A 72,089-nucleotide genomic window follows, 5' to 3' on the forward strand; every position below is an offset into this window, starting at 1 on the left:
AAAAGATCAAAAAGTTCTAATGTTTTTTTACTTAAGCTTAAACTTATATCACATATGGAATTAGTTGTAGAAATGGGAATAAATTATTAAATACATACTTTTATTGCTAGTAAATTAATAGATTAAAGTGAACCTTCACAGACTCAGATTCTCCCAAACTGACCTCAAAAACATGAATTTCATTGATACATGGTCTGAAATAATTTTATAGAGGGAAAGATACTAACTCAACCCCAGGGATAGACATAACTGAATGAATGGATTCTTTTTTTTTCTTTTTTAAATGTATTTTTAAAAATTTTTCCATTCAAAATTTCCACTTCCTACCCTCCTCCCATTCCCCTCCTGCTCCCTCACTCCCCCTCCTCTCACTGCCTCCAGTCCTATGCCCTTTCTTAGGACTGAATGGATTCTTATAGTTGACATTATATTCAGTGACTCTTTTTCACACCACAGTAAATGTGGCCACCACTGGGTAAAATACTCCTCCGCTAGACAATATAATGGCCCTGTCTTCAGGCGACTACAATATATTCACAGTGATAATGTGCATCCTGAGCTAGAAACAGATTTTGTACAACAGGTTTTGAAAAATTAAAATTGTGTGAAGTATTTTCTCTGACCATAATGAAAACAAATTTGTAGCCAATAAGACAATTGTGCTTATGTATTCAACTACACAATTCTGCATACACCATGGATCAAAACTTGTGTACTAAAGGAATGTTTAAAAATGACAAATAATGCATAAAATAATAAAAGATAAAAATACCTAAGACCAAATGAAAATAACAATATATCAAAGTTTTCAGACTTCGTAAACGTGAGGAAAACAAAATTTATACCTATGAATATTTATATTATAAATGGGGAATTATTTCAGGTAAAAAGCAAGATTTTAACTCAAAAAGTTAAAATAATTAATCAAAATGTAAGCACTGAAAAGCAAATAATATAGAGCAAAGCATAAATTAGTTCAATTAATGAATCTGATATAAGAAAAATTTTATAAAACCAATTAGATAATGTAGTTTCTTTAAAAATAAATGATAAATCTCTTAGATCTCTTGCAAGATTGACAAAAATGGGGGAAAATACCGAAACCACAGATCACCAAACATAATTGAAATAGGGGCCATCATCAACACTGGAGAAAGCACAAGGGTCTTTCTTTTTTGTGGTGCCTCCTATGTAATTAGTTGTCTCAAGATGAAGCTGAATATCTCAGTCCCTCTAATGGCTGTCAGAAAATCATTGAAGTGGATGATGATGCAATCATTGTATGTTTTATGAGAACTGCATCACCACAAAAGGAGCTGCTGATTATGTGGGTGAAGATTAGGAGGGTTATGTGGTCTGAAACAGTGGTGAGAATGAAAAAAAAAAAAAGGTTTTCCCATGAAGCATGGTGTTTTGACCCATGGCAGAGTGTACCCACCATTGAGTAAGAGGCATTATTGTTACAGACTAAGGAAAACTAGAAAGAGGAAGGGTAAGTCTTTTCATGGATGCAGTGTGGACACCCATCTGAGTGCTCTCAATTTGGATAATGTATAAAAACAAAACAAATCAAAAAACAGAGAGAAGTATATTCCACGATTGACAGAAATTATTGTACTTTGTCAGTTGGGACATAAAAGAGGCAACAGAATACGAAAGTTTTTTACCTATCTATAGAAGATGATGTCAGCTAACACACTGTCAGAAAGTCCTTAAACAAAGAAGGTAATAAACCCAGAACCAAAGGACCCAAGATCCACCATCTTGTTATTCCACATGTCAACATAAACACTGACTTATTGCTCTGAAAAAAAACAACAACAACAACAACAACTAGGAAATACTAAAAAAAACAAGGAGGCAGCTGAAGAATATGCTAAACTTTGGACCAAGAGAATGAAGGAAGCCAAAGAAAAGCACCAGGAACAGATTGCCAGGAGATATAGGCTGTCCTTGCTCAGAGCTGCTTTTTCTGAGTCCAGTAAAAAAATAAGTCTTTAAGGGTAACAAACAATCATACCTTGAAAAAAAAAAAAATAACTAGGGTACCAACTGTGCTTATACACAGCTGTAATCTTGGTCCTCAGGAGGCTGAGTAAAGAGGATCATGAGCTCCAGGAGAGCCTGGGATGCCTAAGAAAATCCCTCTATCAAAATTGAAAATCGTAAAGAAACACTATACTTGGGTATTAGCTATCTGTCTTCAGTTATATTGGGTAAGGATTTGTCTATCTTGTTGATTTTCTCAAAGAACCAACTTGGTTTCATTGATTTTTTGTATTGTTTTCTTTGTTTCTATTTTATTAATTTCAGCCCTGAGTTTGGTTATTTTCTGCCATTTAATCCCCTTGGGTGCGTTGTTTGATTGTTTTTGTTTCAGAGCTTTCAGGTGTGCTAGTATGAGACCTCTGAAATTTCTTTATGAAGCACTTAGTGCTATAAACTTTTCTCTTAGTGCAGCTTTCATTGTGTTCCATAAGTTTGAATATGTTGTATATTCAGTTGAACTGAATTATAGGAAGTATTTAATTTCTTTCTGTACTTTTTTCTTGACCCAGTAGTCTTTCAGTAAGGAGTTGTTCAGTTTCCATGAGTTTGTAGGTTTTCTGTTATCGCTGTTGCTGTTGGTATCCAGCTTTAATAAGTGGTGGTCTGACAGGACACAGGGGCTTACTTTGATTTTTTTTGTATCTGTTGAAACTGGTTTTGTGATAAAGTATATGGTCAGTTTTAGAGAATGTTTCTTGAAGCACTGAGAAAAAGGTACATTCTTTTGTGTTTGGGTGAAACATTCTGTAGAAATCGCTAGGTCCATTTGATTCATAACATCTCTTTTTTATTTTTTATTGAAAATTTCCACCTCCTCCCCTCCTCCCACTTTCCTCCCCTCCCTCCAAACCCCTCCCCCTCCCTCTCCAGTCCAAGGAGCTGTCAGGGTTCCCTACCCTATGGGAAGTCCAAGGTCCTCCCTGCTCTCCCCAGGTCCAGGAAGGTGAACATCCAAACAGACTAGGCTCCCAAAAAGTCCATCCATGCAGTAGAATCAAAACCCAGGGCGATTGTCCTTGGCTTCTCAGTCAGCCTCCATCGTCAGCCACATTCAGAGAGTTCGCTTTGATCACACCACATGCTCCATCAGTTCCAGTCCAACTGGCCTTGGCGATCTCCCATTAGATCAATCCCACAGTCTCAGTGGGTGGATAAACCCCTTGCGGTCCTGACTTCCTTGCTCATGTTCTCCCTCCTTCTGCTCATCATATGGACCTTGGGAGCTCAGTCCAGTGCTCCAATGTGGGTCTCTGTCTCTATCTCCATCCATTGCCAGATGAAAGTTCTATGGTGATATGCAAGATATTCATTAGTGTGGCTATAGGATAAGGCCAGTTCAGGCACCCTCTGCTCTGCTACCCAAGGAACAAACTTGGGACATCTCCTTGGACACCTGGGAAGCCCTCTATAGTCAAGTCTCTTGCCAACTCTAAAATGGCTCCCTTAATTAATATATCTACTTCTCTGTTCCCTCATCCACCTCTCCTCCATCCCAACCATATCATTCCCTCAAGCTCTCCCAATCCTCCCTTTCTCCCTTCTCTCTCCCTATCTCCCCTTATCTGCACCCCACCCCCACCCCTGTGCTCCCAACCCCTGTCCAGCAATCTTGTCCACTTCCAATATCCAGGAGGATAACTATATGTTATTCTTTGGGTTCACCTTCTTATTTAGCTTCTCTAAGATCACGAATTATAGGCTCAATGTCCTTTATTTATAGCTAGAATCCACTTATGAGGATAGCCAAAACAATCCTATACAATAAAAGTACCTCCGGAGGCATTACCATCCCTGATTTCAAACTCTATTACAGAGCTACAATAATGAAAACAGCTTGGTATTGGCACAAAACCAGAGATGTTGACCAATGGAATCAAATCGAAGACCCAAGTATTAATCCACAAACCTATGAACACCTGACTTTCGACAAATGAGCTAAAAGTATGCAATGGAAGAAAGAAGGTATCTTTAACAAATGGTGCTGGCATAACTGGATGTCATCCTGTAGAAGAATGAAAATAGATCCACATCTATCACCATGCACAAAGCTCAAGTCCAAATGGATTAAAGACCTCAATATTAATCTGACCACAGTGAATCAGATAGAAGAGAAAGTTGGAAGTAAACACATGGGCACAGGAGATCACTTTCTACACATAATCCCAGTAGCACAGACAATAAGAGCAACAATGAATAAATGGGACCTCCTGAAACCGAGAAGCTTCTGTAGGGCAAAGAACACTGTCATTAAGACAAAAAGGCATTCTACTGATTGGGAAAAGATCTTCACCAACCCCGCAACAGACAAAGGTCTGATCTCCAAAATATTTAAAGAACTCAAGAAACTAGATATTAAAACTTTAATTAACCCAAGTAAAAAATGGGGTACTGAACTGAACAGAGAATTCTCAACAGAAGAAGTTCAAATGGCCAAAAGACACTTAAGGTCATGTTCAACCTCCTTAGCAATCAGAGAAATGCAAATCAAAACAACCCTGAGATATCATCTTACACCTGTCAGAATAGCTAAAATCAAAAACACCAATGATAGCCTATGCTGGAGAAGATGTGGAGTAAGGGGAACACTCATTCATTGTTAATGGGAATGCAAACTTGTGCAACCACTTTGGAAATCAGTGTGGCGGTTTTTCAGGAAACTGGGAGTCAACCTACCTCAGGACCCAGCAATTCCACTCTTGGGAATATACCCAAGAGATGACCAATCATACTACAAAAGGATTTGTTCAACTATGTTCATAGCAGTACTATTTGTAATAGCCAGAACCTGGAAACATCTTAGGTGCCCTCAATAGAAGAATGAAATAAAGAAGGTGTGGCAATATATACACTTTAGAGTTCTACTCAGCAGTAAAAAACAATGACATCTTGAATTTTGCATGCAAATGGATGGAAATAGAAAACACTATCCTGAGTGAGGTAACCCAGACCCAAAAAGATGAATATGGTATGTACTCATAACATCTCTTAACTCCATTATTTCTCTGTTTAGTTTTTGTCTGTATGACCAATTCATTGGTATGAATGAAGTATTGAAGACTCCTACTGGTAATATGTGAGATTCAATGTGTGTTTTAAGTTTTGTTAGAGAAAGTGGGGAATAGCCTTGAAAGCATTGTCACAGGAGACAGCTTCCTGAACAGAAAGAATATCAATAGCACAGGCATCAAGATCAACAATTAATAAATTGGACTGAATGAGATTTAGAAGCTTCTTTAAGGCAAAGGGCAAGGTCAATAGAAGAAAAAGACAGCCACAGAATGGGAAAAGATTTTTACCAACTCCACATCTGACAGAGAGGTAATATCAAAAATATGCAAAAACTCAAAAATTAAATAAATCAATTTAAAAATTGAATAGATATCTAAATAGAATTCTCAACAGAGGAAAACTCAAATGAACAAGAAACACTTAAAGAAATCTTCAACATCCTAAGCCATCAGGGAAATGCCAACCAAAATAATTTTAACATTCTTTCTTACACCTGTCAGAATGGCTAAGATCAAAAACACAAGTGACCATCCATGCTATTGAGGTTGTGGATTAAGGGAATCACTTTTCCACTGATGGCGGGAGTTCAAACATGTACAGACACTTTGGAAATCAATATGTTGGTATGTTAGAAAATTGGGAATGAACTTACCTCAAGACCCAGGTATACCACTCTTGGGTATATACCCAAAGGATGAACCACAAAGACACTTGTTCAACTATATTCATGGCAGCTTCATTTATAATAGCCAGAACCTAGAAGCAACCTAGATGAACTTCAAATGCAAAATAGATTAAAAATTGTTACATTTATACAACAGAGTACTACTCAGCTATTAAAAATAAGGACACCAGGAAATTTGAAGGAAAATGGATGGAAAAATTATAGAATTGAGAACTGGAAGGCTCATGTTGGGGGAAGGGAGAAAATACTGGGTAAAACTACTCAAATTGGTGGGGCATTTCAGGGGTGGAAACCTGGTGCAATGGAAACTTCATGGAATTTATGAGAATCAAAGAATCCTAGCAAAGACTCCTAGTAATGGAGTACATGAAGCCTGAATCAGCCATCTTTTTTTAAAAAATTAACAATTTATTTTTTAATTTCATTTTGCGTTCTATCCACAGTTCTCTCCCAGCCCTCCTCCTGCCTCTCCACAATGCATCCTCTCCAGGCCATCCCCATCCAGTCCATCCAACGGGTAAGGGCTCCCATGGACGTTAACAAAGTCTGGAATTGGTCATCTATTAACCAGGCAAGGATACAACTGGAGGGGTTGGGAAAACAAGCCAGCTTTAAAATATTTGAACTACAGTTTGTTCTGCCTGCAGAGTGTTCTGGCAACAGATGCCAGCTATATCCTCATCTAATAGGCCAGATTGATTTCATTCAGCCACTGATAGGAGCAGATGCAGAGTCCCACAGTCAAACATTAGGTAGAGCTAGGGGAATCCTGTGTATTAGGGGAGGAAGGATCAGAGTAATCAGAGGGATCAGGACACCACAAGAACATAACCCATAGAATCAACTGATTGGCTATTTCTCCTTTCCAGATGGATCTATGTATGTTTTTCTTAGGGTTTACCCTGTTATGTAGCTTCTTTAGGATCATAAACTATAGGCTCAATATCCATTGCTTTACATCTAGTATCCACTTATGAGTGAGTACATACCATGCTCATCTTTCTGTGTCTGGGTTTGCCTCACTCAGGATGATTTTTTTTTCTAGCTCCATACACTTACATGCAAATTTCAAGATGTCATTGTTTTGTACTGCTGAGTAGTACTCCAATGTGTAAATGTGCCACATTTTGTTTATCCATTCTTTGGTTGAGGGGCATCTAGGCTGTTTCCAGGTTCTGGCTATTGCAAATAATGCTGCTATGAACATATAGTTGAGCACATGTCCTTGTAGTATGATTGAACATTATTTGGGTATACACCTCAGAGTGGTTATTGCTGGGTCCTGAGGTAGGTTGCTTCCCAATTTTCAGAGAAACTGCCATACTGATTTCCAAAGTGGTTGTACAAGTTTGCATTCCCACCAGCAATGGAGGATTGTTCCCCTTACTCCACTTCCTCTCCAGCATAAGTTATCATTGGTGTTTTTGATCTTAGATAGTCTGACAGGTATAAGATGGTATCACAGATTTGTTTTAATTTGCATTTCCCTGATGTATAAGGATGTTGAACATTTCCTTAAGTGTCTTTTTGCCATTTGAGATTCTTCCATTGAGAATTCTCTGTTTAGTTCTGTACCCCATTTTTAAAATTGGGTTATCTGGAATTTTGATATATATTTTTTTGAGTTCTTTATATATTTTAGAGATCAGTCCTCTGCCTGATGTGGGGTTGGTGAAGATCTTTTCTCTTGACAAAATTGAGAGCATGGGGGTCAGGGGAGAAGGGAGAGTAGAAGGGGAAGAAGGTGGATAAGGGGAAGAGTGAAGAGAACTTGAGGGAGCAGGATATGAGATGGAGGAAGGACAGAGATGAGAACAAGGAAAAAGATATTTTGATTGAGGGAGCCGTTATGGGGCTAGTAAGAAACCTGGCACTAGGGAAATTCTCAGGAATCCACAAGGATGATCCCAGCTAAGACCTTAAGCAATAGATGAGAGGATGCCCCAACTGGCTTTGCCCTGGAGTCAGACTGATGAATATATTAAATATCACCATAGAACCTTCATCCAGCAACTGATGGAAACAGAGGTAGAGACCCATAGCAGAGTTTTGGACTGAGCTCCCAAAGTCTAGTTGAAGAGTGGGAGGAATGAGAATATGAACAAAAAGGTCAAGACCATGACAGGGACACCCACTGAAAGAGTTTACCTGAACTAATGAGAGCTCGCCAACTCCAGACAGACAGGGAACGAACCAGCATAGGTCCAAACTAGTCTCTCTGAATGTGAGTGACAGTTGCATGGCTGGGGCAGAATGCAGGGCCACTGGCAGTGGCAACAGGATTTATCCCTACTGCTTGTTCTGGCTTTTTTGGAACCTGTTCTCTTTGGATGGATACCTTGCTCAGCTTAGATATGGTAGGGAGGGCCTTGGACCTTCCCCAAAGCAATGTGCCTTACCCTCTCTGAGGAGTGTATGGGAGGTGGGGGTGGGGATAAGAGGAGGGAATGGGAGGATGGGAGGGAATTGGAGCTTGGATTCCTATGTAAAACGAAAAAAGATAAGTTGATTTCTTTTTTAAAGAAAATAAAAGAAAAATTAAAAAAAAATCAACTGACAGGGACTCATGGGGACTTGCAGAGATCAGGGAACTTCTAGGGGTCTGACTTAGGTTCTCTACATATATGTTATGACTAGTAGCTTGCTGTTATTGTGGGATTCCTAAAAGCGAGTGTGGGGGGCTGTCTCTGACTTTGTCACCTACAGTGGGACACTTTTACTTCTACTGGGTTGCCTCATCCAGCATTGGTGTAATGGTATGTCCCTTTGTCTTGTTGAAGCATGTTGTTCTGTGGCATGCTTTGTTTGTTTGTTGTTCCTGGGAGGTGTGCTCTTTTCTGAGGTGAGGGTAGGGAGACTGTATCGGGGATAGTGGAGGTGCCAGAAAACTGGGGATAGTGGAGGGAGAGGAAATATTCAGACCAATATTATTTAATATAAAATACAACAAACAATTAAATATACATTATAATATCAACTTACATTTATAACACCAACAATGAGACGTTTACTTGCAAATTAATTTTATAGGATGTCCATTATCCAAATGCCCAAAGTATAAAAGTACAAAAAAAACAACTCATTTTATCACATTTAAAAGTATTAGTAAACAAATCTATCAATACATAAAAAATAATTCTATAAAAATAAACTGAATTTTATTTGTAATATTTTCAAATATTTCATAATCTATCTCATCAAAACAAACATATTAGCTAGATTAATTTCCACATAAAACATATTTAAGATAACCTTCTAGCTATTCATATTGTTTAAGCCGTCTCAGAAAAGTTTAAAGAGAAACATCTGTAATTTATTAAGTACCAATAAGTATAGCTTTTATTCTAATGTTAAAAGTGCATAGCCACGTGGGATTGGTACATATATTAAATCTCAGTACTCATAAGGCAGAGGCAGACAGATCTCTTTGAGGCCAGTTTAGGCTATAATGAGAGTTCCAGGAGACCCAGAGCTATTTATTATACAGAGAAAACATGTCTCAAAAAAAGCGAACTATACACACACACACACACAGACACACACACACACACACACACCAATCCCTACATCTTTGTCTGAGGGAATGTTGCAGACGAGGGTATAAAGACTGTAAGAGCCAGAAGATCAGGAAGTTTACTGTGCAATTGTGTCTCCTACTAATGTCAGAAGCTACAGCCAAAGTCTCACCACGGTTTCCCAAACATAAACTGAATATGGACAACACCAAGAGAGATGTCAAAATGTTCTGGTGAAGGCCCAAGAGGCCTCAAATCTGTACAAAGAACTACAAGAAGCTAATGAATGCTCAGAATAGGAGTAATAATTTTCATCAAGAAAGAACTTATTAGTCGGTTTTCCAATACCAAATAGTAATTCCCTAAAAAATGCACGTAAGAATATTGTACAGACTGAGCAGGTTATATTTGGGAATATCTATATATCTACATCTATACATGTGTGTATGTATATGTGTATATACAAGAATTTGCATATAATGGTTAATGAAAATAAAGGTCATTTGAAAGAGATCAAGGTGAAATATATGGGAGGTTTGGAATGAAGAAAGGAAAGAGGGAAGTTATATAATTCTATCATAATCCCAAAAATAAAAGAGAAAAAAAGCTTAAAGTTACTCCTTCCCCAAAGTTATGAATAAAGTAAACATTTCAACTTTTACAATTTTTTCTAATATATCATCAGATATTCTAGGCACTGCAATGGGTAATAAGAAATAAACTAAAGAATATAAACATTGGAAAACAAGAAATATATCATCTCTTGTTTGCAGATAAAATGATTGGCTATAGAGAAAATTTCAACAATTAAAAATTCTTTATAAATTTAATAAACAACTCTTAGAACAAAAGATTAACTTAAATAAGTAAATTACATTCTTATCTACTAACAAAAATCATTTGAAGCTAAATGGACATTAAGGGCATTTTTTAATCATTCTAAATTCATACTTATATATAAAACAAACAAATAATGTAGAGGATTTATATTCTGAAAATTACAAATAATGCATACAAATATGATACATAAAAACATACATGTAAACTTATTTTTATGATAAAGAACTTTGTAATATAAGTTAGGCAATCAATTTTTAAAGTTAATACTAAAAGACTGATCCATAAAATATAGTATAATTATAATGGAATTTGGTAAAGAGATAGAAGTACTAAAGGAACACCACACTAAAATGAGGATGGAAATGAAAAATTTAAAAAGTCAAATAAAAAATTATGTGTAATAATAATGAATCATGTGGAAGACAAAATGTCAAGGTTGAAGACAAGGTACAGAAACTGAATTATTTAATCAAGTTCTGGTATAATTTTAGAATATGATTGAAACATGGTAGATCTTTGAGACACCATGAAAACACAAAGTTAATGAATTATGAGACTAGAAGAATCATAAAGCTTAGAAAATATTTTCAGCGGGGTCATGTAGGAAAACTCAAATTTAGGGAAGATTTACTCATATCAATAAAAAAGACATACAGAACAACCAATAATGGTGGAAAAGAAACTGTACATGCCATATCAAATTTTAAACTCTTAACATACAGAAAAAAGAAAGAATATTGAAAACTGCACAAGAGAAATACCAAATTGCATGCATTTGTTTGTTGATTGGTCTTGTTCCTATGCAGATTTTAGTCTATGCGGCAGTATTTTGGAAAATTCATTGGTGCAGCATTTCTATCATGTCTAGAAGACTCTGCCAGCCACTGTTGTCATCCTCTAGCTCTTATAATATATCTACCTCTCTGTATGTAATAATGCCTGAGCCTTAGGTATAGTGCACTGTCCTCTTTTCCCTTGCAGCACATTTGCCACCAGTTCATGAGAACAAAGGGGCAGAAACAGGAACAGAGAGCTTTGTACCACCTGCAAACATGGTAGAAATACCCTTCTCCGACACAACTTTAGTGAGACAGTTCAACTTTATTACAGAATGAAGGGAGATATAAAGGATGGGGACAGAGGCTGAAGAATCACCTAATTTTCATCAAACAGTGCATTCCTATCATGGGGCTCCTAGTTACCATATGGGAAGCAGAAAGGAAGTTCTTACCAGAAGAATGTGTCAAGAGTCACACCAGCCTTCATTGTCTGCCATGTTCAGAGAGTCCAGTTTCAACCCATGCTTATTCAGTCCCAGTCCAGCTGGCCTTGGTGGGCTCCCAATAAATCAGTTCCACTGTCACAGTGGGTGGGTGCACCCCTCGTGGTCCTGACTTCCTTGTTCATGTTCTCCCTCCTTCTGCTCCTCATTTGGACCTTAAAAGCTCAGACCGTTGCTCAGGTTTCGATCCTAATACATGAACTGGCTTTGTGGGAGCTTAGCCTGTTTGGATGATCACCTTCCTGGACCTAGATAGAAGTGGGAGGACCTTGGTCTTCCCGCAGGGCAGGGAATTTGTACTGCTCTTCAGTATCGAGAGGGAGGGGGAATGGAGTGGGGGGAGGAGAAGAGGAGTGGGGATAGGGAAAGGGGAGTCGGGGAGGGGCAATATTTGGGAGGAGGGGGAGGGAAATGGGAACGGGGACAGGTGGAAATTTTAATTAAAAAAGAATAAAAATAATTAAAAAAAAAGAGTCACACCAGAGATAAGCCTGGAATCTGGGCTCAGAGACATTTTCTGGATAAGGTCAGACTGAGAGCAAGAAGCCCCCTGCCAGGGGAGGGAGTCCTCCAGGTTGCTGAACTTGGAGAGATCTGCCACACCATGGTAGACTGTAACCTATGACTAATAGGGCCTCACAAGGATATGAGTTGTGTTGTAGATGTATGAATTGTGGTTGGTCACCCTGTTGTCACATACTCTCTGCATTCTGACCAGTTGTAGATCTCTGAAGTACTATGTATCTCCTGCAAAACTAATTTTTAAAATGGAGGTTGAAAGTTATAGTTATTTTTAGGTATAAGAATAAATATATAGAAAATAGAAATTACGTGGTTTTAAGGAAACAACACTGGCAGGTTTTCCTCCAGTATTATGACTTTTCCATTCATGAAGAGTTGAGTAAGTGTAAAGTGCAAGGCATGCGTTTCCTATTGAGTGGGACTTAAGTCCAGCTGAACAAGTGTTGACAAAGTCCAAGATAACAATAACACTTTGCATGATTGCAGATATTTGGCCAGACTGATCATTCTACAGAATTCTTATGTACTGCCCCTCCAATTCTGGGAAGGAGTCACATCTATCAGAACTCTTGACTTAGGTCCAACTAGGAGCTTTATGTATGAATTGTTTTGCTGAAACTGATCCAGGACTTTCATCTTATACCTCCACCACCCCTCCACCCTGACCCTCCAAGACAAGACCCCTCAAAAAAGTCTCATCCACAGTGTGTCTTGTCTAGTCTGAATCAAGATCCTTGCCCTAACCATGTGGCAGCTTAAACTTTGAGCTCTCTTGTGTAACTGTTTATTTATTTTATTTTATTATTTTTACTTGTGTGTGTGTATGTCTGCATGCATTCACGTATATGTACACAAGAGTAAAGATGCTGCAGAAGTCAAAGGTGTCCTCCAGTAGCTGTAATTCAAATAATTCTGAGGTGCTTAAAATGGGTGCTTGGAATTAAACTTTGATCCTTTGGAAAGCAGCATGTGATTTTAACCAGTGAGTCATCTCTCCTGTCCCTAGAGTTTAGCAGAAATGTCAAACTCAATAGGGTTTGGGAAGATGTATTTCAAGTTCTGAAAAAACACAATTGCTGACCCCAGTTAGTAAATATGACAAAACTCAGGCATAAATTTGGAGAAATTAAGACTTTCCATGACAGAAACATGATAAAGAATTTGCTATCTCCAAAACAACCATGTAAACATACTTTAAGGAATACTGTGACCTAAAGAGAAAGATAAACACATAGAAGAAGCTACAGGTTAGAAACAGGACAATAACTCAATTAGAAAAAAGGACTACTTAGAAGGGGACATGGACACAAAGTCTCACTCTTAACCAAGAAGTTATTTGCAATTGATGACTTCCTGGAAAGGGAAAGTAAATTTTCTTCAGTGGAGCATTTTTGAGTATATAAAACACATTCCAGAAGAAAGTATGGAATATATACATATTAGAGTATTATTCAGCAGTAAAAAACAATGACTTCTTGAATTTTGCATACAAATGGATGGAAATAGAAAACACTATCCTGAGTAAGGTAAGCCAGATCCAAAAAGAGGAACATGGGATGTACTCACTCATATTTGGTTTCTAGCCATAAATAAAGGACATTGAGACTATAATTCGTAATCCTAGAGATGTTAAATAAGAAGGGGAACCCAAAGAAAAGCATATAAGCATCCTCCTGAATATTAACCTTCATCAGGCGATGAAAGGAGACAGAGACAGAGACCCACATTGGAGCACTGGACTGAAATCTCAAGGTCCAAATCAGGAGCAGAAGGAGAGAGAGCACGAGCAAGGAACTCAGGACCACGAGGGGTGCACCCACACACTGAGACAATGGGGATGTTCTATCTGGAACTCACCAAGGCCAGCTGGCCCGGGGTCCAAAAAAGCATGGGATAAAACCGGACTCGCTGAACATAGCGGACAATGAGGACTACTGAGAACTCAAGAACAATGGCAATGGGTTTTTGATCCTACTGCACGTACTGGCTTTGTGGAAGCCTAGGCAGTTTGGATGCTCACCTTTCTAGAACTGGATGGAGGTGGGTGGTCCTTGTACTTCCCACAGGGCAGGGAACCTTGATTGCTCTTTGGGCTGACGAGGGAGGGGGACTTGATAGGGTGAGGTGGAGGGAAATGGGAGGCGGTGGCAGGGAGGAGGCAGAAATCTTTAATTAATAATAATAATAATAATAATAATAATAATAATAATAATAATAAACCCTGCCTTATAATGCTGTTAATGATGGGCCAGAAAAAAAAAACACATTCCAGGGCAGTTCCCATGCCCAGGAGTATTTAGCTAGAGAAAATGGGCAGCATGATATTTTGTACACTTTTGTTTTGGTCTTTTTTGTCCTATTGATTTTCTTTCTTTTTTTAGTCTGTTTGCTTTGATTTTTGTTTTCTTGTTTTTCTTCATTTTTTGAGAAATAAGAAGACCACAAAGTTAGATGGGTAGGATCTGGGAGGAATTGGAGGTTAGAAAATAGAATCAGAATATATTGTGTTGAAAATAATTTTTAAAAACTAAAACAAGGAATAGAGAACTAATAGACATGAAGCATCAAAGAATAACAAAATGATATGCATCAGGACATATCTTGTAATAGAAACATTGAATATTAATGGCCTCAATTTCTCTGTCTGAATACATGAACTGGGAAATTGGATTAGAAAATAGGATCCTTGGTATTACAACTGAGCAGGATAAGGAGTCCCAAGATCCTTTCCAGGTTGGTCTGCCCTAAGTAACATGGAGAAAACACAGGCTTCCCAGTGCCATGTGACACTATTATGGGGAGCAGATATATGGTGGGGTAAGGGAGAAAGACAGAGACAGAATGGTTCATGTCCTATGGAAAGAGGCAGATATTAAGAGTTTAAAGTGGTGAAGAGCAGTCTGAGGTGAGTGGCTTGCTTGCCACTTGGGGTTCTGGTGATATCTGGGTCTGGGTTCCTGCCAAGGCCCATGTTTGTGTCTATGGCATGGATCTATGCTGATTTGTGGCTCTTGTTAACATCAAAGTCAAGATGATAGGGCTGCAAAGAGATGACCCCCCCACACTGGCTGCAACACTAAGGAGAACTTGTCAGAGAACAGGTCTTGCACCTCCTCTGCACAGCACAATAGAGTTTACCCTGTTCACGGAAACATGGGGATGATAGGGAGCCAGCCTTGAGGGTGTGAGAGTGGGATAACTGGCCCCACTCCTCCTGTCTGCCACGTGGTGGCATGGGAGAGGAAAAGATACCCTCCCCCTCAACCCTTGCCACCTATGGCAAGTGGGGGAGCTGACCCAGCCCCGTACTAGCTGCAGCACCTGAGAAAATGGGCCCACCTCTCTCCTGGGCACCAAAGTGGAGCTGACTAGGTTGACAAGGGCACAGGTGAAACTGCTCTGAGAACATGACATGGAAGAACTAGTCATGTCCCTCATCTGCCATATAGTGGTATGGGCAAGTGATAGAAGCCCTCACCCATGACCCCTTGCCACCTGAGGCAGGTGGAGAGGCCATGAGAGTGGGAGAGCTGTTCTCACTCCACACCAGCTATTGCACTGAGGAGAACAGGCATTGTACCTTGCCTGGCCAATAACAGAAAGGGCAACATGGCATCATCAGAGTCTGGCTATCCTAGGTCACCATGAAAATCCAAAACAGATGAAGCACAAGAAAAAGACCTTAAAATAACTTTATGGAGATGATAAATTTCAGCACAATTAATAAAAACCCAGAGACAGATATTGGGGTTCAATCTAAAGACCAGAAAAGCAAAGCAGCTAGCCATTGTCTCTTACCTCTACCTCAGTCTAAAAATAGTGATCCTGCCTGCAGGAATTCTCATAATGAGACTGAGTCTGCAATCTGTCTCCTCCTGTCTTATTTTCTTCCGTAATACTGGGATTAATGGCATGCACTACTACCACCCAGTTTCTTTGGCAAACTAGTGTGACTACTGAGATTAAAGGTGTATGTCACCACTGCCTTGTCTGTAAGGATGATCAGTGGTGCTGTTTTACTCTTTGATCTTGAGGAAAGCTTTATTTATTAAAATACAAATGAAATATCTCTATATTTCCCATTTTGTCTAAAATAAATAAGACTATAACTAATCTAAGAAAAACCATATACAACAAATACAATCACTGTATATAATATATACAGGCAATACATACATCAACAATGTCTATTCCATTTGCCTTTCACAAATTCAGAGAAAATGCTCCATATGTACACTATCTTGGTGAGTCTAAAGACTTGTACCTAATTTATTTTTTATAATAACTTGTTTTCTGCATCAGGTAAACAAGAAAAAGTATAACTATCTAGTCTGCCACTCCCTCAGAGACCCAAAAAATGAGATATAAATTGAAGCAGATATCAGAAGATGGAAAGATGCCCATGCTCATAGATATAGTAGAATTAACATAATAAAAATAATCATCCTACCAAAGGCAATCTACAGATTCAATGCAATGCCCATCAAAATCCCAACACAATTATTTATAGACCTTGAAAACTCAATACTCAATTTCATATGGAAAAAGAAAAAACTCAGGATAGCTATTCAAAAAATATTCAATCTTGTTTAATAAACTTCTGCAGTTATCACCATTCCTGACTTTAAGCTTTACTACAGAGCTATAGTAGTAAAACCAACATGAAATTGGCATAAAACCACACAGGTGGATCACTGAAATTGAATTGAAGACACAGCCATAAATTCACACACCTGTGGACACCAGATTTTCAAAGCCAAAATTATACAATGGAAAAAGAAAGTATCTTCAACAAATAGTGCTGATATAGCTGGATAATGGCATGTAGAAGAATGCAGATAGATCCATATCTGTCTATCACCCGTCACAAATCTCAAGTCCAAATGGATCATAGACCACATCATAAATCCAAATACATTGAATCTGATAGAAGAAAAGTTGGAAATAATCTCATATGCATTGACACAGTAGGCAACTTCCTGAGAACATCAACAGAACAGGCACTAAGAACAACAATTAATAAATGGGACCCTATGAAATTGAAACGTTTTTGTAAGGCAAAGGACACCATCAAAAAGACAAAGCAGCAGCCTACAGAATGGGAAACAATCTTCACTAACCTCACTTCTGATAGAGGGCTGATTCCCAAAATATATAAAGAACTCAAGAAAGTAGATATCAATAAATCGAATATTCCACTTCAAAGGGGACATGTATTTAAACAGAAAATTCTCAGCAGAAGAATCTCAAGTGACTGAGAAACACTTATGAAGATGTTCAGTATCCTTAACCATTAGAGAAATGCAAATCAAAATGACTCTGAGATTCCATCTTACACCTGCCAGAATAGCTAAGACCAAAAACACAAGTGACAGCTCATACTGGAGGCAATTTGGAGCAAGAGGAACACTGCTCCACTGCTGGTGGATGTGCAAAGTTGTACAGTCACTTACAAGTCACTGTGGTGGTTTCTCAAAATACTGGGAATCAATCTAGCACAAGACCAAGCTTTACCCATCTTGGACATGTATCCAAAGGATGCTCAATCATACCACACAGACACTTGCTCAGCTATGTTTATGACTGTCTTATTTTTATTTTATTTTTTAAAATTAGTATTACACACCACAACAGTTTCTCCTTCATCCCTCTCCCCCACATCTGCCACTAACTTCACCGCCATTCACTCCTCAGAAAGGGTAAGACCTCCCATGGGGAGTCAACAAAGCCTGGCAGATTCAGTTGGGGCAGGACCAAGCCCCTCTCCCCTGCATTAAGTCTGAGCAAGTCATCTCACCATATGGAATAGACCCCAAAAGCCAACTCAAGCATCAGGGATAGATCCTGGTCCCACTTCCATAAGCCCCACAAACAATCCAGGCTGTGCAACTGTTGCTGGCACACAGAGGTCCTAGTTCGATCCTATGCAAGCTCCCCAGCTTCAGTTACAACCTGGAAACAACCTAGGTGTCCATCAAGTGAGGAAGGAATGGCTAAAGAAAATGTGGTACATTTACACAATGGAGTTATACTCAGCTGTTAAAAACAAGGACATCAGGAAATTTGAAGACAAATAGATGGAACTAGAAAAAAATCATTTTGAATGAGGTAACCCAGATCAAGGAAGACAAGCAAACAAACATGGTACAAACTCACTCATAAGTGGCTATTAGAATATATATATATATATTCTATATAGCTATAATATATGCTATAATAGAGAGACCCAGAGAGACTAGGTAACAAGCAGAAACTATGAAGGGATGCCCAAATTTTCCTCAGAAGGGGAATAGAAGAGACTTCATGAATAGACTGACCTGATGATGGGTGAAGATGGAAACATGAGCAATAAAGCTGGGGGTGTGTGTGGAAGAGAGGGAGAGTAGTGAAAGTTACTACTGGAATGAAGGTTCATTCCAGGGTCAGGTACAAACCTGAAGCAAAGGAAATTCCCAGGAATCCACAAGGATGATCCCAGCTAAAACTCTTAGCAATAGTGGATACATGGCCTGAATCGGCCATCTCCTATGACCATATTGGTGACTAGCCCAGTTCTCATGAGATGCATGTTACTGCCCTGTGCAGGGATGTGCAACTAATGGAAAGAGATGCAGACCCGTAGTCAAACACTAGATAGGTCTTAGAGAATCTTCCAGAAGAGGAGGAAAAATATTGTAGGAGCCAGAGGGTTCAAAGATACCACAAGAAAACTCAGAGAATGACTAACCTGGGCTCATAGGGTTTCACAGAGACTGAACTGGCAACTGGGGAGCCTGCATGGGACTGATCTAGAGACTCTGTATATATGTTACAACTGTGTCATTTGGTCTTCTTGTGGGATTCATAAGAGTGGGAATAGGCAATGTCTATGACTTTTTTAGTGGTTTTTGGGACCCAATTCCTCATACCGGCTATCCTTGCCTAACACTTACTGCAACTTGGTATGCCATATTTATACTCATGAGAGACCTACCCTATTCTAAACAAAAACAGGAGAGTTGATGAGAACAAAAGTGGGTGGAGGTTAGGGTTGGGCGGAGAGGAAGAACTGGAAACTGGGGTCCTGGATTAAAGTAAATAAATAAGTAAAGTTATTTAAAATAATAAACATAATGCATAAAATTATATTAGAGTAAATCCACTTAGCTGTTAAGAACGACATCCTGAATTTTGCAGGCAGATTGATGGAAATAGAAAAAAATCATTTTGAGTGATGTAATCCAAACCCGTAATGATAAATATGGTGTGTCTTCCCTTATAGGGGGCTATTAGCCAATAAGTAAATGATAACCAAGCTACAATTTATACATCCGGATAGGTTAGATAAAGAGGAGTGGTCTAGGGAGTATGCATTATCTCCCCAGGAGGGGAAAATAGAATAGATTTCACGCCTTACTGGGATGGATGGGGATGGGAGTGGGGGGATCAAGCATGATCATAGGGTGCAAGGATAGAGTACAGGGAGAGACAGCTGGAAATGGGAATCTTTTGGAGTGAGGTGTGGAAACCTAGTGCAGTGGACCTTCCTGGACTGTATGAAGGTGACCCTAATGAGGACTCCTAGTAATGCGGAATATAGAATCTCCATAGGTCATCTCTTGTCATCATGTGAGGATTCCAGTGGTGGAACTGGGTTTCATTCAATTGTATTGTTGGCCAAAGAAGTTCCATATTAATCCATAAACCACCTAGGGTCTTGCTAAGACAAAGGTTTGCTAAACTGATAGCAGGGTCCCATTGTCAAGGATAACACCCACACAACTCAACAAACATGGGGAAATTGAGTTAATGCCTATACGGAGCCCCTATGTTGTAGTTTCTTTGGTGAGGAAAAGAACTCTGTACTGAAAGAGAAATGTGGAAAGCAACCCAGCCACAAAGCCTTTGACCCACAATCTGCCCTGCCTGGATGATATGCTAGGGCTATGGCGGCACCGAACATGTGCGAGAAGTCAACCAGTGTCTGATTTGATTTAAGGCCTACTCCACAAGAAAGAACCTATATCCAATACTACTTACATAATCAAGAACAAGAGACTAGAGAGCCCTGAGACCTAGGGTAAAACCAAACACCCCTGCTTTATAAAAAGGATTAATAAAATTTCTCCTAATGATATTCAATTATACCCATAGATGAGTGTCTTATTTATCCATCAACAGAAAAGCTTCCTCCTGCAGCAGATGGGAATATAGAGACTCACAGTCAGACATTATCCATAGAGAGGGACTCTAAGAGAAATTTCTTCATCCAACACCTACCATCAGGGTTCTGGAGGAAATAAGACAGAAAGAGTGTAAGACCCAGAGGGGTTGGAGGATAGCAGGAAAACAAGGCTCTCTGAATCAACTAAGCAAGTCTCATATGAGTTCACAGAGACAGAAGCAGAAAGCACAGGACCTGCTGGGGTCTGTATTAGGTCTTCTGTGTATTTATTATACCTCTCAGTTTAGTATTTTTATGGGAAAATTGACTGTGAGAACAAGTGAGTCTCTGATTTGTAACTATTTTGGGGTCTCCTTTCCTTCTGTTGTTCTGCCATGTCCAGCTTTAATATGGTAGTTTCTCCTTTATCTTATTATATTTTATTTTGTCATGCTTGGATATTGCCATTTCCATTGTTACAGAAATATTCTCATTGAAGAAAATAAAACATCTTCAAAGATGAAGTTGGGAAATTGGATTGCTACATGTAAAATAATGAAGTAAGATCTTTACCTCTCACCAGAAAAATCAATACCAAAAGTATCAAAGATGTAATACGTGAAATGTTAAAACTGTTTGAGAAAAAAGTAGAGAGCATGCTTTTAAGATATAAGGATAAATTTGGTCCTTCTAAGCATCCTCCTCCTCCTCCCCTTTTTCTTTTACTTCTTCCTTTTCTTCTTTCTATATGCACAGTATTCTTCTATTTTCTATCTTTCTGGTTTGGTTTCATGAATTGCCTTGATTCTCTTGTTTTGAAGTATTTCCTTATAAATTTTAAGGATTGGTTTGGCATACAGCAATATCTCAGTTCACAGTCATTTTCTTTCTGGGACTGAAACATATCATTCCATGTATTCCTAACTTTAGAGGTGGCTGGTAAGATTTACAACTGTTATCATAATTTTATTCTTATGAGTTAGCATTTTCTCTTACAACTTTTATTAATAATATTGTCTTTCTCACATTTTTGTTCATTGGTTTAATTTCAGAATTTCATACTTGAGTATAAGATATTTCATTGTGTACACCCTTTTTATTCCTCTTAACTTCGACCATGTCCCAATTCCCCTATTAAATTTATATCATTCCTGTGATTTTTGTATGTATATGTGTATGTGTGTCTGTAGACTATTGAATCAAATTAGCAATATCCATATAGGCGTGGATGTTGGACTGACCACTTGGTCATCGACAACCTATCGAAGGATTACCTCTAAACAAAATAGACTCTTTTTCATTTCCAACAACTAGGTACTGCTTATATCTTTTCAACTAGAAGTGGGGCTTGCTAGCTATTTTCCTTTAAATAGCTGGTGTGGTTTTGTGAAAGTTATTTGCAGGTAGCCATTTTCTAAGAGGTCATAGGTGCCACCTTTTGTCATGATCAAAAGGCATTAGTTTGCAAGAATCCTTATGGCCCTCTAGCTCTTACAATCATTCCTCTCCCTTGTCTACAATGTTCCCTGAACCCTGGATGTAGGGTTTGAGCTATAGATGTCTCATTTAGAGATGGGGTAGTACACCGTCAACTGTGTACTTTGAAGATGTGAATGAAGTAATACGTATAATTATTTAACATCATTCTCACTGCTAACTTTTAGTAGAAAACATTTGCGAACTTTGCATCTGCAATAAATTTCAGAGCAAATGGTAACAGGGAACTGATTGGAGATAATAGTGCTTATACATTTTTATTGATTGGGAAAGCTACATTTGCATATAATATTTTTGTAATCAAGTTCATCCCCATTTTCATTGACTAAAATTCCTGCTGTATCTCTATCAACACAAAACTATTCCCTTTTGCTTCATGTTTTCTTTTCTTTACTTTTTTAAACAATGTAATCCACTTTTGTCCTGTCAAAATGTACATGAGTATAAGGCCATTTATTAGAGCATGGGTAGTTTCTTAGGGGCCTCATTACAGAAGGAAAGTGATCCCCTTTCAAAGTACCCCTCAACTGCTAAAGTATCTTCAGCTAGGGTGGGACTGCCTGAACACCACCCCATTACAGTTTGAAATTTTTTTCTGGCTTGATCTTGTGCATGTCTTGTGTAACTGCCCTATTTTGTTCAGCAAACATCGTTTTGCTGTAGTGAATTACTGCCTTTGCCTGATACAATCTTTCTGGACCTGTTTTCATAGTGATCCCTGAATTTTTGGAGGAGGGATGCAATATAGATACCTTCGGGCTGTGTACTTCACAATCTAATCTTATCCTCCGCATGTTGACAAGTGGTGAGTTTCTGTTAGCCACCATCCACGGTAAAGTAGTAGCTCTTCTGATAAGGACTGAAAGATGCAGTTATCTGGCCTCGCGTTCTTGACCTTGTTAATGGTTTCAGGAAGCAGTGTCATATGTCATATGTGGAACATGCCTTAAATTAAATTGAAAAGTAGTTTAGTTCATTACCCCCATAACAGTGTACTTGTGGGTGGGCATACCTTTCCTGGCAACTTGTTGCTGTAATTCACAGGGTTCACAGTTGGGTAACCCTGTTGATTACTTTTCTCATCCAGTAGTGTGCATTGCTACATTCCAGAACTGTGAAAACTAGCTAGTAGAGATAAAGGTTTCATGTCAGTGCCAACTAGATTTGTCTTATTCAATGAATTAAGTATGGGGTACTTTCAATAATAGGCACTTACTGTCAAGTTCTTGAAGGGAACCAAAAACAATGGTAATAGCCTACAAATTGTAGAGATTTGTGGGACCCCACTGAGCCACAACTTAGTTTTTATCTTTTAAACCTAAGGATATAAATGTTTAAGTAAAGAATTGAAGAGTTAATGGTAAAAAGAAAGAGACAGGACAAAGTAACAATACAAAGGTAAAATGAATGTTCAGTTTCAGAAGTTAATAGAAAGACACTTATAGGTATATAGAAAGATAGGACAGTACTAAGAACTGTTTATAATAAGACAATAGTTTAAACAGGTATACAAAGTAAAACTGTAAATAATAAAACATATACAAATAAACAATACCTCTGTCAGTTTTTGTATGATATGGTTTTCCTCTAATCTTAGATTAGCTTTTTGTCAGTCTCTACAAATTCTGAGGAGAACGTCCAGTACAGATATTTGAAGACTTAAATTCAGGGTGTCCTAGTTATAAAGATTTCTGTGACTGAGATCTAATTTCTGCCAGATTTCCCTAGTTTGAGTCCATGCCCATGTGCATGTGTTCTGGCATAGGTATTTCCATTCATAGAATTTTTGGTGGCAAAGGTACTAAGCTCACACAGAACGCATAGCTGTTTGAGTTTACATTTCCCATGTCTTCCTGGCTCCAATTTCTGGTCTATGGAATACTTCTAGTAATGCCTTGTTTCACCCAGGCAGTGGTGAGGTAAGCTTTGCCCTCTCTGCTGAATATTTCTTGGTTTCACCTTCATGCCACATTACTGTCTCTCTCCAATGCTAACTTCTTCACCTTACTCTCTGTGCATGCTTTATGCATTTTCTGATTACTTCCCTACATCTGGAACCTTTTCTCTCCAGCTGTTATTGATCATGTACATGAGACACTTCACTAGTGGCTAAAGGTGACTTCAGACAGTGTAAGCAGTGCGGTGCAGTTGGGCACTGATATTTTGGCTGGTTATTCTTTTTTTTTTTTTTTTTTGGTTTTTCGAGACAGGGTTTCTCTGTGGTTTTGGAGCCTGTCCTGGAACTAGCTCTGTAGACTAGGCTGGTCTCGAACTCACAGAGATCCGCCTGCCTCTGCCTCCCGAGTGCTGGGATTAAAGGCGTGCGCCACCATCGCCCGGCCTGGCTGGTTATTCTTGAAGGGATTACCTCCAAGTTTTATCTCTGTTTTCCTTAGCTATTTCTCTTATATTAATATTCATCACTTTTTAAATCTAAACTTTCTTTTTATATCTTGTTGCATAGATATAGTTTGTATTTTGTCAACTTAAATAAAAATCACATTAATCAATTTTAAAAGGGAGTTTTGCTGGAACAATTTGTTTATTTTCATGCTTTGAAATAGTTCATGAATTTCTAGATGCTGTGTTTTTATTTTTCTTGTTTTAGTATATTTTAAATAATTTTTAAATTTAAATATATTTTCAGCATATTCTTCCCCTCACCATGTCTTTCCAAGTCCTTCATTTTTCCTTCCCCGTCCAGCCAACTTTAAGTTATTTCTCATGAAACAAATCCAAAGCCCAATATAACCACAACCCATCCTCCCTCAAAAAAAAAAAACAAGAAAACATAACAAAAAAACCCACTACTCCAGAAAAAAAATCATAACACCAAACTGTAACCAAAGAAAAACACAAAACTAACTGAGGAGTCCATTATATGCTGGCCAAATCCTCCTAAACAAGAGGCCTGCCCAGTGTCATCCTATTAAAGAAAACTGATTTTCCCTCTCTCAGCAGATCTAAGTGACAACCGGACAGTTCAATTATTAGTATCTTAGTGGCTAGGCATTAGTTCATTCATTTCCACTATGTATTCAAAGATGACTTGACCTTGAACTTTTGACACACCCGATTTCACATTGCACGTGCCATGATTACAAACATGTAGTACTAAACTTAGTTTATGTGGTATTCTGGACCAAGCTTAGGGTTTTCGGCTTGCTAGGCAAGCATTTTCTCAAATGCTCTATAGTGCCAGCCTTCTGCCAGGATTTTAAGATGAAAGATCTTATGTTATTGTGATATTTTATCTTACAATGGCATTTTTCTTGCAGATTTAAGAAATGTTTGCAGTATATTTTTGACTACTTGAATATACTATGTTATGGATAATTTCTTATTTGTTCATATCTGCTTGGCATTCTACCAGCATCTCGCATTTGGATGTACATTTCTTTTTATAAATTTGGGAACATTTTCTGCTGCAGTTTAATTAATACAATTGTATATAGTCTCTAGATATTTAGATTTTTTTTTCAGCTTCTTCTTATATATTGTGGAATTTTAGGTTTGAAAATATACTAGAGTTCTTGTGCTTGTAGCTGCTTATATTTTTTACTTGGTGTTTAACCGTAGAGCTTTCTTTCTACCCATGATACGCTTTCTTCTGCTTAGAGTGCTGTTTTACACTGATTGCAATCTTGACAGGATCTAGAATCAGACTGAGGACAAGCCTCTCTGCATATCTGTGAGGAATGATCTACCCTGAGTATAGGCTGAATGTCAGCAGCACCGTTCCATGGGATGGCGTTGCAGACTGAAGAAGGTGAGCTGAGCATCAGCCCAGCTAATAATTCACCATTCTGTTTTCTGATTGTGTAGAATGTCACCAGTTAACCTCTTGCTCCCACTGCTGGAGTTATGCTCTGTGTTTGCCTGTACCATTCAATAGGGAGACAAATAAGTCCTTTATCCTTTAAGTTGTTTTTCTCAGTGGATTATTTTTAGCACAGAATTAGGAAACAAGTACTTTATTTGAGTTTACTAGTGATGCCTTCCACTGTGTTTTTTATTTAGTTAGCTGAGTTTTTCGTTTTCAATGTTTTCAGTCCTTACTTCTCCAAATGTTGATTTCTTTATTCTTTCCTTCTTTCTTGTTGGTGACTTTTTTCACCCACTTTACTGAATTTCTCTTTTATATTGCTAATTTTCCTGTTTAGATCCCAAATTGAATTCAGTTACTTACTTGGATTTTCTTTGAATTCATTGATTTTTTTAACTAGTAAACTTTTGAAATTTTCATCTAATATTTTATACATTTAAATATATTTGAATTTATCTATTAAAGGGTTGTGATATTTTGCATGAGTCATGTTGCCTCACATTTTCTATTTTTGTCTATATATGATTCAGTTTGCTCATCTGTTGGATTGGAGATCTTTTCCAATTTTACTTCTTGGTCTTTTCTATTGTGGAGTCTACTACTCTTTTGTAAAAAATCATTTAATTTTCTTCTTTACTCTTGAGAAAATTATACATATATACAATGAAATGTGATCATATCTACCAATATTTTAACCCTCTGACTCCTCCATATCTTCCCAAAAAACATACTTCTCTCAAGTTCATGTCTTTTATTTTTTTCATAACTTACTGATTCCAATTAGTGCTGCTCACGTAGGCATGATTTTGGAGCCATCCACTGAAGCATGGAAATCCTAACAACAGTCACATCCATTAAAAATTAATGATTTTTTTCTTCTTCAGAAATTATCATCTTCCAACAAACCCTCACTTATGGATGATCTTAGAGAGCATCTATTTCATCTGTGATAGAACTGTAATGGCTTGATCTAGTGTAGGTGTTTTTCAGGTAACCACAGCTTGCATGAGTTTATGACTATAATAGATACATCATACCCAGAAGACAGCGTTTCACAGGATTCCTCCACTTCCTCTGCCTCTTATACTCTTTTTATCTCCTCTTCTACAATGTGTCTCGACTGGGGGGGGGGGGGTTGAGGTTGATACAGATATCCCATTTAGGGCTGAGCACTCAGTATCTTATTCTCAGCTTGTCAATGTTATGCTTCTTTCTATTGACTACAGTCCACTACAAAAAGAAGCTTCTCTGATCAAGGTTGACAGCCTCACAGGCCTATGGATATCAACAAAAATATTTAGGCAGGATTTCTGCAGCATGACCATTTAGTAAACTGAAAATTGTAGATTCTGTCTTAGGGTCTCTGCCATTTTCAGCCATGGACCTTGGACCAGGATTACAATACAGGACATGAAATATCCTTCTCTGGAATATGCCTTAAATCCAATCAAATAGAAAGTTAGTTACCCCCATAAACAGGCGCCATTGTTGTACCAACTAACACTTCTTGTCTAGCTGGTCACTATTGCAGCACATAGGTCCTAGAGCTAGGTAAGTTCACTCTTGATTTTCTTTCCCAGCAGTGTGCATACTGCCTTCTGGCACTTTTAAAGTTAGCCAGTGCGAGGGGTGTCCTGATCAGTTTGCAACCTATTCTATCTTTATGTCCTGCAACCAAAATCTGTGATGACTTCAGCAATAGGGCTTTATCACGTTGTCATGGTTGGCAACCAAGGGAAAGCAATATCCTTTGTTGTTTTGGAGCCTCCTGATCCTATAAATCATAGGGAGTTATCTCATGCAATGCACTGTGATTTTATTTAGCAATCAATTCTGGTAGAAAATTTTCTCAGTCACACAGGATAATTATGTTTTAATTCATTTCAAATGTTATATGTTTTCAAATTAATTTTGATAAATAGAGAATTTTCATACAGCTTTTTAATACATTAGTTTCCTACCTACTATTCATTTCTCTTCCAATTTTGCACACATGCAGTCATCCCTGCTTAATCCTTTAACTCCTAGTATTCCTCTCTCTTCTTTCATTTCACGTTTGTTCTACTGGCTATCCAAATATTTTTGAAATTGGGCAATGGAATAGCAGACTTTGACATAGATTTCCATACCTCTCTGTGTTTGGATTAACTATTCTCCCTCCCTTATCTTCCCATGTTCTTGCTTATGTCTTTCTGCTCCCAGTATTCCATGTCTCTGATCTTGTGTTTCCTTTAATATGCTATAATTCCTCCCTTAACACGTTACTCTCCAAAGTTCCTTTGTAATTTCCTGATTCCCAATTATCCTCCAAGTTAAATAAAAGGAATGAAAGATTGGAAACAAGGATACACATATCAGAATGCACATAGGAATTTTGTCTTTCTGGCCCTGAGTTCCTTTCCTCAGTATAAAATTTTCAAATATCCTCCTTTTACCTGCAAAGTTTATGTCAATTTTCATTACAGCTTAGCTATATAATATTTTATTATGTATATGTACCACATTTTAATCTATTCATCTGTTGATGGACATCTAGATGAATTAATTTTTTGTTATTGTGAATATAGGAGTCATGAAAATGAATGCACAAATATCTCTGTAGTAGGTCCTTTGGGTATATGTCCGGTAGTGTTATAGCTGGGACATGTGCTGGTTTTATATCTAGTATTTTTGAGATGCCCCTGAAAGATTTCCAAAGAAGCTGAACTGATTTATACCCCCATCAATATGTCACTCATATGTCATTTTATTCCTAATGATGAAAGATAAATAAATCCCTCTAACTGGGATGAGATGGAATCTTAAAGTATGTTAATTTTCATTCATTTCCCTGGTTGTTAAGGAAGTTGTACATTTTGACATGTATTTCCTAGCTATTTACGTTTCTTCATTTGAGAATTCTCTGTTTAGTTCTAAGATCATTTTTTAAAAATTGTGCTGTTTGATTTCTTTTTAAAAATTGATTGAGAATTTTATAATGCATAAAATGTGCTTTGATCATGTCCTCTCCATATTCGTTCCCTGTTCCCAGTACCACCATTCCCTTTGCTTTTTTAAAAAAATTTAACCCATGGATTCCACTTGATGCTGCTAGTATGTTCAAGTGTATAGGGCCACCTACTGGAACAGGAATAGTCTTGCAGGCACTGCATCCCTGAAAAAAAAATTAACCCCCTTTCTCCAGTACGTATTGTCAATAGTTCCTCAGCTAGGGATGGACCATCCTGACAGTCTTATCCTGGAATCTGAGATTTTGTCTGACCTGATATGTGCAGGTTGCACTCCAACTGGCTCATTTGTGCAACTGCCTTGCATATATAAAGCACCGTTTCAATGAATCATATTCCACAACTGGCTCCTTCTAGCTTTCTGCTTACTCTTCTTTAATGATCCCTGAGATTTGGGTGGCAAAGGCATGATATATATGTCCCACTTGGGACTGAAAACTCTGTAAGCTCTTATTCTTTGCAGACTGACCAGTTTGTGAGCTGTTAATTGCTAACTATAGAAAAGTTTTGCAGGGCGATGGTGGCGCACACCTTTAATCCCAGCACTTGGGAGGCAGAGGCAGGCGGATCTCTGTGAGTTTGAGACCAGCCTGGTCTACAGAGCTAGTTCCAGAACAGGCTCCAAAACCACAGAGAAACCCTGTCTCGAAAAAGAAAAAAAAAAAAGAAGTTTTGTTTTCTTTTTTATAGTTTTGAGAATTCCATACCTGTATCTACATCAATTTTACCTCATACATTTCACCCCCAATTCCTCCTACCACTCCTCATTCCCTTTCATCCCTTTCAGCCTCACACTCTCATTTTTAATTGCACACACACACACACACACACAACACTTCCTATGCACAACCTATAGCAGCGAATGGAGATCATTTCAGAAATCAATGATGAGTTTAATTTTATGGTTTCTTTATTTATTTTAGACCCACAAAAACAGTCTGTAGCACACAGAGACCATTTCCGAAGTCAAGGATGGGTAAAACATTTAATTTTGTGAGTCCTTTATATATTCTAGACATTAATCATTTCTTTTTTGGATGAAAACCTGGCCAGGTGTTCTGTTCTCTGGGCTGCCAATTCACTCAGAAAAAGAAGTGTCCTTGGCTGTATAGAAGTCTTTTAATTTCAAATCCTTACCATGCCTGCACATCGAAACATATGCTCTCCTTTTCCTTTTTTTTTTTTTTTTTTTTTTTTTTTTTGGTTTTTCGAGACAGGGTTTCTCTGTGGTTTTGGAGCCTGTCCTGGACCTAGCTCTTGTAGACCAGGCTGGTCTCAAACTCACAGAGATCCGCCTGCCTCTGCCTCCCAAGTGCTGGGATTAAAGGCGTGAGCCACCACCGCCCGGCTCTCCTTTTTCATAACAGTTTCAGTGTATCAGATTGTATGTAGAGGTCTTGAATGCATTTTGAGTCGAATCTTTGAAAAAAAATGAGAAATTAGATGTTCATAGGTGTGTGGATTAATTTCTGGGTCTTCAATTCAGTTCCATTGGTCCTCCTTCTCTGTTTTAATGCCAATACCAGGCTGTTTTCAGTACTGCAATTCTGCAGTAGAGTTTGAAGTCAGGGAATGTGATGCCTCCAGAAGTTCCTTTATTGTACAGGATTGTTCTGGCTATTCTGGGTTTTTTGCTTTTCCATACGAAGTTGACTATTGTTCTCTCAAGGTCTGTGAAGAATTTTGTTGGGATTTTGATGGGCATTGTACATTGCTTTTGGTAAGATGGCCATTTTCACTATGTCCCAAGAGCATGGGACATCTTTCCATTTTCTGACGTCTTCTTCATTTGGGACTGAGATCTTGGGACTGGATTTCTCAAGTACTTCATACCTTTAGCAATTAAGGTTAAAAATTGATAAATGGGATCTCATAAAACTAATAAAAAGCCATATACATGGATAAGGAAACAACTGAATGAACAGAAACCTCACAGAGAGGGAGAGAATCTTTGCAAACTACACATTTGACAGAGGATTAATATCCAGAATATATAAAAATTCTAAAATACAAAGAGTTAACCAAACAGCACAATTACAAAATGGGCAATGGATATGAAGAACGCGTTTTCAAAACAAGAAATACAAATGAATAAGGAACATCTAAAATTGTTCAACATCCAAATAAATTAGGAAAATTCAAAATTCACACTGCGTAGAGATTATATTTTACCCAGTCAAAATGATTAGAATCAAGAAAACAATGAAAAACAAATGCTGACAAGAATGTGAGGAAAGGGGAAATCTAATTTACTGTTGGTGAGACTGAAAATTGTTGCAGACACTTGGGAAGCCAATGTGGACAATTCAAAAATCTAAACTCCCAATGAGGAGTCAGACATAACAGTAAGAACAATAAACATTCAGGATAGGGAAATATGCTGAAAATAATTAGAGTCCACTAGTGAATCACAAACAATCATAATTCAGAAAATGCAAAATCAAATGTAGAAGATGCTATGTTGTTAAATGTTATTTAAGATAAATATGAACATAATAAAGTAGTAAAATAAATCAGAGGACTAGGTAGAGGCCAAAAATACATGAAAATCAAGATTAAGTAAATGGAAAAAATGAATGAGGTGGAAGGGAAAACAAAAGACAAATTAGCTGTACAGAATTTTCTTTCATTTCATGAGTTATCATAATGTCTGTGTTGTTGCATAACAGGGAAATAAAATATGTAATTTGCAGGCAAATGGATGGAACTTGAGACAATCTCTCTAGGTGGTGTATCTTAGGCTTAGAAAGAAAGATTGATGTAAAGGTAGAATGCAATGATATAAAAACTAAAGTAGCCCAGGCTGGCCTCAAAATCGTGATTCTCCTGTCTCTGCCTCCTTTAGCAAATCCTACCAGTGTGTGCCACCAAAAACTAAAGTAGAAGGGGGGTTAAATTGGGGCTGAGGATGAAAGGTCCTGGTTGAGGAAGAACTATAGGAAGGGATTAGTAACAGGAAACATCTTTCAAAAAGTCACATGGAAGTCTGCCTATTATATACGTATATACTACACACATGAGAAAGAGAGAGAGAGAGCATGAGAGATATCAAATGGAGTTAACCTATTATAGCATGATGAATCGCGATGTTCCTACTAGACACTGTAGGCTAATAAGTAAAACAAAAAAAAGTTGATAAACAGGTTATTTCTTTTGGAATTTTTGTACAATGAAGTTTCCTAAGTTCCCAAGTAGTACAGGCTATTGCTAATGCTATTAGTAACCTTCCAGAACTTGATGGTACAACCCTATTGTGTAAAACACCTCATACTTGAGTCACAAAACCATGAAAATATCAAGTTGGCACTATTGTGGAAGATTCATTCCTATTGGCTAACTTTCATAATGTTGGAGGGTTCTATACATGCTACTGGAGGTGAAAAGAATTCACTATCTGAACCATGCCATGAACGCTGAGTTAAATAATAGCCAGCCTGAAAAGACATTCTGATTTGTGCAATAGTACCAAGAGTGTTATGGAAGTAACCAAGTCCCACTTAGCAAGATAAAACCCATACTTGTTACCATTATTGAGCCATGAACCTTTATTTAGATAGGTTATCATAAGTAAGAACCAACTATTATCATTCTTTTAAGTGGATATAGTATTAAACCTACTCCTAATGATTTATTATAGGCATATGTTAACTTTCATCTAAGAAGCTTCTTCTACAACAGATGGTAATGAAAACATAAACCCATGGTGTGGGAAGTCCTTCTGTGTATGTGTTGCTTTTATTGGTTAATGAATAAAGATGCTATCAGTCAATGGCTTAACAGAGTAAAGCCAGGCAGGAAATCCAAATAGAGATGTAGAGAGAGAGTAAGTGGAGTCAGGGAGAGGCCATGTAGCTGCCGTCAGAGGAGACAGACACTGGAAACTTGCCGCTAGGTCATGACCTCATGGTGACGCAAATATTAATAGAAATGGGTTAATTTAAGATGTAAGAGTTATCTAAAAATATATAAGCAAATAGGCCAAGCATTAATGTAATTAATACAGTTTCTGCGTGAATATTTCAGGTCAGGGCAGTCGGGAACAAATGAACATCCTCTACCAACAGACCCACAGGATATAGAGACCAGGAGGCTGCTGAACACTAAGCCCTAAATGAGACATATACTTCATAAACTCTCCTCTCAAGGCTTAATAGAAACAATTAATAAATTAAAAAGCTATAAACATTAAAAGTGAGAAATAAAATTCATTTATTTATTTTTTTTTTTTAAAAAAAAGAGTCTGAAATGGTAGAAAACTAATAGGAAAGCCTGTCTTTTGGATACAGCGGGACAGCTGCAGACATAAACTCACAGTTAGTTCATGACAATATGCACTAGAATCTTGCATGCTCAAGCAAACAAGAGTCACAATGTGGAGAAGGGTCATGGGTACAAAGTTCCATTCCTAAGAGTTGACACCATTCCTCACCTGAGCAGCATGGGAGAGTTAGCCCTGAGAACATGAAAATGGAATTGCTGGCCTCCCCCCTTGAAGCTGCATCATCTATGAGAGCTGGCCTGCTGGCCCCTTACTCTGTCTGGGAAGTACAGTAGCGCTAGCTCTGGTGATGGTGGTAAGGGTGAACCAGCCCTGAAGGTGTGAGCTCAGGAGAATTGGCCTTACCCCTTGTTGACCCTGTGGTGGTGTGGGAGCAGGAGGGAGGAAGGATGCCGCCCTGGTCAACTAAGGCAGGCTAGAGAGCTGATACCACTCCTCACCAGTTATAGCACTTAGGAGAGCAGGCCCTGCAGTGTAGTAGGAGCTGTGGGCTGTGTTCCTGCCGCCCCAGCTCCTGGTCGCCTGGCTAGCTTTATGCCCCGAAATAACAACACACAAACTGTATTCTTTTAAACACTGCTTGGCCCATTATATCTAGCCTCTTCTTGGCTAATTCTCACGTAATAATTTAGCCCATTTCTAATAATCTGTGTAGCACCCCAAGGTGCACTTACCGGGAAGATTCTAGCCTGCATCCATCCTGGGTTGGAGCTTCATCGCATCTGCCCTGGAGAGCAGAGGCATGGAGTTTAAGCTAACTTCCTCTTCCTCCCAGCATTCTGTTCTGTTTACTCCACCCACCTATGTTCTAACCTATGAGGGCCAAGCAGTTTCTTTATTATTTAACCAATGACCTTCCTCCATCACTTCAGCTTACCTGGGCAGCATAGTAGGGCTGGCCCTGATGTAGTGGGCCAGCCCTAAGGGGTTGAGTACAGGAGAGATCACCCTACCCATCACTGTCTGTGGTAGAAGGAAGAGCTGGCCCTGCTCCCTGACAGAGCAGCATGGGACAGCTCTCCCTGGAGGAGTGGATACCAGAGAGCTGGCCCTATGCCTTTCTTGATTGGTACAGGAGAGCAGTCCCCTTCCTAAGCCTCCTGCAGTACTCAGGAGAGTGGGCCCTGCATCTCCTCTGGGTAATGTGAGAGTTGGCCCTGGTGGTGTGGGTATAGGAGAGAAGGCAGGCTGAATAACTCAGATACCACCCTGGCCCAGATCCAGGACTTTGAGTTGCCCCACCACAACATGACCTCATCTAAGCAGTGCTAGAGCATGTGAAGGGGCTGGTCCTGCAGAAGTAAAGCTGCAGGACCTCCGTGACACATGGTAACAACTGTATATCTAAGAGCAGTCCTAGTGAGGATTCAGTACTGATAGTATAACAGAAGCCAGAGACCTTGAATCAGACCACTGACTCATTACAATGAACATATGCAAGTAAAGCTGTTTGGGCAAAAGGTGGATTGGGTGATGCACCATGACACACCACAGCTTCCATGGCAAGATTTTTGTTTCTTGTTTTTATTTTTATCTCTTATCACTTTAATTTGGGGGGGGTGGAGGTTACAAGTGCCGATGGTGGGAATGCAGGGATGGGGAGACAAGCTCAGCTAAAATTGTTCTCAATAAGATGTAGTTAAAATGGTACTAAAATACTAGGGGAAAAATGAATAAATACATTGGACAAAAGATAAATAAGGAAAAATAAGAAAGATTAAGAAAAGGCTTGTTTAGTAATGAAAAATTAATTTGAAAAGTTACCTGAATGTAACCACAGAGAATAAAAAAGTGAAATGTGTTCTTAAGTACAGTAGAGTGAAGCTACTGCTAAACGCATACAAAATTGCAGAAAAGGAAAGCAAGGTGAAAGCAAACAAGTGGTGGAGTAGCTTGCTTCTGAGTCCTTTAAAACTGGAGAGCTCTTGTTACATGCACGCAGGAGGAGAGTTCATTTGAGCTTACATAGTACTGACTTCCAAGTCACACAGTGGCAAAATAAGATTCTTCTTCACTAGTGACAGGAATAATCACTGTCTCTCTCTCTCTCTCTCTCTCTCTCTCTCACACACACACACACACACACACACAAACGTACACACACACACCGACAGTTGACTTAGAGTTTTGTAAGCTTTTGGTGGCATTTGAACAGTCAGTCTGCTGCCACCATTGGCTGGATAACCTTTTACAAGAAGCCGTGTAGCTGGAACTGTGTTCAACTTTATTTTTATTCCCACCCATTATTCCACAATCTTTAAATGTTTTATCTTTATCTTTGTTGATTATTGAAGTTCTTTTCTCTCTAGAATAGAGTTCATCTTCTTGTATTCTGGATCTATTCGTCTTCACTAGGTCATATGTTTGTGGGGCCCAGTCTATTTTCTTACCTAGAAGTCCAAATCCAACTATTTTAAAATAGTTATTTTTAAAAAGACTTCATAAATATCCACTGTGGTGATTTAATGAAACATTATATATAATCCTTGATATGGCACATATCCTAAAATGTTTTGATTGCCTACTAATTTTATCCTTATCAAGGTGTTTAATGCATATAAAGTAAACAACAGATAAATCGCATATGAATTAGAAATGCAGTTCTGAAGAAGAGTAGTACCATGTCCTTCCTCTAGCAATGGAAGAGAGGTTGGAATGCCAGGCAGATCTAAGAAGAGCCTGGAACAGGAACGGGGAGATCCATGATGAAGGAAAGAAACAGTAAATTAAAGTTCTGAGATGAGAGAGCAAGAAGAATATAACTTTTCCTGATGTTTGTTAGGGTGTTTACATTTGTTCTGCAATATTGCCATCTGGTGGCTATCCAGCATCATTCAGCCTTGTTTCCAACAGAGCTTGCTTGAACAGGTTTGTAAAAATTCTAAACGGAAATAGATACTTTCAGCAGTTTGTTGCTTTTTTTAAAGCAATGTTCATTACTCTCCCTTATACCCTGTGGTGTGTCTTGTAGTCAATGTGTAGCGCCTGTTATATTCCTGGGTCTGTCACTCAATTTTAACAACCATTTTCATTATTTTCATAAGGTCTTATATTTCTTTTTATGGGTATGTGTGTATTTTTTTTTTGATTTTTCGAGATATATTTCTCTGTGTAACAGTCCTGGCTGTCCTGGAACTCACTCTGTAGACTAGGCTGTCCTCAAACTCACTGATATCCTCCTGCCTCAGCCTCCCAAATGCTTGGAATAAAGGCATGCACCACCGCTGCCCAGCTGTGTATATATTTTTATACATATGAAGGCAGGTTGCTGTGGAGGCCAGAGGTATAGGATTTCTCTGCAGCAGTAACCCACCTGATGTAGATGTTGGGACTTGGACTCTGGTGTTTTGCAAGAGCAATAAGCATTCTCAACCACTTTGCCATCTCTCCAGCCTTGAATAGACTTATTTTCGCTCTGGGGAAAATATAGGGTTAAACATGAAAGATAAGTGAGTAATAAAAGTCACATGACATATAAATGTTTCAGGTTATTGACTTGCTTTGATCATTGCACATTGAATACATGTGTCAAATTACCATTCCAAATCCCATAAGTATGTATAAGTGTGTAACAACTACAAAGTTCAGCAAAACTTGTCTAGAAACATACATAGAATTAAAATGTTCTAATAGTTATATAGCAGTTAAAATTTGCTAATAACTATTCTAAAATTTTTGCATGTATATATTTTAGCTCATTTAACTCCCACAATCCTATGAAATAGATGACATCATTATCTCTGTTACAGATTAAAGGTACAGGGACAAAGAACCTAAATAAATTACCCAGAATAGTGAAACTACGAAATGTTAGATATTTTATCCCACTCCACCGATAAAATGGTTTATATATATGAAATACCATCATTGTATTGCTGTAATTGATGTTTATATTATCTCCTACATTGAAATCACAATCCCCATTGTTTTTTTTTTTTTTTAGTTTTTCCATTCAAAAATTTTCACTTCCTCCCCTCTTCCCATTCCCCTCCCGCTCCCCCACTCACCCTCCTTCCTCCTCCTCCAGTCTTAAGAGAGGTCAGGGTCCTGCCCTGTAGGAAATTCAAGGCACTCCCCCCTCCATCCAGGCTTAGAAAGCTGTGAATCCAAACAGACTAGGGTCCCAAAAAGCCAGTACATGTAGTAGAAAAAAGTCCCAGTGCCATTATCAATGGCTTCTCAGTCAGCCCCCATCAACAGCCACATTCAGAGTCCGGTCTGATTATATGCTGTTCAGTCCCAGTACAGCTGGCTTTGGTGAGCTCCCATTAGATCAGGCACACTGTCTCAGTGGGTGGACCAACCTCTCGTGGTCCAGACTTCCTTGCTCATCTTCTCCCTCCTTCTCCCCTTCAACTGGACCTCTAGCCATAAACAAAGGACATTGAGCCTATAGTTCACAAGCCTAGAGAAGCCAAATAATAAGGTGAATCCAAAGAAAAGCATATATAGATCCTCCTAGAAATTGGAAGCAGACAAGATCGCTGGGCAAAAGTTGGGAGCATGGGGGTGGAAGTGGGTGTGGGGTTGGGGGAAGGAGAGAGGTAGAGAGAGAAAGGAGAAGGGAAGGATTAGGGAGAGCTTGGGGGAGTGGGAGGGTTGAGAAAGAGGAAGGGTGGATATAGGAACAGAGAAGAAGATATCTTAATTAAGGGAACCATTTTAGGGTTAGCAAGAGACTTGGCTCTAGAGGGGATCCCAAGTGTCCACAGGGATGTCCCCAGCTTGTTCCTTGGGCAGCAGAGGAGAGGGTGCCTGAACTGGCCTTGTCCCATAGTCACACTGGTGAATATCTCGAATATCACCATAGAACCTTTGTCCAGTGATGGATGGAGATAGAGACAGAGACACACATCAGAGCACTGGACTGAGCTCACAGTCCCCATTGTATTGGTATTAGGAGGTAGAGGTTTTGGAACCTGATTATGTCATAATGATGATGTTGGCTTGTTGAGATAGTGTTCATATGAAAGAAAATTCAAAGAGCTAGCTATCCCCTTCTACCACATGCAGGGCTAACAAAACATCAAGATATATGAGACACAAGTCCTTCACATGCCTTAAACATGCTGATCCATTTATCTTGTGCCACATTTCCTCTAAAATTCTTGCTTATAAGTTTATAATATTTTTGTAGAAACATCGGGGTTGGATCTGCAACATGACTGATAACTGAATAAAATATTTTGCCTCTCAAATGTGAAGAGAAAATAGTTTAAATTGGGACTTTTATAGCAGGTAAATTAGCAGGTTGAGAGATGTGGCCCATCTTCCTGTGTTTCAGCTTCTCTCAGCATTCTTTTTCTCAGTTACATCATTACACACCTCCACCGAATAAAAAGCATTATTTGCCTTTAGTGTTTGGTTTTGAATGTAGACCAGAAATGCATGTAATACTTTTTCTTGCTAACATGATGCAGATAAACTACAATCAAAAAGTTGTTCCCTAATGCAAATAGTGGAAAGAGAAGGAATAAACAAAACATTACTGAGAAATTTTAAAAATAATTTCTATTTTCCTCCTTCTTTTCCTTCTCCTTCCTTCTCTCCCTTTTTTTCCTTCCTCCCCTCTCCCACCTTCTCCTTTATTTTTACAATTATATAACCAAGTAACTAATCAGTGGGTTGTATTTAATCTTACTTTTCTAACTTACTACTCATTTATCAAATTACCTAACTCATTTGTTTTCAGGTCAAACAAATATTTTATACCTTATACCTTATATCTATAGAGTGGTTTATAGCCTACACCTCGTTGCATTATTCAATAAATGTTTGTCCTTCTTTATTAAAAATTTTATTGTCATCTTGTATCTGTAAAAATGGCATAACATAAAATTTATACTTAATAGTGTTTGGTATATTCACAGTGCAGTGCAATCACTGTCAATATCTACTTTTAGGAAAATTTCTTCACCAAGAGGGGAAACCCCATATGAATAGTCATTCACATTGTCCCTTTCCTCGACATCTAGAAAACATTAATCTGATTTTCGCTTCCATGAATGTATCTCATGAATATTTTATATAAATAGAAGCATACTGGGGGCTGGAGAGATAGCTCAGAGGTTAAGAGCACTGCCTGCTCTTCCAAAGGTCCTGAGTTCAATTCCCAACAACCACATGGTGACTCACAACCATCTGTAATGGGGTCTTCTGCCCTTCTCTGGCCTGAAGGCATACACACAGATAGAATATTGTATACATAATAAATAAATAAATATTAAAAAAAGAAACATACACTCTTTGAGCCTTTATTTATGGACTTAAGGTAATCTATGTTTTAACTTGTATCACCATTTTATTTTCTATGGATTAGTATTCCACCATATAGATATATCAATTTTTTTTGTTTTTAGTTTGACAGTCAACTGACATTTGGATTATTACCATCTTTTAGTTATTCGAAATAATGCATCAATGATCATAAATGAATTTCTGTTTGTATATATGTTTTTAAATATTTTCTACATAAACAAAATAATTGAATAGCTGGATTATGAGGTAATTCCACATTTAACATACTGAGGAAAGCAAGAGTGTATTGCATGGGAGAATTCTATTCTGCATTCCTGTTAGACATGTACTTGGGTTTCAATTGGTCCAAGTTCTCAATATCAGCTGTCATTTGCTTTAAAAAGTAATATGCCTTTAAATTCGAAGTTCACTGAACACTAATTTTAATATGGCTGAGTTTCCTTAATTGTTCTTGTTAGACCTTTGTACAACTATATGGAAGAAATACTAGTTCATATTTTACTCATTTTAAATTACATTTCCAACATTTCTTTTTAAGTTACATAAATTCTTATATTTCCTGGACAGTTTTTAAAATTAAATATAAAATGTCCTATGTTTATAGGCTGTCTTTTCACTTTTTAGAAAATTTTATTTGCTGATAGAAGTTTCTCAATTTTGAGGAGTCCCTGTCCCTGTGCTGAGGACAATCATCCAGATGGGTGAGTGGGTGCCTTCCCGAGGCGGGGCAGAACGTCTGGGAAAGGAACACAGGGCCCCATCACCTCCTGCTTCAGGGGCTTCTTTGTTCCACACGACCCTGCCTCTCTTAAGCCTGCCCTATTGTCTGTGATGTCCTTGGCCCAAGAAGAGTTCCTACTCCTGCACTGAAGCTATCCACCCAGAGGGGTGAGTGTGCACCCACCTGGCTGGAAGGGAGTGCACGGCACATTCAGCTCCTGCTGCAGGGGCTTCTTTGTTCCACATGACCCTCCCCCTTACCCCAAAGTTTGCCCTTTTGTCTGTGTGGTGCTTGGACCTCCAGGAGTACCTGTCCCTGTACTAAGGAGAACCATCCAGACCAGTGAGTGGGTTCCATCCCTGGGCAGGGAGGAACATCTGGGAAAGGAGCACAGGGCCCCTCCAGCTCCTGCTGCAGGGGCTTCTTTGTTCCACATGACCCTGCCTCCCCCAAGCCTGCCCTATTGTCTGTGAGGACCTTGGCTCAGGAATAGTTCCTGCTCCTGCACTGAGGAGATCCACCCAGAGTCAGTCACAGCATAGATTGGACCAAGATGCCAAGAGTCTCCTGGTTACATTTGAAGGAAGAGATGGGCAGGTGATAATACAAGAATTCCTCCAACAACCAGAAAGACAACATGACAACACCAGATTCCAGGGATCACACAAGAAGACTTGAACACCCTATTACAAAAGAAGTAGAAGAAATCGACTTTAAATGTAGCATTATGAAAATAATAGAGGACCTTAAACAGGATGTTAAAACGAATAAATCTCTCAAAGATACCCAAGAAAACCAAGATAAAGCAATCAAACAGGCAATGGAAACAGTTCAAGACGTGAAAAATGAAATGGAGGTAATGAAGAAAACACAAACTGAGGAATGGCTGGATATGGAAAATCTGGGTAAACGAACAGGGAATACAGAGACAAGTACAACCAACAGAATACAAGAGATAAAAGAATCTCAGACATTGAAGATACGATAGAGGAAATAAACTCATTGATTAAAGAAAATAACAAATCCAAGAAATTCTTTTTTTTTCTTTTTTTTTTCTTTTATATTTTTTATTTATTTCTTTTTTAATTAAAATTTCCACCTGCTCCCCGTTTCCCATTTCCCTCCCCTCCTCCCACAAAACATCCAGGAAATCTGGGACACCATGAAAAGACCAAAGCTAAGAATAATAGGGGTAGAAGAAGGAGAAGAATTACAACTCAAAGGCCCAGAAAATATATTCAACAAAATTATAGAAGAAAGCTATCTCAACCTAAAGAAGGATATTCCTATGAAGGTACAAGAAGCATACAGAACACCAAATAGACTGGATCAAATAAAGCATCCCCTCACCATATAATTATCAAAACCCAAAACATACAGAATATGAGCTGCAAGGGGAAAAGGTCAAGTACCATATAAAGGGAAATCTATCAGAATTACACCTGACTTCTCAGTGGAAATCATGAAAGCCAGAAGGTCTTGGATAGATGTGCTGAAGACACTAAGAGACCGTGGATGCAAGCCCAGACTGCTATACCCAGCCAAGCTTGCATTTACCATTGATGGAGAAAACAAGATATTCCAGGAAAAAATCAGATTTAAACAATACATAGCCACAAACCCAGCCTTACAGAAAATACTAAAAGGAAAACCACAAACCAAGGAAGCCAAAAACACTCACAATAACACAAGCATCTAACAACCCTCCACCAGCACAACTAAAAGGAGGGAAACACACAAACACTACCACCAGAAAAAATAACCGGAGTTAGTAACCACTGGTCATTGATATCACTTATTATTAATGTACTCAATTCACCTAAAAAAAAAACCACAGGTTAAGAGAATGGATACGAAAACAGGATCCAACATTCTGCTCTTTACAAGAAACACACCTCAATCTCAAAGACAGACACTACCTCAGAGTAAAGGGTTAGGAAAAGGTTTTCCAATCAAATGGACCAAAGAAACAAGCGGGTGTGGTTATACTAATATCTAACAAAATTGATTTCAAACTAACATCAATCAGAAGAGATGGAGAAGGACACTTTATACTCATAACAGGAACAATTCATCAGGATGAAGTCTCAATCCTGAATAACTATGCCCCTAATATAAAAGCGTCCACATATGTAAAAGAAACATTACTAGAACTCAAAGCATACATCAAACTCCACACTCTAATAGTAGGAGATTTCACCACTCCTCTCTCACCAATGGACAGGTCTAACAGACAGAAACTTAAGAGAGAAATAAGAGAACTAGCAGATGTTATGAACCAGATGGACTTAACAGACATCTATAGAACTTTCCACCTAAACAGAAAAGAATATACCTTCTTCTCAGCATATCATGGAACCTTCTCAAAAATTGATCACATAATTGGCAACAAAGCAAACATCCATAGATACAAAGAAATTTAGTAACCACCTGTGTACTATTGGATCACCATGGAATAAAGTTAGAATTCAACAACAATTCTAACCCCAGAAAGCCTACAAACTCATAGAAACTGAACAGTCAACTACTTAACCACCCCTGGGTCAAGGAAGAAATAAAGAAAGAAATTAAAGTCTTCCTTTAATTCAATGAAAATAAAAACACAACATACCCAAACCTATGGGACACTATAAAAGCAGTGCTAAGAGGAAAGTTCACAGCACTAAGTGCCCACATAAAGAAAACAGAGAAAGCACACATTAGAGACTTAAAAGCACACCTGAAAACTCTAGAAAAAAAAAGCAGACTAACCTAGGAGGAGTAGAAGACTGGAAATAATCAAACTGAGGGCTGAAATAAATCCAAAGAATCAATGAAACAAAAAGCTGGTTCTTGGAGAAAATCAACAAAATTGACTAACCCCTATCCAAACTAATCAAATGGCAGAGAGAGAACACACAAATTAAGAAGATCAGAAATTAAAAGGAGGACATAACCACAGACACAGAGGAAAGTCAGAGAATCATTAGATCTTACTATAAAAGCCTGTATGCCACAAAACTGGAAAATGCAAAAGAAATGGACCACATACCAAAATTAAATCAAGACCAGGTGAACAATTTAAATAGACCTGTATGTCACAAGGAATTAGAAGCTGTCATCAAAAACCTTCCTACAAAAAAAAAAAAAAAAAGAAAGAAAAAAAAAGAAAAAAAGAAAAGAAAAAAAGCCCTGGACCAGATGGTTTCAATGCAGAATTCTACCAGAGCTTCCAAGAAGAGCTAATATCTATACTCCTTATTGGATTTCACAATATAGAAACAGAGGAGTCATTGCCAAACTCCTTTTATGAAGCCACAGTTACTCTGATACCAAAACAACACAGCGACTCATCCAAGAAAGAGACCAATCTCACTCATGAACATCGATGCAAAAGTTCTCAATAAAATCCTGGCAAACGAATCCAAGAACACATCAAAAAAATTATCCATTATGATCAAGTAGGCTTCATCCCAGAGATACAGGGCTGGTTCAAGATATGAAAATCTATCACTGTAATCCATCATACAAATAAACTGAACAAAAAACATATGATCATTTCATGAGATGCTGAAAAAGCATTTGACAAAATTCAACACCCCTTTATGATAAAGGTCTTAGAGAAATTAGGAATATAAGGTTCATACCTAAATATAATAAAAGCAATATACAGCAAGCCAACAGCTAACATCAAATTAAATGGAGAGAAACACAAAGCCATTCCACTAAAATCAGGAACACGACAAGGCTGTCCACTCTCTCCATACCTCTTCAATATAGTGCTTGAAGTTCTAGCAATATCAATAAGACAACATAAGGAGATCAAGGGGATTTGAATTGGAAAGTAAGAAGACAAACTTTCGCTATTTGCAGATGATATGATGCTGTACATAAGAGACCCCAAAAACTCTACCAAAGAACTCCTACAGAGAGGGCAGTCGGCGCCTGCGTACTAAGACCCGTGTGCAGCAGTGGCGGCAGCGCTAGAGGCAGAGGCGGTGACAGCAGCGGGTTTGGAGACAGTGGTTGGGCTCGTGGCAAGCAGATGGGGTCGAGTCAGTAGTTGGAATTGAAGCCTCTTAAAATGGCAGATGACTTGGACTTCAAGACAGGTGATGCAGGGGTCTCAGCCACCTTCCCCATGCAGGGCTCAGCATTACGTAAGAATGATTTTGTGGTGCTCAAAGGCCAGCCATGTAAGATCGTCAAGAAGTCTACTTCAAAGACTGGCAAGCATGGCCATGCTAAGGTCCACCTGGTTGGTATTGACATTTCTACTGGGAAGAAATATGAAGATATCTGCCCGTCAACTCACAATATGGATGTCCCCAACATCAAAAAGAATGATTTCTAGCTGATTGGCATCCAGGATAGGTACCTATCCCTGCTCCAGGACAGTGGGGAGGTACGAGAGGACCTTCGTCTGCCTGAGGGAGACCTTGGCAAGGAGATTGACCAGAAGTATGACTATGGAGAAGAGATTCTGATCATGGTGCTGTCTGCCATGACAGAGGAGGCAGCTGTTGCAATAGAGGCCATGGCAAAATAACTGGCTCCCAGGGTGGCAGTGGTGGCAGCAGTGATCCTTGAGCCTACAGAGGCCCTTCCCCCAGCTGGGTTCTGCTCTGGCTGGGGCCTTGGCTGGACTCCTATACAATTTATTTGAAGTTTTATTTTGGTTTTCCTCACCCCTTCAAACTGTCGGGGGGACCCTGCCATTCACCTAGCTCCCTTGGTCAGGAATGAGGGAGCCATGGCCTTGGTGAAGCTACCTGCCTCTGCCCTCACAGCCCTTGTGGAGGAAAGGGGGAAAGGTATTGCTTGTGGTTTAGGCCCCCTCACCTCTTTTATTTTCTTTTTAATTCAATTTGGAATCAGAAAGCTGTGGATTCTGGCAAATGGTCTTGTGTCCTTTATCCCACTTATCCCTGGCTTGGTCTCCTGCTCTCCATAGTCCTTCACCCCCAAGCACCACTTGTACAGACAGGGGACCAGCCCCCTTCCCTGCCTGTATCTCGTCCCCAAGCCCCTTTCGAGGTAAAGAGAAGAGTGGGGGGGGAGCAGACATGATCTTTCCTTAGGCATCTGGGAGGGTCTTGCCCCCATGGGCTTCACCCTTTCCTGAGGTTCTCCCTGACACATTTGTTAAAAATCAAACCTGAATAAAACTACAAGTTTAATATGAAGGCCCCCCCCAAAAGAACTCCTACAGCTGATAAACACCTTTAGTAATGTGGCAGGATACAAGATCAACTCCAAAAAATTAGTTGCCCTCCTATACACAAAGGATAAAGAAGCAGAGAGGGAAATCAGAGAAGCATCACCTTTCATGATAGCCACAAATAGCATAAAGTATCTTGAGGTAACTCTAACCAAGGAAGTAAAAGATCTATTTGACAAAAACTTTAAGTCTTTGAAGAAAGAAATTGAAGAGGATACCAGAAAATGGAAGGATCTCCTTTGCTCTTGGATTGGGAGGATCAACATAGTAAAAATGGCAATTCTACCAAAAGCAATCTATAGATTCAATGCAATCCTCATCAAAATCCCAACAAAATTCTTCACAGACCTTGAGAGAAAAATAATCAACTTTATATGGAAAAACAAAAAAACCCAGGATAGCCAAAACAATTCTATACAATAAAAGTACTTCTGGAGGCATTACCATCCCTGACTTCCAACTCTATTACAGACCTACAGTAATGAAAGCAGCCTGGTATTGGCATAAAAACAGAGATGTTGACCAATGGAATCAAATCAAAGACCCGGATATTAACCCACAAACGTATGAACACCTGAATTTTGACAAAGGAGCTAAAATTATACAATGGAAGAAAGAAATCATCTTTAACAGATGGTGCTGGCATAACTGGATGTCAACATGTAGAAGAATGAAAATAGATTCATATCTATTACCATGCACAAAACTCAAGTCCAAATGGATTAAAGACCTCAGTATAAATCTGACTACACTGAACCTGATAGAAGAGAAAGTGGGAAGTAGACTGCAACACATGGGCACAGGAGACCACTTCTTATATATAACCCCAGTAGCACAGACAATAAGAGCAACAATGAATAAATGGGACCTCCTGAAACTGAGAAGATTCTGTAATGCAAAAGGCACTGTCATTAAGACAAAAAGGCATTCTACTGAATGGGAAAAGATCTTCACCAACCCCACAACAGAAAAAGATCTGATCTTCAAAATATATAAAGAACTCAAGAAATTAGACATTAAAACTCTAATTAACCCAATTAAAAAATGGGTTACTGAACTGAACAGAGAATTCTCAATAGAAGTTCAAATGGCCAAAAGACACTTAAGGTCATGCTCAACCTCCTTAGCGATCAGGGAAATGTAAATTAAAACAACTTTGAGATACCATCTTACACCTGTCAGAATGGCTAAAATCAAAAACACCAAGGATAGCCTATGCTAGAGAGGTTGTGGAATAAGGGAAACACTCATCCATTGTTGGTGGGAATGCAAACTTGTGCAACTACTTTGGAGATCAGTGTGGCGGTTTCTCAGGAAACTGGAAATCAACCTACCTCAGAATCCCACAATTCCACTTTTCGTAATATACCCAAGAGATGCCCATTCATACTACAAAAGCATTTGTTCTACTATGTTCATAGCATCACTATTTGTAATAGCCAGAACCTGGAAACAACCTAGGTGCCCCTCAATTGAAGAATGGATAAAGAAGGTGTGGTAATATACACTTTAGAGTTCTACTCAGCAGTAAAAAGCAATGACATCTTGAATTTTGCATGCAAATGGATGTAAATAGAAAACACTTTACTGAGATTACCCAGACCCAAAAAAGAGGAATATAATATGTACTCAATCATAAGTGGATTATAGCCGTAAACAAAGGACATTGAGCCTATAATTCGGGATCCTAGAGAAGCTAAATAAGAAGGTGAACCTAAAGAAAAACATATATTTATCATCCTGGACATTGGAAGTAGACAAGATCGCTGGGAAAAAGTTGGGAGCAGGATGGTGGGTTGAGGGGAAGGGGAGATGGAGAGAGAGAAGGGAGAAGGGGAAGATGGGGAGAGAGTGGGGGAATGGGATCGTTGAGATGAAGGAAGGGTGGATATGATAGCAGGGAAGAAAATATCTTAACTAAGGGTGCCATTTTAGGGTTGGCAAGAGGCTTGGCTCTAGAGGGGTTCCCAGGCGTCCAAGGGGATTTCCCCAGCTAGGTCTGTAGGCAGCAGAGGAGAGAGTGCCTGAACTGGCCTTGTCCCATAGCCACACTGATGGATATCTTGCATATCACCATAGAACCTTCATCTGGCGATGGATGGAGATAGAGACAGAGACCCACTTTGGAGCACTGGACTGAGCTCCCAAGGTCCAAATGAGGAACAGAAGGAGGGAGAACATGACCAAGGAAGTCAAAACTGTGCATGTGGGGGGGTGCGTCCACCCACAGAGATGGTGTGACTGATCTAATGGGAGCTCACCAAGGCCAGCTGGACTGGGACTGAACGAGCTTGTGGTCAAACCGGACTCTCTGAATGTGGCTGGCAATGAGGGCGGACTGAGAAGCCAATGATAATGACACCAGATTTTGTTTCTACTGCATGCACTGGCTTATTGGGAGCCTAGTCTATTTGGATGCTCACCTTCCTAGACCTGGATGGAGCGGGGGTGGGGGAGAAAGGGGCTTGGACTTCCCACAGGGCGCCCTGACTTCTCTTAGGACTAGAGAGTGAGGGGGAGTGAGAATGGGGGGAGTGAGAGGGTAATGAGAGGATGGGAAGGAGTGGAAATTTTTAATAAATAAAGTTTCTCTATTTTATGATATTAAAAGTTTCTCCTACCTATTCATTGTTTGAAATTTTTATTTCATATCAAAGAAACTATTGTCACCTTCTTATTTAGCTTCTCTAGAATCACGAATTATAGTCTCAATGTCCTTTATTTATGGCTAGAAACCAAATATGAGTGAGTACATCCCATGTTCCTCTTTTTGGGTCTGGCTTAACTCACTCAGGATAGTGTTTTCAATTTCCGTCCATTTGTATGCAAAATTCAAGAAGTCATTGTTTTTTACTGCTGAGTAGTACTCTAATATGTATATATTCCATACTTTCTTCATCCATTCTTCCATTGAAGGGCATCTAGGTTGTTTCCAGGTTCTGGCAATTACAAACAATGCTGCTATGAACATAGTTGAGCATATACTTTTGTTGTATGTTAGGGCATCTCTTGGGTATATTCCCAATAGTGGTATTGCTGGGTCGAGAGGTAGGTTGAACCCGACTTTCCTGAGAAACCGCCACACTGCTTTCCAAAGTGTTTGCACAAGTTTGCATTCCCACCAGCAATGGATGAGTGTGCTCCTTTCTGCACAACCTCTCCAGCAGAGGCTATCATTGGTGTTTTTGATTTTAGCCATTCTGACAGGTGTAAGATGGTATCTTAATGTTGTCTTGATTTGCATTTCCCTGATTGCTAAGGAAGTTGAGCACGATCTTAAACATATAAGCATCCTCCTGAATATTAACCTTCATCAGGCGATGAAAGAAGACAGAGACAGAGACCAACATTGGAGCACTGGACTGAAGTCTCACGATCCAAAGGAGGAGCAGAAGGAGAGAGAGCACGAGCAAGGAACTCAGGACCGCGAGGGGTGCACCCACACACTGAGGCAATGGGGATGTTCTATCACGAACTCACCAAGGCCAGCTGGCCGGGGTCTGAAAAAGCATGGGACAAAACCGGTCTCGCTGAACATAACAGACAATGAGGACTACTGAGAACTGAAGAACAATGGCAATGGGTTCTTGATCCTATTGCACGTAATGGCTTTGTGGGAGCCTAGGTAGTTTGGATGCTCACCTTAATAGACCTGGATGGAGGTGGGTGGTCCTTGGACCTCCCACAGGGCAGGGAAACCTGCTTGCTCTTTGGGCTGAGGAGGGAGGAAGACTTGATTGGGGGAGGGGGGGAATGGGAGGTGGTGGCAGGGAAGAGGCAGAAATCTTTAATAATTAAATTAATTAATTAATTAATAAAAAAGAAACTATTGTCAAAATCAAGGATTACAAAGAATTGCATACTCTTTATTAGAATTTTTGTGTGGTGAGAAATTTGACTTACTTTCATTTAATTGCTTTGTGTGGATTAAGGTAAGGTTCTAAATTTTTCTTTTTAACCCATGGGTTTTAAGTTGTTCTAGCATAGTTCATTGAGTCATAAGCATGGAAGTAAAGCACTATTTTATACTGCATTTGAAACAATCTGTTTATGTATCTATCCTTGCATTTTTCTTGATAACTGTGGGTTCGTGATAAACTGAAGTAAGCACATGTGAGTTCTACTGCTCACAGCAATGCTTGAGGAAACTAGAGAAACCTTGCAATTTTATATAAGTTTTTGGGATCCATGATTTTAAATTTGAAAAATTAAAGAGTACTTCAAAGTTTTAAAATACAGATTACATTAATTCATAGATTTTTTTTTAGATGGCATTGCTATTTTAACGTTAAGTATTTAAAACATAAAATAGGATCTAGTTAACTTAGGTATGTCTTACATCTTTATTATTATTCCTCCATATACCTGAAATTATCTTCTTAATTTTATTTTTAATTTATTAGTTGCTAGTATATAGAAATGTTAATGATTTTTGCATATTTAACTTATACCATTAAGTGTACTAGTGTTTTGTTTGCTCTAATACTGTTTTGTATGGATTATTGTTACAATGTATGTATTTGAGGTTTGAAAATATGAGGTTATGGCATGTAAGTTTATATTTTTTCTCTTACATTGAAGCAGACTAACATATGTATCATTTCACAAGCTACTTTTGTAACAAAAGTAGCCAAGTTTTGCTTATTTAAATAACCCTTAGTACCACTTGAACATGATGCCAAGAGCACTGGCAATGGAAAAAAACATGGTGGTCATGAAAATTAAAAGCTTTTATTTACCAAAAGTTTATGTCAGGTAAAAAATATAGCCCTGGGAAAAGGAGAAAATGTTTTTAAAAGATACCCATAAAAAAGTAATGTTCAGATTATACAAATAAATCCTACAATATAGAAATTTAAAAAGCATTATTTTAAAATGAGCAAACAAACTATGGGAAATTTCTCTTCAACACATACATACATAGCCAATAGTCACAGAAAATGATGGCCAACATCATTAGTGATTAGAAAAATGAGAAAAAATACAATTAGATGCTTTTTCTGATTTATTAGGACAGCAATTATCAAGAACAACAAAATTACAAACTAAGGCATATTTTCAGATTTTTAACCAAGATGTAACAAGTGTTGGCATGGATGTGGAATAAACAAATTCCTGAAATATTTCTCAGGAAATATGAAAAATGATGCAGCTATGTCCAAAATAGTTTATCAATTCATCAAATATCTCAGTACATAATTATCATGATTTAGCAATACTGTTCACAGTAGGTACATAAAAATTAATATTAAGGATTGATGACCTCATGTTAGTACAGATAACAGTGTTATTCACTTGTACAAAGGAAGGATAAGTTAAATATAAACCAGAAGATATAGATGTATGGGATATATATACATATGTATATATATATCATATAGCATGTTGGTCAGCCTTAAAAAAATGAAACTCTGATACAGCTCCAGATTACAGCATAGATGATCTTTTAAGAGAGCTAAGTAAAATTAACTTGACAAAGACAGACAGATACAGTTTATTACCAGTCAGATGACTTGCTGAGAATAGGGAAACTTCTGGTGACAGAATGTAGACTAGACTTTACTAGAGTCTATGATGAAATCTCTGTTTGGGATGACAAAATTTCTGGTTTGACGTAATAATTGCTATAATTCCAGAAAATTGCACAATTAAAAAAGTTAAGATGCTAATTACATAAGGGGAAACTAATGTAGGAGTAAAAAACAATTACTTTGCAATCTTCAGATCTTCAGCATTATTTTTATTGAAAGCCAGGTGGCGCAAGAGACCAATGAAAAAGTACAAGAGCCCCAAGGGAGGCGTTAGGGATTTTTTTTTATTATTATTATTATTTAGCAAATTTAAATTGTTTTTACAAAGGATACATGCCTAGTTTTAAACAATATATTGTCCAAAATTTCCGATGATGTTTTTTATTACCCTTAATTTCACGTATGTGTTTATACATCATCATTTATTCCTTTGATAAATATTTTTAATGGATACTATACAATGGGTATTGTTTTAGACACTGGGAATATGCCACAAATAAAAATCCCTGTCCTTATGAGGAGGACTTCATTATGCTCTCCTACGTCATTTTCTCTCTTTCAACTAATGACTTTGGAGATGCGCCTTGCACATCTCTCTGACTCTTTTTTGATTGCTGGCATTTGGAAGTGTCTCCAGGCTCAGGTACTATTTTTCACAACCTGGGGATGTACCCATACCGAAACATAGAACTATTTACATACAAATAACACACTATTTGATTTAAATCAGCTCATAGACACATGGGGGCACCAGGCAAGTACTTAGAAACCTGTAATCAGAAGCACTTGTCATGAGACCTATACAATATAGTAAGTGCTCAGTAAGCAGCAATATTTGTAAGTTTAGGAATCATATGGATCCTGAATCTGCATATGAAAGTTTAAGTATTCCTTTGTGTCATTCCACTCTTTTATACCACAAATAACCATAGTCCTTCTGTTCAGGCTAACGATTCATTATGCCCTTAACTCTGAGTTCTGTCTCTGCTCCTTTCAAAGTTCCGACTCCATCAGTCATTACATATGTTTTCAGAGCAAAATCCCCCTTCCTTATTAACCTCTCCATCTCTACTTTCTTCTCATCTATAAATAGATCTAAGTTTTTTTTCCTTAAAAAGTCCTGCTACCTAACACTCATTTCCATGTATATTTTTCTCATTTAATCTAATTTCTTGTAATTAATACTTGAATTTGCTTTTAGACATAAAGCTAAGAAAAACCAATGTACAGAACACAACCCCAGAGAACCTAGACAACAAAGAGGATTCTAAGAGAGGTCTACATAGGAAGGAGGAAAAGATAAGAACTACGGAGGGGCATGGAGGTGACAGGAGAGGGTGGAATGGGAGAGGGGAGGGAGGGAAGGGAGTGAACAAAAATGTATAGCTCAATGAAAAAATAAAAAAGAAATGTTCTTTAAAAATACTTAAATTTGCTATGGAATAAATATTCATATTCTCAAGAAATATGTATATTCAGATAAAATTCTCTATGCAATGTTACTGAGAGGTACAAGACTTGATAGATGACTAACGTATGAAAATGTGACTTCAAGAATGGATAATTCACGAATATTATTGGCATAGACTGGTACTCACATTGTCATATTTCTACTAATCCCATAATTTGATTTCAAAGTCTACATGAAAGATGGGATTTGTCTACACTCAGGAATTTTTACATCCTTCAAGACTACTTTAAATCCAGTAGCCCCGATTTCTTTCTGCTTCTTTTATTTAAATTCTAATGTTTGTTTAGGCCTAGACTTCAAGTTGAACTTGAAACACTCTAACTTTGGATTCTTCAGTTCGAGTATCATTAATCCTGGTAGTAAATAATGTGTCCTGCCAGTTCTTTCATGTGTTCCTAGTCACCTGTTCCATACCTATTATTTATTTGGCTCAGAGTATTTTGTCAATACCTATATTTTGCCCACAACCTACAAAACTTCCCTATCCAAGTTATACTACCTGTCAGGTAAATGAACATTTCTTTTCCTTTGCATTCTTCCTGCTTACCAACAAATATAAACTGCGTCCTTCACCAGTTGAACAAGATTTGAAGATTAAGATAAGCAAATTCTAGGATAAAACATAGAATTGAGAGTTCATGATATGTTTCAGATGAATATTTTAGATGAGACACAAACATGAGTCATGCAGGAGAAATGATAAATGGTTTTATTGAAACTGAAAATGTGTGATCTGTGTGAAATATATTTTCTAAAATATTAAAGAGACAGGAGTGTAAACATAGTCTGTAACATACTTGTGATGCAAGCAGAAAAAACTTGAATTTGTTCCCCAGAACCCATAATAAAAGCAAAGTGCAGTGGTGTGAACTTGAAACTCAGAACTGGGTAATCAGAACTCCTGGGTTTTGCTGAGTATCCAGCCTAGCCTAATTTGTAAGATCCAGGCTATTGAGAGACCCTCTATCAAAGGACAAGGTAAATATCTCCCAATGAAAACATCCAAGGTTTATTCCATTTCCCCTCATTTGGCAGAAGCAAAACACGAAGAGGGAAAGCAGTAAAATATAAACAAAATACAACATTCATTTTTAAAAACACTCTGTATCTTTAGTCATTAGGGAAATGTAAGTTAAAAGTGTTTTGAGAGTCCATCTAATTCCAGTTAAAATAGCTATCATCAACCAAACAAATGGCAAAAAGTGTTAGCTAAGATGTGGAAAAAGAGGAACCCTTTTTCACTGCTGTTAGAAGTTTAGCCTGACACGGTTACTATGGAAACACTAATATACACTACATTTCACATTTTGCTCTGCGTTTTCAGATTTTTTTTTGTTTAAATTCTGTGTATCTCTAGAAACCAGTAAGTAAAAAAGGAACCATGGGATGGTAAGAGTTGGAGTTGGGGAGAGGTCTTGAGGAGGGCAGTAAAATACAAAAGAATACCAAAGCAAAGAGGGCTGATACTAATAATGGGAAGGTTAAAAAGGAGATAAGGGTGTGGTTATGGGAGAAAAGCAGGGGTTGGGGAGACAGTCAAGAGAAACAAACACCAAGCCAGTCACAGACCCTTCATCTACAATGGTGATATACATTGGGGCAATGGTGGTGTGAAGCTCGTGGGAGCAAACAATCAATAATTGTTCTGACTTAAGGCCCACTCTATGAGACAGAGCCCATATCTGACAGTGCTTGGGTGATCAAGAAACTGTAATTAGACAGCTTAGGGACCTATGAGGAAATCAAATAATACTGGTCTTAAAACTATAGTGACAAAATGACTCCTGAATTCTTGCTATACTCATAGATAGTGCATTGTTTAGCCATCATCAGGGAAGTTTCTGCAGCTGATGGGAATACACTGACCTGCATTCAGACATTACTCAGGGAGTGAGGGACCTTGGAACACTCATCCCTAAATATGATGTCTCCATCAAATCCCTCTCCTCAGAGCTCAGGGCACCACTCAGAAAAGGAGGCAGAAAGAATGTTAGGAGCCAGAAAAGATGGAGCCCACAAAGGAAACAGGACCTTCTAATTCAACATGAGCAAAGCTCCTAAGACCTGACAAAGACTGAAGCAGAATTCACAGGGCCTGTCAAGGTTTGCACCAGGTCCATTGGACTTGCATTATGGCTTCTAGTTTAGTGTTTTTATGGGATTTCTGAGTGTATGAACTAGTATCTGATTTTTGTGCCTTCTCTTGGGCTCTTTTCCTTATGTTTTTCTTGTCCAACTTCAATGTCTTTGTTTCAATGTTTTTTTTTTTTTGGCTGCTCTCCTCTTAATTAATTAATTAATTTTTATTTTTTTATTGAAAAAAAATTTTCCGCCTCCTCTCCGCCTCCCATTTCCCTTCACCTCCTCCCGCCCCTCTCCCGCTCTCCCCACTCCTCTTCTCCTCCCTCTCCAGCCCTAAGAACAGTCAGCATTCCCTGCCCTGTGGAAAGTCCAAGGACCTCCCCACTCCATCCAGGTCTAGGAAGGTGAACATCCAAACTGTCTAGGCTCCCACAAAGCCAGAACATGAAGTAAGATCAAAACCCCGTGCCATTGTCCTTGGCCTCTCATCAGCTCTCATTGTCCACCATGTTCAGAGAGTCCGGTTTTATCCCATGCTTTATCAGTCACAGTCCAGCTGGCCTTGGTGAGCTCTCAATAGATCAGACACATTGTCTCAGTGGGTGGGTGCACCCCTCGTGGTCCTGCCTTCCTTGAAATGTTCTCCCTCCTTCTGCTCCTCATTAGGACCTTGGGAGCTCAGTCCGGTGCTCCAGTGTGGGCCTCTGTCTCTATCTCCATCCATCGCTAGATGAAGGTTCTATGGTGATATGCAAGATATTCATCAGTATGGCTATAGGATAGGGTCATTTCAGGTTCCCTGTCCTCAGCTGCCCAAGGAACTAACTGGGGACATTGCCCTGGTACCTGGTAGCCACTCCAGGTTCAAGTCTCTTGCCAACCCTTAGGTGGCTCCGTTAACTAAGATATGTGCTTCCCTGCTCCCCCATCCAACCTTCCTTTATCTCCAATCATCCCGTTTCCCCAAGTTACCCCCATCCTCTCCTTCACACTTTTCTCTCCCCATCTCCCCTTACCCTCATCCCACTCCACCCCCTAGATTCCAATTTTTTGCCTGGCAATCTTGTCTACTTCCCATAGCCAGGAGGATAACTATATGTTTTTCCTTGGGTTCACCCTCTTGTTTAGCTTCTTTAGGATCACAAATTATAGACTCAGTGGCCCCTATCCATGGCTAGAAACCAAGTATGAGTGAGTACATCTCATGATCTTCTTTTTGGGTCTGGGTTACCTCACTCAGGATAGTATTTTCTATTTCCATCCATTTGCATGCAAAATTCAAGAAGTCATTGTTTTTTACCGCAGAGTAGTACTCTAATGTATATATATTCCACACTTTCTTCATCCATTCTTCCACTGAATGACATCTAGGTTGCTTCCAGGTTCTGGCTATTACAAATAATGCTGCTATGAACATAGTTGAACAAATGCTTTTGTCATATGATAGGGCATCTCTTGGGTATATTCCCAAGAGTGGTATTGCTGGGTCCTGGGGTAGGTTGATCCCAAATTTCCTGAGAAACTGCCACACTGATTTCCAAAGTGGTTGCACAAGTTTGCAGTCCCACCAGCAATGGATGAGGGTACCCTTCTCCACAACCTCTCCAGCAAAGGCTATCCTTGGTGTTTTTAATTTTAGCCATTCTGACAGGTGTAAGATGATATCTCAAAGTTGTTTTGATTTGCATTTCTCTAATCGCTAAGGAGGTTGAGCATGACCTTAAGTGTCTTTTGGCCATTTGAATTTCTTCTGTTGAGAATTCTCTGTTCAGTTCAGTGCCCCATTTTTTAATTGGGTTATTTAGCATTTTAATGTCTAGTTTCTTGAGTTCTTTATATATTTTGGAGATCAGACCTTTGTCTGTTGCGGGGTTGGTGAAGATCTTCTCCCAGTCTGTAGGCTGCCTTTTTGTCTTAGTGACAGTGTCCTTTGCTTTACAGAAGCTTCTCAGTTTCAGGAGGTCCCATTTATTCAATATTGCCCTTAATGTCTGCGCTGTTGGGGTTATACATAGGAAGCGATCTTCTGTGCCCATGTGTTGTAGGGTACTTCCCATTTTCTCTTCTATCAGGTTCAGTGTGTTCAGATTGATATTGAGGTCTTTGATCCATTTGGACTTGATTTCTGTGCATGGTGATAGATATGGGTCTATTTTCATTCTTCTACAGGTTGACATCTAGTTGTGCCAGCACCATTTGTTGAAGATGCTTTCTTTCTTCCATTGTATACTTTTAGCTCCTTTATCGAAAATGAGGTGTTCATAGGTTTGTGGGTTAAAATCCGTGTCTTCTATTTGATTCCATTGGTCGACTTCTCTGTTTTTATGCCAGTACCACGCTGTTTTCATTACTGTAGCTCTGTATGTTTTAATGTTTTGCTTCAAAGTTTTTGTTTTATCTTGTATTTTATTTTGGTATTTTTAAAATGAATGAATGATTGAAAATCTAGCCACTGGGATAAAGGTTAACAACGGATCTACCACTTGCTTATGCCTGCTGGGAGAGGGAAATCAGTTTTCTTCCGTGCGGCAGCATTAGGTATATCATCCAATCCAGGTAGTCCTCACATTCAGGAGAAGTTGGCCAACATTCAATGAACTCCACAGTTTTTTGTATTTGTGCTTCTATTTGGTTACAGTTTGGTGGGTTTTGTTATTGTTGTTGCTCTATTTGGGTAGTGTTTTATTTTATTTTCTTTATTTTGGGGACTTTTGATGTTCTATTGGTTTTGTTTTGTTTTTTTTTTTTTTTGAGAACTTAAAGTTGGGTGGGTAGGGAGGGAGAGAGGATCTGTAATGACTTGGAAAAGAGGAAGAAGATGATCAAAATATGTTTAAATTTAAAGCTAAATACTGTATTAAACAAAAAGAAAAGAAATAAACTAGTTACTGAAGTAAAACTGAGTAAAAGATACATGTAAGCCTAATACTTTATAAGCTAAAATAATTAAAACAGATTTATAATCCAAGTACCATATGTTGTTGAAAGCACTGTTCCCAGAAGTAATGGATTTTAAAATGAAAATTCCAGTACCAGGTTTAAGATATCTCTCTATACTATTGGCTAGGAAGCTCCCAAAAGCTCTCCAAACAAGACAAGCTATTGCCATTGCTCTTTGTTGCCCTCCAGAACTGGACATTAATACTATACTGCTCAAGACACCATTCACATGAAGAAAGGATACATAAAAATTAATTTGGAATACATCTGGGAGCTTTCTCCCTGCTGGCTAGCATTAATAGTGCCAGAAGGTGTTATGCAGGCTGCTGTTGGAGAGAATCTGTCAATAGCCTTATTCACCTGTGAACCATGCCTGTTATAGTAGCAACCAGGCAGGCAAAATGTGTTCATGGATGCAATAGTAGCACAACAGCACTGAAAAATAGCCAGTGACTTTCTGAGAGGTTCTGAATCGCACTCCATAGGAGCGAATATAAGCTTGGTACCATAAATGTTAAAGGCTATGGCTGAGAGGCGTCCACACGCAGGAACTTACTACTGACATTTTGTTAAAAGAGCAACTAGTTAAACTGCTTCCTAGATATGTGTATTTATAGCTATAAGGCAATTCTGCTCTTAGCCTCGGTCCTAGATGTTTCTTTTGGCAGAGACAACAGTTAATATAGAGACTCAGACCTTATCAAGATGCAGAAAATAAGTGATGGTTTAGTGTTTAGCCCAAAAATGGTACCTCTGTAGGACCCACCTGAAGACACAGGGTAAAATGCAAAAAAAGGGGGGTCAGAAAGATTAAAAGAGCCAGAGGCTTAGGAGGACTGCATTCACTTATTTAGTAAAATATCTCCATGTCCATGTTTCTCCTAGTGAATGTACTAACCTTAAACAAAAGTGAACAAAGTAAGGACAGGGATGAAGCTCGGATTAGAAGCTCACCACACATCTACCTACAGCTCACCTTATCAGTGTTCTTTTTAACTTGATGCCACTCATCTTAAATACTAAAGCAGTCTATCCATAACTCAAGCCACACTTCTCAGTTTCTTTCCATCATGGCATTATTTGCATCATGTATTTTCCTGGGAAGCATTACCTATCTATTCTTTTTAGATTTTGCTCATTCCCACCTTAAGTTTCCTTTTGAGATCCAGCAGAGTTCAATTCCTACTACAATTGAAAACGTTCCCTTAACTCTGGTAAGGATAAGATGGAACCAACAGAGCACCGAGAGCACCAATGAAGGACAGAAAGTCTCACCAAATCTTGTTCTTCCAGTAGAATTTAAGCTCTGCCTTGGGTCAGCTCTGCTTAATTCGTTAAGCTAATCAGATAGGTTACTGCAACTATTAGTGAAAACATCCATCTGCTTCAAATAAACCACATGAACACAAACATTAAATAAGGCCTCTTTCCCATTACTTCCCAAATTTTATCTATCTTTTTTCTGTTAGACCTAGATGTATTAACTCAATTTCAAATCAGGGTAGATTTGCAGAGTCTGGGAGTTTCTGTAATTAGAGAAGTAACTGGAAATCTTTCCTAGTCATAGTTACTTTTATCTGTATGCCTGGAAGAAGAATAAGATTCTTTAAATGTGTAAAGGAATTATCATTTTCAATGGAATTTTGTCATTTGAAATCGGACTATGATCGATAAATAATGGTTTATGTCAGGGTTTTTTAGTCACTCTGTCATCACGGGCACCTTGTATTCTTACAGAAGGAACAGGGAAGTTGAAGAAGAAACTGGAGGGATGTGAATTGGAGGTTTTGTTGTGCTCCACAGTGCCACTGGGTAGTGTCTAATCTGAATGGTGATCAAAAGTAAACAGATGTTGCTTCACTTTCAGACTGTCACTTCCCCAGTGTTCAGCTGTCTCCAGCTCCAAGCTCATAATGACTAACTAGAAAAGATACTAGCTAGAAGTATCCATGCTTAACGTACTGGTAGTGCCCATAGAGAAATCACCATGAACATGGATGATTTCCTTAAAGGACTGATACACACATGGAAACATTTAATGAGATTGATTACATCAATAAGCACTTTGTGCATACATCGAAATACAAAATTGTACCACACAGGTATGTATAGTTGTTACAGCATATTATCTGGTTTTAATATTTAAAGAGATATGAATTCTAACAACTTTATTTTACCATTTTACTTGATAAAATAACTTTATCATTTAATTAAATATAACTCTATAAGTATACACAATTTTTAAAAAGTCAAAATTTAAATATAAAAAATCATTTTATTATAAAAAATAAAATACCAATCTGGAAACTTGTATGAACTCTTATTATTCAATAATTTCCCCTTTAACACTCAATCAGTTCTTGGATCACTTATTTCTCTACTTCCCTATGTAGGTCTTTGCTGTCTCAACTACTTCCTTTTGTGATTTTAAATGTCTTTTTAATGATGATTCATAAATATAAATAATATAAATATAAATCACCTTCAACTAGTTCTAATACATCCTACCCTGAATTAAACTTATCTCTTAAGATGAATTTTTTTTTTGATTTAGAAAGTTGCTTCTCCTCAAGCTAAGCTCCTGGAAGAATTTCTATACTTGTTGTCAAATTTTAATATACACTCATGTTTGGACTTGCTGCCATCAAAATTTTGTTTTTTTCTGAGAACTTTGTATATGACTGCTGAATTTACATCCCAGCTTTGCTTCCTCCACCAACTCCTTTCATGTCCTCTTCCCCATTCTTTCTAAAATTCATGACCTTTTATACTTTATTATTGATATATATGTGTGTGTGTACATATGCACAAGTTTTTAAATAAAGCCAGTTCAGTTCATTTATTGTTGCTTATATGTGTATTCATTTAAAGCTGATCATTTGAAGCTGGATAACTTATCAAAAGGCTCTCTGAAGAAGACTGATTTTCCCTCTCTTAACAGCCATTAATTTCCTATATCTGTTCACTTGTGGGTGGGACCTTGTGTGAGATTTTCCTCTTCCGTATTGAGATGTGAACTGGTTTTGATATTATGTAAGACTTGTTTAGGTAACCACACTGGAGAGATTTCATGTGTGCAGCTTTTCTGTCATAAATAGAAGACTGCCTTAAAATGCACATTCTGGTCTTCTGGCTCTTAGAATCTTTTCACTCACTGTTTCTGAGCCTTCCATGTAGGAGTTGTTTTGTGGATGTACCTACTCGAGTTGGGTAACCCCCAGTTAGGTACTCTGTGCCTTTCCGACTGCTGAGGCTTTCTGTACTGATCTCTATCAGCGGCAAAGAGAAGTTTCTTTGATGAGAGGTGAGGGCTATGACTCTAAGGTTCACTATTGAGAATGCAGTTAGAAATTATACTAATTTAAGAAAGTGTCAGTAATATGTTGTCCTCTAGGAACCTTAACCTCATCCTCTACAGGTAGTGGACTAGGCTTATTAATTGCTTCCTATTGAGTGGACATAAGCTCTATTAAATGTTGGCTGGTTACCCAATGGAGGTGAGTGTCACCATTGTATACCTTCTTGCCATGCCAGTCATTGCTGTGGTTTAAAGGCATTACAACTGGGTAGTAATATTGATTGCTTTTTCCCTTGGCTGCTTGCCAATCTCCTTCTGTTACTATGAGAGCTAGTCCTCAGCAGCTAGGCTTTAACCTTTGCTCCAGATCAATTCTGTTAAGTCCTGTGCTCAAGCTTACAATATCTTCAAGTTCCAAGGGCCACAGTAGCTTATTTTGCTTTTTGAGTCTCTTGAAGTTCCTTGATCAATAACTTAAAAGAGGGGTTCCCATGCCTGGCATCGTTTTTTTCTTAATATATTTGGCTAGCACCCATATAAGGAATGAGTTCTATTGTTTTTCAATTACCACAAAATTTTCTACACACAGCAAGGTTTTTCTTTACAATCTTTTTTTTCTGTTTTGCACTCTCCTGACTCTTCTATGCTTCTTAAGAGTCTCTTCTCAATGTTCACAGCACTGCATTCAATTTGTTCTTGTTGTGATCTAGCTGCCCTCACTAGCGGAACTTTCTTGTGGTCTGTAATTGACAGGGATGTTTGTGTTCTTTCTGGCAAGTGGTTTTCCACAGAAGCAGTAGAAGTATAAAAGGCTTTAGATTTAGGAAAAATAAAGGTTGCTGTTCTTCCACTTGAAAAGAAGCCTCCGTGCCTCAACACTCCCGCCGCCCCGCCCCCCCCACCAGTCTTGGCATCTAGGCTGCACTGGTGCTGCAATTCTAATTTTACCTATATCACATATTCTCCCCTTTCATGATCTGACTCACCTCTGATTGTCTACTAAATATTAGATTTATTCAAGGTACTCTCTTTAGACCAGTGCCCTTATCACTTTACATGTTCTTATTATTTTAAATATTCTAAAGGCCCGAGTTGTCATCTTGTAAGCAGATAACTCTTCATCCTTGCATATTTCTAAGTTTATGCATATTCAGCAGTGTGATGGAGGAGTTACTTTCATTTAATAAAGAAACTGCCTTGGCCCATTTATAGGCCAGCCCTTAGGTGGGTGGAGTAAACAGACAGAATGCTGGGAGAAAGAAGCTGAGTAAGGAGTCGCCATGATTCTCCCACTCCAGACAGACGCAGGTTAAGATCTTCCCTGGTAAGCCAACTCGTTGTGCTACACAGAATATTAGAAATGGGTTATATCAATATGTAAGAGCTAGTCAATAAGAGGCTGGAACTAATGGGCCAGGCAGTGATTAAGAAGAATTCTGTGTAATTATTTCGGGGCATAAGATAGCCATTTGGACGGCTGGGTGCCGGGGACGCAGCCCCGCCACTCTTATTACAACAGCAGTGATATCAAATATATCTGTAATTAAGCTCATACTAATTTATTAATAATCTACAAGCCTCAGCTTATGTTATACATGAAAGTTAATGATGCCGCATCAATTACAAATGCACAGACCTCTCTTATATCCCAGTTCATGTCTAATCTACACGAATTCCTACAAATAGACTGCAAATATTTATAGAAATGGGTTTTCATTCTTGGCTCCATTATCATTGGCCTATCTATTATATAGAACAACATAACTTCCTCTTTTTTATTACCTTCCTCTGAAATTGTTATTTTATTTTTTTTGGCTGTACAGAAGCCAGAAGAGACTATAAAATATATAACTAACTTGCCTCTATATAAAACCTTCCTAATTTTTTATTGTCCATAGGATGATGTATTTACAATAGTTTTGTTGGTTAGTCCACACAACAGTATTTACACTCACAAATTAATCTTCAAGTTTTTCTTAAGACAACATCATAAATGGAAAAAGAAATGTTACTTTTCACTTATAAGTCATTCTAAGTATAAAATATTCAGTTTTCTTAATATTATAATATCTGCAACCTGACACCTACCCCCTCCATAGCCACTTTGCAGTTCTGTCTTTAAAAAGCATAAATGTTGAGAAATATACTTTTCTCATATTCTTGCCCATGTGTGTATACATGCCCACTCTTCTCTCTTGAAATAAAAACTTGGAAAATATGTGCTGTCACAACTGGAGTGATTGATATATACAACTGGAAAATATTGTTTCCTATATTCATCCACTACCTCTGGCTCTAAAACTCTTCCCATGTCCCCCTCTGCAATGACCCTGGAACATTGGAAAGTAAGGGTATGCACAGATGTCCTATAAAGGGCAGGGAATTCATCATTCTTTTATTCCCTGCATCTTGACTACTTGTTGACCACAATTCAACGGGAAGGCCACACATTGAAGGGTATATGAGCAATATAAATAGATTTTGATGAGTTTTTAAAAAAACACAGAAGAAGAAGATACAAACTTGTGTGGGTAGAAAAGGTGTGGTGGATATGTCTATGATGAGAGTTGAATGAGGGAGCAAATATAATTTTGTATAAAATTCTTAAGAAACTATTAAAAATAAAAAGATTAGAAAATATGAAATATTCTGCATGCTTAGTAGATCACAGCTAATTTTTTGCCTTTTCACCCACTGTCATTTCATTTCTGCTTTTTGCCACAAGGCTGAGGCAGCCTTGACTACGGTCTCCACTTAACAGTCACATGTCAAACCCAATGAACACCGTTTCTGTTTTAGTTTTGCTTAAAATCATTATAACATTCTTTGAAATTTTCTTATATGGTTATATGATATAAATAATTCTTGATTTGTGACCCATATTTTATTATTTCTTTAGTCTCATTTCTGAAGGTATCACCATCCTTTCTCAATCTACACACTTGCTAAGTAATCTCATCCATGACAATTATTTCAACTTTTCCTTCTATTATAAATATTCTATCTGAATATGTTCACTAAAACTTATATTTTCCAGGGTATGCATATGCCTTTATCTGAAAGACCCTCAGATTCAAGAAGTTCAACTCAGACTAATTATCTTAATGATGATGAAATTCCTTTTTTTCTAATTGTTGGTTCTAGCATTTATCCTAGGATTACAAATCCCAGTTGATCTTGATATCTTCCTTTCCATCATCCTTCCACTGTATTTGGTAAATCACAAGTTCTATTGAATTTATCTCATAAATGTTACAGAATTTAATTGCTTCTTTCTGTTCATGCTGATGTTATGCTCCTTCAAGACCAAATAATTTCATGCCTAGTGAAATAAAATAAACTCTCACATCTCTGTGTTTCTAATAGTCTGTAATCCATCTTTTTTTCTGACAGAGTGCCCTTTCTATCTGAAACTCTCTACATGACTCAAGCATTTTCACTAACTATGTACTACTAAAAAAAGATTTATAAAAATGTACCCTTCCCACTCTCATGCCCAAAGCAAAGATCACTCACAAAATTGATGTGTTCTTCCTAAAAGAGCTCGAAATGGCTTTGAAATCATATTTACATAGTTTTCTAAGAAACAAACTACCAACTGATGATAGTTGGAAAGCAAGTTAGCCTTCAATTCAATATTGAGCTCAGAGAAAAATAAAATTCATCCTACACGTAAGTCTAGCCTCTTAAAGGTCAGGCCTTTTGATCATCTAAGCAAGTATGTCTAAAGTCATACCCTGCCAACAAAATTTATATTTCAGCAAATTTTGGTCGTTTTGCTTTCCTAAACATGTCGTTATTTCACATATCTCTGAATATTTTTAAGAAAAACAATTCATATTATTTTAAAAGGCTATATATTTTGTCAGTTGTCTAATATACTAACACAATATTTGAGAAAATAATTTAAGGATGGAACAGTATATTTTGGTTCACAATTGAAAGATATGATTCATCTTGAAGGAAAGTTATGCAGTGAATGTATAAGGAAGTTATCAAGTAGCATCAGTAGCCATGGTGCAGAAAGAGATGAATGCTGTTTAGTTCACTTTATCCTTTGTATTCTGTGCTGAGCTACAGACAATGGAATCGTACTGTCCACATTTAAAGTGGGTCTTCATTCTTCAGTTAAACCTTTTTGAGATTAACTTCATAGACATGGCCAGAGGTGTGTTTTCATGATTATTATAAATTTAGTGAAGGTAACTACAGAGACTAATCATCTCTATTTGACTGATTTCTACACATTCATCAAATATAAGCTAAAATGATATTACCTCTATGAAAGCCAAACTCTAATTGCTACTTTACAAGAATCTAAAATATACTTAAAATACACTGTTCTGTATACATATAATAATGCATTAACTGTGTTGGAAATGTGTGCATTTCCTGTTTGTTTTACCAGTAAGAGCAAAAATAGATACATTACAAATTATGTAGTACATTGTAATGCTTTATGTATATAGATTCATTTAATCCTCAAAATAGTCTTATGAGTTAAATTTAGTATTTTCTCATTCTTTTATTTTTTTCATTGAACATAGTTTTTTGTTTTTCACTCAATATATCCTGATTACTATTTCCCTTCCCACTATTCTTTAAAGGTCTTCCCCATCACACTTACCATCCAGATTCACTCCCTTTCTGTTTGTCACTAGAAAACCAGCTGCAAGCCGGGCGGTGGTGGCGCACGCCTTTAATCCCAGCACTTGGGAGGCAGAGGCAGGTGGATCTCTGTGAGTTCGAGACCAGCCTGGTCTACAACAGCTAGTTCCAGGACAGGCTCCAAAACCACAGAGAAACCCTGTCTCAAAAAACCAAAAACCAAAAAAAAAAAAAAAACAAAAAAAAAATAGAAAGAAAACCAGCTGCTAAGGGACAACAATAATATAAAATAAAATGAGTAAGATAAAAACAAAACTTGTATATCAAAGTCAGACAAAACAGACAAAAACAAGCCCAAGAACAGGTACAAGAAACAGAGACCCACTTGCTTGCACATTCAGGAATCCCATAAGAACACTAAATTGGAAACTAAAATATAAGCAAAGAGAACCTGCCTGGTGCAGACCCATGCAGGGGTTCTGTGCCTGCTGCTCCAGTCTCTGAATTCTTATGAACTTTGATCATGTTGATTTAGTGGACCTTGTATCTTTGTTGTCCTTCATCCTTTCTGACTCTTGGGATCTTTCTGCCTCCTTTATGCAGGGTTTTCAGAACCTTGAGGGGAGGGATTTTATGAAAACATCCTGCTAATAGTTGAGTGTTCTGAGGTCTCTGATTCTTTCCACATTGTCTGACTGTGGATTCTTGTATTTGCTCCCATCTGCTGAAGTTTGAAGCTTCTCTGATGATGACTGCGCAAAGCACTTATCTATAAGAGAATGTCATTAGAAGTCATTTTATTGCAACGTTTTGTTGAACAGTAGTATTGGCTGGCATATGGTCTCTTAGAATCTGCAGCGATCTCTCCTAGCCCTTCTAGAAGGTTTTTATGATCTTCCTTAAGGAGTCAGTTATTATTTTAATAGATCTGCCTTTATATGTTACTAGGTTTCTTTACTTTGAAGCTTTTGATATTCTTTCTTCTGTACATTTGTGTTTTGATGTTCTATGTGATCCTTTATTGTCTTCTTTAAGTTAGGAAAATTTTCTTTTATAATTTTGTTGAAAATATTTTCTGTGCTTTGAAAACAGGAGCCTCTTCTCCTTCCTCCATTCCTATTATTTTTATGTTTGGTCTTTTCATAGTCCCAGATTTTCTGCATGATTTTTATTGAGAGCTTTTTTTGATTTAACATTTTCTTTGAACAAGATCTCTATTCTTTATTGTGTCTTCAATGCCTGAGATTTTATCTTTAGTTTTTTACCTTTTGTTGGTGAGCTTTGTCTCTGAGGTTCCTGTTCATGTTCTTATATTTTTCATTTTCATATTTCCCTCCATTTGTGATTTTTATTGATTCTATTTTCAATTTCAGATCTTGAACTGTTTTATTCATTTCCTTCCACTGGGTTTTTTTCTCTGTGTCTTTTCTTAGATTTCTTTAGTGGATTCATTCATTTTCTTTTATGGGACTTCTATCATATTAATAAATTTTAATTAAAAATCGCTGTCTTCTGCTTCAGCTATGTTGCAATACCTATGGCCTCCTGTAGTAGGATTGCTGGACTCTAGTGGGGACATCATTTCCTGGCTGTTGTTGACTGTGATTTTACACACTGGCATCTTGGCATCTGGGTTTGTGCGGGTTGTAATTCTCAGTTGTGATAGCTGATCTTGTCTTTCTTGGGTAGGTGTTTTGTTCCTTGGTTTTTGTTGTTGTTCATTCTAGTTCTTTGGCGATCATGATGGTTGTGTGTTGACTGGTAAGAAATCCTTCTGGGATCCTGATACATGTGTCCACAGGTAAAATGTGTTTCTAGGTATTCAGAACAGACACTTAGGAATAGGGACGTGAGGAGAGGTGGCCTGAGGAGGTCCACAAGAGAGGGGAGAGCTGGTAACTCTTTCAGGATATGCTTAGTCCCTTGGGAATGAGGACAGCGAGTGAAAACAGACAAAAGCAGTGAATGAGACTAGGGAATCAGATGTGGGTGTAGGGCCCACAGGTCTACCCCTCCTCCTGGGGCTCATAATGAGGACAGGTTGCATTTTTTGGCAAAACATCTCCAGTAAAACATCCTGGGCTCCCTCTGCCCCCCCCCCCCCGCCCCGTGGTTAGCTATAGAGCCTTTGTTTACTCCATCTTGGGCCTGGTAATTTTCCATCTGCCTGGGGGGGATTTCCATTGTGCAGCAGCTAGGTATATAAGGTTTTTCCTAAGCTTAAATAAACGGCATTCGACAGTCTCTTCCTCATGAATGATGCCCATCTCTTGTGCATTCCTTTAATCTTCAGGCCCTTGCCTGGCTTGCAAATGGCACAGTAGCGCGAACTGTGCCATAAAGAGTAACACAGGCGTTACAGTGGAAGTATGGAGGGTGAAGAGAAGATAAGCCTTTAGCCTACTTGCTTCGCTGATTCCAGTCTATTTTCTGATTTTTATCTCAAGACCAAGGAATTGAAATGCTAGTATATTAAGTAAATGCCTTGCTCAGAACTGCACAAGAAGAAAGTAGTTGATCTAGAATTTAAACTTAATTCAGACTCAAAATAAGAGATTTACATTACACAATGCATCCTGATCTCACTCATTTTTCTCTACTAAACAATGTCCAGTGGTTAATGTGACTTAATAAAACTTAATTTCATTACAGGATTGAATAAATAAGAGAAGAAAGGAAGTGAAAGAAAAATGGGAAAGAGGGATAGAGTGAGGAGGAGAAAAACAGATCTTTAACAAGGTTAGTGAGTTTCACTGGGATAAAGCATCGAATCAAGCAAATTGTCCACAAGAGCATAAAACTTCATTCATTTAGAACAGTGCTTTATCATTACAGGCATAAAAGGGAGTATAGCACTTCAGCAACATTAGTTCACAGACATAGTCATACATTCTTTCATAAAACATCAGAAATGTTTGATTTATCTATATGAATGCTGTTTATGCTGCCATTAACAGTCATATTTTTTAATGATACATCGAAGACATGGAGACATGCTCTATTGATTTTAATGGTATATCAAAAAACAGATAATAGTTATAATTTAGCATTATTTATAAAAATGTTACAGGTGTTACTCTAAAAAGTTTCAAATTTTTGATCTACAGGTATATGTGCTTAGAATTTAATAATATATGTACAATGATTATCCCTGAAGCGTTGTTTGTAATTGAAAAAAATCTTTTTTTATTGAAAAAAAAATTTTCCACCTCCTCCCCTCCTCCTCCTCCCTCCTCTCTCTGCCTCCCCCCACTCCTCTTCTCCTCCCTCTCCAGTCCAAAGAGCAGTCAGGGTTCCCTGCCCTGTGGAAAGTCCAAGGACCTCCCCCCTCCATCCAGGTCTAGGAAGGTAAACATCCAAACTGTCTAGGCTCCCACAAAGCCAGAACATGAAGTAGGATCAAAACCCCATGCCATTATCCTGGGCCTCTCGTCAGCTCTCATTGTCCGCCATGTCCAGAGAGTCCGGTTTTATCCCATGCTTTTTCAGTCACAGTCCAGCTGGCCTTGGTGAGCTCCCAATAGATCAGCCCCACTGTCTCAGTGGGTGGGTGCACCCCTCGTGGTCCTGACTTCCTTGTTCATGTTCTCCCTCCTTCTGCTCCATTAGGACCTTGGGAGCTCAGTCCAGTGATCCAATGTGGGTCTCTGTCTCTATCTCCATCCATCGCTAGATGAAGGTTCTATGGTGATATGCAAGATATTCATCAGTATGGCTATAGGATAGGGTCATTTCAGGTTCCCTATCCTCAGCTGCCCAAGGAACTAACTGGGGACATTGCCCTGGGCACCTGGTAGCCACTCCAGGTTCAAGTCTCTTGTCAACACTTAGGTGGCTCTGGTAACTAAGATATGTGCTTCCCTGCTCCCCTATCCAACCTTCCTTTATTCCCAATCATCCCGTTTCCCCAAGTTACCCCCATCCTCTCCTTCACACTTTTCTCTCCCCATCTCCCCTTACCCTCATCCCACCCCACCCCCAAGATTCCAATTTTTTGCCTGGCAATCTTGTCTACTTCCCATAGCCAGGAGGATAACTATATGTTTTTCCTTGGGTTCACCCTCTTGTTTAGCTTCTTTAGGATCACAAATTATAGACTCAGTGGCCCCTATCCATAGCTAGAAACCAAGTATGAGTGAGTACATCCCATGATCTTCTTTTTGGGTCTGGATTACCTCACTCAGGATAGTATGTTCTATTTCCATCCATTTGCGTGCAAAATTCGGGAAGTCATTGTTTTTTACCGCAGAGTAGTACTCTAATGTGTGTATATTCCACACTTTCTTCATCCATTCTTCCATTGAAGGACATCTAGGTTGCTTCCAGGTTCTGGCTATTACAAATAATGCTGCTATGAACATAGTTGAACAAATGCTTTTGTCATATGATAGGGCATCTCTTGGGTATATTCCCAAGAGTGGTATTCTGGGTCCTGGGGTAGGTTGATCCCAATTTTTCTGAAAAACTGCCACACTGATTTCCAAAGTGGTTGCACAAGTTTGCAGTCCCACCAGCAATGGATGAGGGTACCCCTTTCTCCACAACCTCTCCAGCAAAGGCTATCCTTGGTGTTTTTGATTTTAGCCATTCTGACAGGTGTAAGATGATATCTCAAAGTTGTTTTGATTTGCATTTCTCTAATCGCTAAGGAGGTTGAGCATGACCTTAAGTATCTTTTGGCCATTTGAACTTCTTCTGTTGAGAATACTCTGTTCAGTTCAGTGCCCCATTTTTTAATTGGGTTAATTAGCATTTTAAAGTCTAGTTTCTTGAGTTCTTTATATATTTTGGAGATCAGACCTTTGTCTGTTGCGGGGTTGGTGAAGATCTTCTCCCAGTCAGTAGGTTGCCTTTTTGTCTTAGTGACAGTGTCCTTTGCTTTACAGAAGCTTCTCAGTTTCAGGAGGTCCCATTTATTCAATGTTGTCCTTAAAGTCTGTGCTGCTGGGGTTATACATAGGAAGCGATCTCCTGTGCCCATATGTTGTAGCGTACTTCCCACTTTCTCTTCTATCAGGTTCAGTGTGTTCAGATTGATATTGAGGTCTTTGATCCATTTGGACTTGATTTTTGTGCATGGTGATAGATATGGGTCTATTTTCATTCTTCTACAGGTTGACATCCAGTTGTATCAGCACCATTTGTTGAAGATGCTTTCTTTCTTCCATTGTATACTTTAGGCTCCTTTATCGAAAATGAGGTGTTCATAGGTTTGTGGGTTAAAATCTGTGTCTTCTATTTGATTCCATTGGTCGACTTCTCTGTTTTTATGCCAGTACCACGCTGTTTTCATTACTGTAGCTCTGTAATAGAGTTTGAAGTCAGGGATGGTAATGCCTCCAGAAGTTCCTTTATTGTATAAGATTCTTTTGGTTAACCTGGGTTTTTTGTTTTTCCATATAAAATTGATTATTGTCCTCTCAAGATCTGTGAAGAATTTTGTTGGGACCTTGATGGGGATTGCATTGAATCTATAGATTGCCTTTGGTAGAATTGCCGTTTTTACTGTGTTGATCCTCCCAATCCAAGAGCAAGGGAGATCCTTTTATTTTCTGGTATCCTCTTCAATTTCTTTCTTCAATGCCTTAATGTTCTTGTCAAATAGATCTTTCACTTCCTTGGTTAGAATTACCCCAAGATATTTTATGCTGTTTGTGGCTATCGTGAAAGGTGATGATTCTCTTATTTCCCTCTCTGCTTCCTTATCCTTTGTGTATAAGAGGGCAACTGATTTTTTTGGAGTTGATCTTTATCCTGCCATGTTACTAAAGGTATTTATCAGCTGTAGGAGTTCTTTGGCGGAGTTTTTGGGGTCGCTTATGTACACTATCATATCATCTGCAAATAAACGAAAGTTTAAATTCTTCCTTTCCAATTCGAATCCCCTCTATCCCCTAATGTTGTCTTATTGCTATTGCTAAAACTTCAAGCACTATATTGAAGAGGTATGGAGAGAGTGGACAGCCTTGGCGTGTTCCTGATTTTAGTGGGATGGCTTTAAGTTTCTCTCCGTTTAATTTGATGTTAGCTGTCGGCTTGCTGTAAATAACTTTAATTATATTTAGGTATGACCCTTGTATCCCTAATCTCTCCAAGACCTTTATCATAAAGGGATGTTGAATTCTGTCAAATGCTTTTTCAGCATCTAATGAAACGATCATACGGTTTATTTCTTTCAGTTTATTTATATGATGGAGTACATTGATAGATTTGCATATGTTGAACCAGCCCTGCATCTCTGGGATGAAGCCTACTTGATCATAATGGATAATTTTTCTAATGTGTTCTTGGATTCGGTTTGCCAGTATTTTGTTGAGGATATTTGTGTCGATGTTCATGAGTGAGATTGGCCTGTAATTCTCTTTCTTGGTTGAGTCTTTGTGTGGTTTTGGTATCAGAGTTACTGTAGCTTCATAAAAGGAATTTGGCAATGACGCTTCTGTTTCTATATTGTGAAATACATTAAGGAGTATAGGTATTAGGTCTTCTTGGAAGTTCTGGTAGAATTCTGCATTGAAACCATCTTGTCCTGGACTTTTTTTGGAAGGCAGGTTTTTGATAACAGCTTCTAATTCTCCGCGATTAACAGGTCTATTTAGGTTGTTCACCTGGACCTGGTTTAATGTTGGTATATGGTGTTTATCTAAAAAAGTGTCCATTTCTTTTACATTTTCCAGTTTTGTGGCATACAGGCTTTTGTAGTAAGATCTAATGATTCTCTTAATTTCCTCTGTGTCTGTGGTTATGTCCCCCTTTTCATTTCTGATCTTGTTAATTTGCAAATTCTCTCTCTGCTGTTTGATTAGTTTGGATAGGGGTTTATCAATCTTGTTGATTTTCTCCAGGAACCAGCTTTTTGTTTCATTGATTCTTTCAATTGTTTTCTGTGTTTCTATTTTGCTGATTTCAGCCCTCAGTTTGATTATTTCCAGTCTTCTACTCCTCCTAGGTGAGTCTGCTTCTTTTTTTCTAGAGCTTTCAGGTAGGCTGTTAAGTCTCCAATGTGTGCTTTCTCTGTTTTCTTTAAGTGGGCAGTTAGTGCTATGAACTTTCCTCTCAGGACTGCTTTCATAGTGTCCCATAGGTTTGAGTATGTTGTTTTTTTATTTTCATTGAATTCAAGGAAGACTTTAATTTCCTTCTTTATTTCTTCCTTAATCCAGGGGTGGTTCAGTAGTTGACTGTTCAGTTTCCATGAGTTTGTAGGCTTTCTGGGGGTAGCATTGTTGTTGAATTCTAGCTTTAATCCATGGTGATCTGATAAGATACAGGTGGTTACTAATATTTTTTTGTAACTGTGGATGTTTGCTTTATTACCAAGTATG

General features: G+C 38.3%; 1 pseudogene; it reads left to right on the forward strand.

Moving 5' to 3' along the window:
• Nucleotides 1–43,682: 43,682 nt before the first annotated feature.
• LOC130868022 (eukaryotic translation initiation factor 5A-1-like) lies at nt 43,683–44,400 on the forward strand (annotated as a pseudogene).
• The last annotated feature ends 27,689 nt before the right edge of the window (nt 44,401–72,089 follow it).

Source organism: Chionomys nivalis, chromosome X (genome assembly GCF_950005125.1).
Source record: "Chionomys nivalis chromosome X, mChiNiv1.1, whole genome shotgun sequence".
NCBI classification, from domain to species: Eukaryota; Metazoa; Chordata; class Mammalia; order Rodentia; family Cricetidae; genus Chionomys; species Chionomys nivalis.